This window comes from Castanea sativa, chromosome 7 (assembly GCF_040712315.1).
Source record: "Castanea sativa cultivar Marrone di Chiusa Pesio chromosome 7, ASM4071231v1".
Lineage (NCBI taxonomy): Eukaryota > Viridiplantae > Streptophyta > Magnoliopsida > Fagales > Fagaceae > Castanea > Castanea sativa.
Window position 1 is genome coordinate 47,375,012 of NC_134019.1, and position 71,228 is coordinate 47,446,239.

Here is a 71,228-nt window from a genome sequence, read left to right on the forward strand (position 1 = left end):
ACTCTCTATAATTACACTATTTGTTGTTTTACACTACTTTTTTTTTCTTTTTTTTTTTATGAGTGTTTTACACTACTTGATATACCATGGTTTACACAATGTTTTCTATTAAAAAAAAAGTTTACATAGAATGCGTTTGGATTCAGCGTTTTGGCGTCTGCATTTGTACTTCAACGTTTTGCTCTTTTTTTTCTTTTTTTTTTCCCAGCCGCACTTGTTGACTTTCCTGTGTTTCACTATTTTTTTTTTTTTTTTTTTGCTGTAGTACGCTTTTGAGGGGACAAACGGCTACTGTTCATGAACAGTAGCTGTATATTTCTGACTTCTCAGTCATTTTCTGTCATGAATAGTGCATTCATGCACTGTTCAAGAACCCACAAATTTTATTTTCAGCTATTTTTTTTAAATGGATCCCACAATATTATTTACACATTTAAAAATTATTTTATTACAGTATTTTTAATTTTTAACAATAAGCTCTATCTAAACACACCTATAATGTCCGCATTTTATAAAGTTAAATACCCACAATATTTTATGGATGTTCACACTTTATATAATGTGCAATAATTATTACTACTACAATATGTACAGATGTGATGTGATGGGATGTGTGTATGTGAGTTGTTTAATTATCTAATCAAATACACACATCCCATCACATCTTTAATATCTTAATTAAGAAGAGCCTTCTTCATTCTCTGAGCCCTAACATTATAAGAAGTCAAAGAATGTCCAAGAATAAATTTAAAGCAGTGAAGGAAACTTTGCCTAATTAATTTGGAGTTAAAGAGACAAAAAGGAGGCTAATTAATTGTTTGAAATATATACTTAACCAAACATACCATTCACACTTAAATATAAGAACATAAAGTTAGGTTTCATTATATATCAGCAGATAGTAGGCCTCAACAAAGTCCACAGTTTGTAAATGGTGCAATGCAAGCGTTAGGCAGCATAGGAATATATAAAAGGGTGAGCCATGGAGTTCCAAACTCCTAAGTTATCCCTGCTTGTTGCCTTTTACCCTTAACGAAGCAAAATTCAGAAGCATCCAAACTTTTCTGGGAAGAAGTTTCTACTATATATATAACCATATTACATACTGCAATATGTTAGGGCAGCATAATTCATGTATAGCCTTTTACCTCCACGAGTTAGCATTCTGTCATTGATTCGGTTCTCCCTAGACTCGTGCCTTCCTAGACACGAAAGCATATGCATGCACGTTCCTTTATTTTATTTCTTTCTTTTTCTTAATTTAATGGAAAGAAAATGAGTTTGTCTAACTTAAAAAAGAAAAAGAACACCTTCTCTCTCAGCTTTCCACAAATTCATTTCCTCAAACTCCTCGCTTTGAATTCATTCGATCTGAAGTTAAGTTTTCAGGCATTCAAAAACCATAGGGGGCTACAAAGATGTAAAGAACATCACTTTAAACTTCATTCTAATACATATAATATAATCATACAAGTTTTTCATGAATTGTTTACCCCAAAAAAAAATTTTCGTGAATATTATAATATTACATCTCTCCTTTGTTAACCAAATGGGTTTCGCCATCTTGGTTTTATAGCTAGGTTTCTACCTGTCCTAGTTGATTCATTCCTGAAAAGATCTAAAGCTGGTAGGGGCAAGCAACTTCATGAATCCAGAATGTACCTGCTACTACTAGGGATTTCCAAGAATTAAACAGCTAGCATTTCTTGGTGCATTTCAATTAGCTTCCGAGATCTGAATCTTAACCTTTTATTTTCCCTTCTTTGTTTCACTTGGGTTCGACTCAAACAGTTCAGAAACCTAGATAGGAAATCTCTTCTAATTAAGTGGACAACTCCTCTAATTCTAGTTATAAGCTTTGGGGTCAAAATCTTCAATCTTTGAAAAGGTAGAGAGATAGTGGCTCATATTGTGAATGGGAAAGTGACATTTATTGGTTTCTAGTCTAGAGTTCTCACAGTGCTAAATCACATAATTCTCTATGTTGATTTTTCTCTTTATTTTCATGAACATTTCAAAGATCTAAACAGGTAGAGTAGAAGAAATGCTAGCGCCTTAACAATTTAGAAACAGTTTCTATAGTATATCTTCTTCCTAGCTAATATAGATAAGTAGGTATAGTGAGAGTGTGTGTGAGAGAGAAATAGCTAGATTGAGCAGATGAGTGGCTTAGAACCAGCAGGTTCTCGCTATGTCCACCAGCTCCTGGGACCAGAGCTCCAACTACAAAGACCATCACAGCCCCAACTCACAGATTCCAAACACTCTCCAGAGAAAGACCAAAGACCTAGTGCGGACCCTGATGCCCCCACTACAAGTTCAGGAGCAACCTCTAGTCGCAGGCCTCGTGGCCGTCCTGCTGGTTCCAAAAACAAGCCCAAACCACCGATAATCATCACCAGGGACAGCCCAAATGCACTGAAATCCCATGTACTTGAAGTCTCTGCAGGTTCAGACATTGTTGAGTCAGTCTCAAACTACGCCTTGCACCGTGGCCGTGGAGTTTGCGTCCTTAGTGGCAGTGGTTTTGTCACCAATGTAAATTTGCGACAGCCAGCATCACCAGCTGGGAGTGTTGTAACATTACATGGGAGGTTTGACATTTTGTCTCTGACTGGGACAGCTCTGCCACCACCAGCTCCTCCGGAAGCTGGTGGTTTGACTATTTTTTTGGCAGGTGGGCAAGGACAAGTCATGGGAGGAAGCGTGGTGTCACCTTTGACAGCTTCAAGTTCTGTGCTGTTGATGGTTGCATCATTTGCTAATGCAGTGTATGATAGGTTACCATTGGAGGAGGAAGAGTCAGGAGTGCAGGTACAGCCTACAGCTTCACAAACTTCGGGAATGACCAGTGGCCAATTGGGTGATGGAGGAAGCGGTGGCAGCAGTGGTGGTGTTCCTTTTTATAATTTGGGGGTGAGCATGGGAAATTATACAGCCTTACCTGGTGATGTTTTTGGTAATTGGGGTAGTGGCAATGCAGCTAGGCCACCATTTTAGTATTGTATTTCTCATAAGATGAGGGGGGTGCTATTATCAACCACCTCTCTCAGACTTTGCGGAAGCAGGGGCTTTGTGTCAGATGAGTTGGAAGTGGAAGGGGGTGCTTTTAGATGTTTGCTGTCAGAATGTTGGTATATGTATCTTGGATTTGACTGTTGAGATGAACATATATATGGAGAAGATGAAGATTTCAATGGTCTGCAGGCAAATAAATATTAATCAAGAAGAAAGTAGAATGAAAATCCTGTGATATTTCATCAGGACAAACATGTTTCTGAGGGAAAAACTCGTGATATATATAGAATGTATTTTTTATGGGGATATATAGAACATGACCCTCAGTTGTGAGGATGTAATGTGAGCCTCATTTGGAGCACAGGACATGGAAAATCCTCCATATCTGTAAGTCCAATTTATGTACAAAATATCATGACATTGTTTTTATTTCTTCTTTTTCAATTGTTAAGAGATTTTCCCCTTTTTTCTTTTTCTTGTTTTAACAAATTTTGGATTTGTGGTAGATTTTCCAAATGCACATTTTCTAGAGTTTTATTTTTAATGGCTAATTTCACACACTCTGCATTCTCCCAGAAAGGTTAAAGGGGACTGAAGAAAACCGAAAGCAAAAATAAAGCTAGTACTGAAAAAGAGCAAATTGATTAAATTATTTATTATCTAGTAGGCTAGTTATATTAACCTGTAAACCATTTTAGTACTAGCTTTCTTCAATAGGAAGCCTAGTATCCTGGAAAGCATGGTTGTTCCGATTGGTTTATCGCACCTGAGTCCAACGAACGCGCTATGCGGCCGTGGACGTGGCTACACGCGCGCTCGTGACGGGGTCTTTTTTTTTCATTTTTTGATTCGGTTGATACAGTCCGATTCGGTTAGAAACAAGCCCCGAATCTGTCCGACATGGGCCAAAATAAGTGTTTTAAAAAAAAAAATGCAAATTTTGTCAAAACACACCATTTTGACAATCTAGTTTAATGAAAAAAAAAACTCTAAACTCATCTCAAACTCTCTATGACTCTCTCATTCTCTTCGTCTCCCATCTCTCTCTCTCTCTAACTTATGACTCTCCCTTACACTCCCTCCATATCTCTTTTGCCTCACTAACCCAAGCTCACTCTACTTTTGCTCTTAAATTGGTATGTGTTTACCATTATATAAAAAAATATGCTTAGCAATATGTAGAAAATATAGTTAAAAATATATTTAATAATTTATTGATAAATATGTAAGTGCACAATTGTACCCGAACCCAAAAACAAATGTGGGCTCAGGCCCAATGAGCCTTAGACAATAAGATTTGTAGAGTGTGGATTTGAAATCTAAGTTAGGGATGTTGGAAGCTTGATTGGCAGGTTATAGTGTCGTAACCTATGCAAATGATAAACAAATATAACAAAGAGACCTTCTCGGACGTAAGCCGAAAACGATTTGTATAGATTTTCTCTTTCTATGCCCCAGTTTACAATTCCTAGTTCTCTTTTAATTAAGGAGCCAATCTCCTTCTCTTTCCTCTCTCGTATCCTTATATACTTCTTCATCTTCACTGGCTCATCCACGTGTCATACAAATCTTTTCCTTAGATACTTGTCTCATCGACCACCTTCTTGAAGTCTTTAAACAATAGCAGGAAGGTTGAATTCCACTGCTCAGAGGTCATTTCCCCATTAATGCGGCCAGGGAGGTAGATGCAAGGTTTTTAATGTGGAAGTAGCAGCCTTTTCCTTAGATATTTCTCTCACATCCTTGCGTCTAGAGGGTGCTTGGATCGCCCTCTTACCAATAAGTTTTTCTAGAATTCTGCCTTTAACCTTCTTGACAAGTCCTAGGGTCATCGTCGGGCCTGTCCGAGGAGACATTCCTCCTCCAACAGCTCCTCGGACCTTTACAGTGCAGACTGACTTGTGAGCCTGGAGGCCTTTAATCAAAAACAAACTGGTACCCGTCAAGAAAGCCCAAAGCCCAAATGTTTATTCAGGAATTTTTACCCTCCACAAAATATATCCCGTCGCACCCGTGCCCTATTTTTTCAAAAATTTCCAACTCGCCGCACCACACCCACACCCACACCCACACCCGCGCCTACGTCTGCATCCAAACCCAAATCTGCACTGTGTTTCCTAGCTATAACATCATTTGTTTTATTCTCTTCAGCTATTTGATCAAGGTAGAGCAAGCACTGAAAGAGTTTGGTTGATTTTTAACCAGCTGCCAGCACATTCATTTCACTTGTTGCCACGCAAAATAAGAAAATAAAACAAAAATAGAGGAAAAAAATTCAGAACAACCATCTCGGGCAGAAAAGAAAACCCAACTTCCCAAGAGTGGGAAAACATGCATGCACCAAGGTATTGGAGCTTTGAAGTGTTGAAACTTGAAAAATATGAAAGTGAGCTGGGAGGCTGTCTTCTTTAGAATTTCGGAAATATGCTTATTAATTTACATGCTCATTTGATCATTTTTTTAATGTTAGACTAGCTATGTGGAGCTGGGTTGTGTTTAATCTAATTTTTGGTCTGATCCGACTTGAAAGTACTACGGTTTTAAATAAGAGATTTTTTGAATCTTAGTCCATAGAATGAAGGTTTGGCCGGATTTTAGATCCATTGTTTCACACACACACACACACACACATATATATATATATAATTTCGCTTCATATTAGGGCTTGATGAATTGATGTATTGTAATTGCCACTTCAGTATTTTTTTCCTTGAGATTGTGAAAAAAAAAAAAAAAACGTAGTAACTCCATAGATGTAAGTAAACTGCCAAACCATATAGATCTTATTGAAAAGATTTGAACTAAGGTCTAGAAGATTGAAACAATTATGAAGCAAACAAAGAACTCAGAATTTTAGAAAACCAGAAAATGAAGGAAAGAGTGAGAAACAGAGAGAAACAGAGAGAAAAGAAAGAAAGCTCCATAATTTTTGTAACTGCTTGAATGAATTGATTTGCATTACAACTATCTGTATTTATACATAAAATTGACTGTAACTACTTAATTAACCAACCCTGAAATCACGGAATGGATCCGTGAAAGGTGAAGCTAAAACTAATGAACTTTCCCGCCTAATCTCAACTGACAACAGACTCATATATGTGATTAATAGAACGACAGCGTTTGCACTTAATCATCATAACTGGAAATAAATACAGCGACATCGTTTAGAAGACTAGCCGTTGTTGTTGCTCTGTTCTTGAGTTTTGAAAACTAGCCGTTGGGACTTCTCAATTGTAGGCTTAGCATTAGATATCTCAACATCCCCCCTCAAACTCGAGGCAAAATTAGCTAAGAGTTTGCTGCGAAGAAACACAAAGTGAGGGCCAGGCAAAGGCTTAGTGAAAATGTCAGCAAAGTTGTCGCGGCCAGAAATGAACTTAATGCCCAAACCATGACGAAGAACACATTCACGGACATAACGATAGTCCACTTCAATGTGCTTCGTCCTAGAATGAAACACAGGGTTGAAGGCCAAGGAAATTGCAAAATTGTTGTCACACCAAAGAACAGGAATGTGTGGAAGAGATAAACCAAGCTTTCTGAAATGAGTACGAAGCCAAGCCAATTCAGCAACAGTGGAGGCAAGTCCGCGATACTCAGCTTTAGTTGATGAAAGTGAGACAGGGGATTGCTTCTTGGAAGACCAAGAAATGGGGCTAGAACCAAGAAAGACCAAGATACCAGTTGTAGATTCCCTATCAGATGGGTCACCAGCCTAATCTGTGTCTGAGAAGGCTAAGAGAGTGATAGGACCAAGAGCTATATGAATTCCAAAATGTAATGTGCCTCGAACATAGCTAAGAACCCTTTTAGCAGCATCAAAATGAGAGGTAGTAGGATGATGCATGAACTGACACAGCTGACGAACATTGAAAGCTAAATCAGGGCGAGTGAAGGTTAAGTATTAGAGTGCCGCAACCATACTCTTGTACTCAGAAGGGTCAAGTAAGAGAGAACCCTCATAAGGAGTAAGGCGTGTAGATGGACAGCAGGGGATCTTTGTAGGCTTTGCATTCTCCATGTGAAAACGATGAAGAATATCAAAAGCATACTTGGACTGACATAAAGAGAGCCCAAATTTGGTAGGTGAGATTTGAATACCAAGGAAATAAGAGAGAGCCCCAAGATCTTTAAGCTCAAAGGCATGACTCAAGGCAGTGATGGGGTGAGAGAGCTGTGGAGGATCATTACCAGTGATGATTATATCATCAACATAGAGTAGCAGATAAATGGTAGTCTGATGATGGTGATAAATGAACAATGAAGGGTCTGCCAAGGAGGCCATAAAACCAAGATGCAGAAGCTGAGAAGTGAAGCGATCAAACCAAGCCCAAGGAGCTTGTTTAAGTCCATATAATGAATTGTGAAGCTTGCAGACATGAGAAGAAAATTGAGGGTCAACATAGCCAGCAGGCTATTGCATATAGACCTCTTACTGAAGAAAACCATGTAAGAAAGCATTTAAAACATCAAGCTATCTGAGGGACCATCTGAAACTCACTGCAATGGTAAGAATAAGTCTGGCTGTGGCTGGTTTGACAACTGGGCTAAATGTCTCTATGTAATCAATACCAGCCTGTTGGTGAAAGCTCTGGCAACTAGTCTTGCCTTATATCAAGCTATCGAGCCATCACTGTGCAACTTCAATTTGTAGACCCATTTGCAACCCACAAGATTAATTCCAGGGGCAGCAAGGACTAATGACCAAGTGTTCTGTCTTTATAAGGCAGAGAACTCCTCATCCATGGCCTTTGTCCACTGAGGATATTGAAAGGCAACTTTATATGAAGGTGGCTCTATGAAAGTGTAGTCTAGAACAGCCTTGTAGCGGAGCTTCTTTTTAGTAATGCCATGTTTAGACCTGGTAGTCATAGGGTGTGTATTGGTAATTGGAAGGATAGGATCTGGTGCAGTAGGAGGAATGGGACTGGATAAGGGTGAACAAGGATTAGTGGATATAGGAGCTAGTTGGGAATCTGTAGGAGCTAGTGGATCAAGATTAGGTATAGGACTGGAAGAGGCAGGTGTTGTAGAGTGCAAAGGAGGAAGAGTATGAGTGGTATGAGAGGAAGGACTGACAGAAATAGAACTAGAGGAGGTGGGAGGAATATAGGAACCAAGAATTGAAGGTTGATTGGATGAATGTAAATAGAGAAGATTAATTAGCCAGATGTCAAGCGTTGGTTTGACAGAATGTGGAAGAGAGGTAATATGAGAAGAAGTGGAAGGAAACTTGGACTCATTAAACAGTACATGCCTGCAAGTGTATAAGTGGTTAGATTTAACATCAAAACACAAATACCCCTTAGAAATAATAGAATAACCCAGGAAAATACATTCAGTAGTCCTATGCTTAAGTTTGTGTTTAGTTTAAGGTCTAAAATAAGGGTAGCAAGCACAACCAAACACTTTAAGAGAAGTGATATCTGGATGAGAGCTATAAAGCTTGAACCAAGGTGAAAGAAAACAAAGTGAAGCAGTAGGTAAGAGATTAATATGGGTTATGGCTGTTTGAACAGCAAAAGACCAAAACTATGAAGGTAAGGAAGCTTGGGAAAGTAGAGTAATGGTGGTTTCTATTAAGTGTCTATGTTTCCTCTCCCCTAACCCATTTTGCTAAGGAGTATAGGGACAGGAGAGTTGATGGTGAATACCATGAGAAGACAGATAAGATTCAAAAGTTTGGAGGTGTATTCCCCACCACCATCAGATCTAAGTGTCTTAATGGTTGCTGAAAACTTATTGGTAACCATAGCATGAAAGTGCACAAACTTAGTGTAAACTTCAGATTTTGTGTGAAGTAAGTACAACCAAGTAAAACGTGTATAATGGTCAACAAAAATGACATAACATTGAAATCCATTTATTGAATTAAGAGGTGCAAGACCCCAAAGATCAGTATGTACAAGCTCAAATGGTGCAGTAGCAACAAATCTAGAGCTAGGAAAGGGAAGTTTATGCATTTTGCCATGTAGACAATGAACACAAAAATCTACTAAGTTTGTGTTCTTATTAAAAGACAAGTATTTGTGTTGAAAAAGAAATTTAAGAACTTGGGAATTGGGATGACCAAGTCTGTTGTGCCATAGAAGCCAACTAGGTGATGAAGTGGAGACTGAATTGCAAATTTTATGAGGAATGAGAAGCTTAGGTGCCTTGTGAAGGTAAATAGGATACACCCCACCTTCACTCTTGCCCTTGTAGGGCACTTTCCCCGTGGCCAAGGCCTGAATAGATAAGGTGTTTTCATCAAAATAACACCAACACTAATTGTCATGAAAAATTTTGTGGACTGATGCAAGATTGGAAGCAATAGTAGGGACTCTTAACACATTTCTAAGTTGTATTACAGAATTAGAAGATGGAATAAGAGTGTTACCTATGTGTGTGATAGGGAGAGTTTGTCCATTACCCACTGTGAGATGATCTTGTCCATTGTAAGGTTTAGGAAAGCTTAGGTGATTAAGACTGGAGGTAACATAGTCTGTAGCTGCACTGTCTGCTAGCCAAGGCTGCTCTTGTGCAAGCATAGAGTTGGAGGAAGTAGCCATTGCTGCCAATTTAGTAGGTGGATGTTTGCCTTGATAGGCATAATCCATTCTATGGTAGCAATCTATGGCTATATGACCAGATTTGCCACAAATTTGGCAAATAGGTCTTTCTGCTCTTGGACCAGATCCTTGATTAGGAGAGTATTGTGAAAACTGATTAGGTGAAGAGCCTCGTCCTCTACCTCTATTATTGTTTCCTCTTCCTCTTCCACGATTAGTGGACTGATTGTAATTGGTAAAACCACCACTGTTATTTGACCTAGGTGTTGTGTTGACAGCCATTGCAAAAGTTGAGTCTTTAATTTCCAGTCCTTCATTCAGTGATTCCTCTTCTGCATTTAGCATAGTAGCTAACTCATCAAAGCTCAATTTTGTGCTTCTGGTCCTAATAGCATACCTGAATGCACTAAATTCCCTTGGAAGTCCTTAAATTGCCACGTGAAGCAATTCTTCATCATCTAGGAAAACTCCAACTACCATTAATTTTTCCCTGATGACCTTGATTTTTTGCAGATATGTGTCTACAGAATCTGAACCTTTCTTTACATTGTGCAATTCTCCCTTGAGATTCATTACATGAGATCTCGAAATGGAAGAAAATCTGTTTTCTAGGACTTTCCAAACTTTTAGAGTTGATGAACAACCAACAATCATAGCAAGAACTGAAGGTGTTAGAGTGGAGCTGATAAAGGTAAGCAGTGCCTTTTCCTTTGATTTCCAAGCATGATAATCTGGATTTAGAACTTTTGTAACAGTACCTGAGAGATCTTTCAATAACTTCTCTGGAACAAGAGGAATCTCATCAAGGAGTTCAATCGTGGAATAAGTCTCCAGCACCATGGAGATCTGATGCTTCCAGACTATGTAGTTGGAATTGTCCAACTTGACTGTCATCATATTTGACATGTTTGAAAGCAGCAACAGAGGTTGATTAGTCAAATTGATCGAAGGTGAAGTTGTTGAAGAAGGCATAGATGAAGACGAAGCTGCCATTGAAGAATCAGAGTTGGTAAAGATTGTATTCTGCTCTAATACCATGAAAAGATTTGAACTAAGGTCTAGAAGATTGAAACAATTATGAAGCAAACAAAGAACTCAGAATTACAGAAAACCAGAAAATGAAGGAAAGAGTGAGAAACAGAGAGAAAAGAAAGAAAGCTTCAAAATTTTCTGTAAATGCTTGAATGAATTGATTTGCATTACAACTATCTGTATTTATACATAAAATTGACTATAACTACTTAATTAACCAACCCTGAAATCACAAAATGGATCCGTGAAAGGTGGAGCTAAAACTAACGAACTTTCCCGCCTAATCTCAACTGACAACAGACTTATATATGTGATTAATAAAACGACAGCGTTTGGACTTAATCATCATAACTGGAAATAAATACAACGACATCGTTTAGAAGACTAGCCATTGTTATTGCTCTGTTCTTGAGTCTTGAAAACTAGCCATTGGGACTTCTCAATTGTAGGCTTAGCATTAGATATCTCAACACTTATGTCATGGTATTGTTTTTTCTTTGCGCAATTTTTTTTTCTATCTTTCATGGGTCACAAATCTAAAAAGTTGGTTTAATTACTAACCATTTATACTTAAATTTAGGTTTTTCTATATTTCATTTATTTGGGAATCCACCTGTGATAAAAAAGAAAAGAAACAATTGGGAATCATACTACCTACCAATCAAGTCGATTACCTCTCCCAAATTTCGCATAAGTGAGATTTTGTATAGTGGCCACAACATTTATATTCATTTATATTGCCGCTAAGAATGAGTGATCCATACCGATGAACAATATTAAAAGAATTATTACGAGAGTCAATTTGTTTCTTTTGCGTTCTAAAGCTAAAATGCATGCTTAATCAATTTTAGAAACCTATGGAATCAAACAAACTATCTTAAACAATTATAATCTTTCTAACGTAAACTTTTTTTAAAAAAAATACAATAGAAACTTACGAACAAAAATCTTTAACAATTTAGTTAATTAAAAATCACATTAAAACACTGATCATATAAAATATTAATTACATCTAAAATCAAATTTTCCTAATTCAAAAGGTAACAGGGTAGGATATTTGAACCATAAATATCTCAATTGAAGATGCTAAAAAATCCCAACCAATTAAACTACAGTACTATACTCTTAGTAGTCCATGTTGGATTGGGTGGCCAAATAGTCCCCAATGTGTGCAATTGTTAAAAATTAGCTTATATAAATTGGTGAAACATACCGTTAAGATTCGAGATATAGAGTTGTTAGTAGAAATAATGAGATAAATAAGAGACTATAAAGTATTTTAATAATTTATAAGAACACAACATTGAGAATTTTTGTGCGATTATAAATAACCCACTTGACCTCCTGAAAAAAGATGACCACATTCCTACTGCAACCAAACACTCATAAACATTATTCACATCTTATTTCTTCGATTTATCCAATACTCAATTCAGATATTTATTGTTTTATTTTGAAGAGTTGTATTCGATATTTGCTTCACCCCTTTGGCTGGCTTGGAGTCCCACTTTTTCTTTTTCTTTTTTCTTTTTGAGAATTGAAGAGAAGATACTCTTGATAATTATTCCCTATACCGCAAAAATCATAGGTTAACTAAATTGCCGGTTTTTTAAGGAGAGGAATTTAAATCGAACATATACACTGCAGTTTATGCAGTTAGTAAAGGCAGATTAGTTTCTGATGCACATCATTCAGTTTAATAATACTGATTAGATTCTGTATGTTAAGCTATGTGCATGTATTTTATTTGCTTAATAGGCTTCCACGTTAAAGGGGAATAAAAAAGGTACCCCAGGGTTTTGTATGTGTTTCCCTTGTCCACCTAAAAAAAATGTTATGTGGGCCATTCAACCAATACAAATAAATTTTTTCTTTTTTTCATTTCATTACAAAAAACCATTAGACCATCCAGCTGTTACAAAAAAACATAACATTACAAAATGTAATGTAATGTTTCATTTCATTACCAAAAAAAAAATTAAAAATATATTAATTTATCTTTCAAGTTTTAAGATTTCAGACATTTTCCCTTTTCCAATTATTTAACCAAATATGACTACCATGTTGAGTTAGAAAAAGGTATAGGGCGGCCATTAGATCACAATCTTGGCACTCAGCTAGATGATTAGAGTGCCATATAAATCAGCAATAGTTAATATTAATTACACATACTTGAACCAAACTCTGTTGATATTGAAATGATTTTATAAGAATTAATAATTATTCATATCAGATAGTTCAAAGAAATAATATTCATCTATATAATTCGATAAAATGAATGGGGTCTATAGTATGGTAGGTCCTGATCTGTTGTCCTTCACTTTGACTTGGCATGATGGAGATGAGGATTATCATTGGAGGGAAGGGAATCCAAGTGATATGCAACTAATTAAGGAACTGAATGTTTATTAGTGATGAATGCCAAATAAACAATAAGAACGTGAAGGAGAGTATTCAAACAACTTCGCTCCCTCCAGAAACACAATCCTTAAATCATGTATTAAGAAACCCCAAAAATAGTCATTTACAAAGGAAGTCTCTCACCATACATGAATCAATCATATTCCAACCTTCTTTGTAAGATACGGGATCTCTCTCTCTCTCCAATAAAAGCTCCTACGTGCCTCCCATTTGTTTCTCTCAGTTGTTGTGAAAGAAACTTCATGAATAATTACAGCCATCCTCAAAAGTGTCATTCTATTGCAACAATTTTAGAAACATTGCCTCCATTACCATTCTTCAGACATATGAATGCAGTACTACTTTCATTTCTTAAAAACCCAACTTCTCTCTGCCTTGTAAGTAGTATGGTCCATCTAATCTTTTTTCATAAACTGATGATATAGCATATGGTGCTTTCACCTTTTGAAGCTTTGAGAATCTCTTTCAGAATTTGGATTCCATCAGTAGTGGTACGTCTTATTGCAAATGTTGTAGAACTAAAAAATCAGGCAGGGTAAGCAGCACTGCTAACCCACTTCTACAGGATTTGGGAGAGGTGATTGGTAGGGAGACTTAAATATTACTATTAGCTAATGGCATCACTGTCCAGCCAACAGCCATCAAAGACGGCTATGCGTACTGCTGGGGGTTCCAATACTTCTTGTGGAAACCAAAACTCAGGCGGGCAAACTGTTAAATTTGCAAGACGAACTTCAAGTGGGAGGTATGTCAGTTTGTCAAGAGAAGACATTGATATGTCTGGAGAAATATTAGGGGACTACATGAACTACTCAGTGCACCTTCCTCCCACACCTGACAACCAGCCAATGGACTCAGAGGTACTCAGTCACCCTCAAATGGCAGGAGACAAGGGCACTGCATGTTCTGTGCCTACTTGTGATGGCACGGTTATGAAGGATGAGAGGGGAGCAGATGTAATCCCCTGTGATTGTAGGTATGTGATACATCTGATCATTTTTCTGTTTTTTTGAATTCTTTGTTAATATTCTGTGACTAATCAATCAAACTATGTACTCATTTCAAATATATCAAAAGGAATTTAGGTGAAAAATGAAAATAAACTAAAAAATCATTAAAATATGCTGTCTAGGTTCACCATCTGCAGAGATTGCTACATGGATGCCCAAAGAGAAAATGGTCTATGTCCAGGTTGCAAGGAGCCTTACAGGGTGAGGGATTATGAGGATGATGCACCAGATTTTTCAAGTAGAGAATTGCAATTGTCAGCCCCAAACAGCTTAAAAAGGGATGCTAATAACATGTCTATGATGAAGAGGAACCAAATGGGAGAATTTGAAAACAACCCGTGGTTGTTTGAGACAAAGGGTACTTACGGGGTTGGTAATGCTTTTTGGCCCCAAGATGACACCTACGGGCATGAAGAGGATGAAAGATTCAAGGGAGATATGACGGAATCAATGGATAGGCCTTGGAAGCCCTTGAGTAGGAAATTGCCAATCTCAGCGAGCATCATTAGCCCTTATAGGTTATATATCTTAGATACAATTCCTTATGTGTTGTATCTTACGTAGTTAATTTTTTTCTTTACGTTATTTATTATCAATTCATTATCACTCGGTTGTACGATACTTAACTTAAAGATGAATAATTTATATGACCCAGGCTATTGATTTTGGTTCGGCTGGTGGTGCTATGTTTCTTCTTGCAATGGAGGATAAAACATCCAAACCAGGATGCAGTGTGGTTGTGGCTTATGTCAGTGGTGTGTGAGATATGGTTTGCCTTCTCTTGGATCCTCGACCAAATTCCCAAGCTCTGCCCCATCAACCGTTCAACCGACCTTGAGGTCCTTCATGACAAGTTTGACACACCATCACCATCAAATCCCACTGGCTGCTCAGACCTTCCTGCTGTAGACCTATTTGTCTCCACTGCTGATCCTGAAAAAGAACCACCTCTAGTCACTGCCAACACTATCCTTTCAATTCTAGCTGTTGATTACCCTGTAGAGAAGCTTGCATGTTACATTTCTGATGATGGAGGTGCCCTTCTCACCTTTGAGGCTATGGCTGAGGCTGCAGGTTTTGCTGATTTATGGGTTCCATTCTGTAGAAAACATGATATCGAGCCAAGAAATCCTGAAAGCTACTTCAGCTTGAAAGTTGATCCAACCAGGAATAAGTGTAGGCCTGATTTTGTAAAGGATAGGAGGAAGATCAAGAGGGAATATGATGAGTTCAAAGTAAGAATTAATGGGCTCCCAGACTCGATTAGGAGGAGATCAGATGCATTCAATGCTAGGGAGGAAATGAAGATGTTGAAGCTCATGAGGGAGAGCGGGCCTGACCTTTTGGAGCCATTGAAGGTCCAGAAAGCCACTTGGATGGCAGATGCTACCCATTGGCCTGGCACATGGGCTGTCCCTACTAGTGAACACTCCAAAGGTGACCATGCAGGAATTCTTCAGGTATATACATGAGGGATACTACAATTTTTTTTTTTTAATTCGATATTTGGGGTGGGGGGATTTGAGCTCTAAACTTCTTTGCTATAAACATGAAGATGTCAATCAATTGAGTTACAAGACTCTTACCAGAATATTACAAATTTAATATATAAACTTAATCACAAAAAGGTAGTTCAAACATTTATTTGTTATATAATTTAAATGATACCAATCATATTTATTGTCATGTCAATTTGTAAGTCGTTTGTAATAGTGGTAAAATTGGTAATAGCTAGGCTAACATTCTTCCTAACTAAATCGTAATTGTGCACCAACAAGCCTATGCAATGTGACCAAAGAATATTACATAATCCACAGGTGATGCTGAAGCCCCCAAGAAATGAGCCATTAATGGGAGAGGTTGACGATAATATGATAGACTTTACAGATGTGGACATACGGCTCCCCATGTTTGTATATGTATCACGTGAGAAGCGTCCAGGCTATGATCATAACAAGAAAGCCGGTGCCATGAATGCCTTGGTAAGAACATCGGCCGTCTTGTCCAATGGCCCATTTATTCTCAACCTTGACTGTGACCACTACATCTACAACTGCAAAGCTATTCGTGAAGGAATGTGCTTCATGATGGATCGAGGTGGTGAGGACATTTGCTACATTCAATTCCCACAAAGATTTGAAGGCATTGATCCTTCTGACCGGTACGCCAATCATAATACAGTCTTCTTTGATGGCAACATGCGAGCCCTCGATGGTGTCCAGGTATAAAAACTTCATATCCATTTGAAATAGATCTATTTTGTTCATATTATCTAAAAGTATATCTAATATCATGTCATTTAAAATTTTAAATAATGTAACGTTCAATACACTGTCAGGCCTAAGAAATAAAATCTTAAACTTTAGGCATCAATTACTTTCCCAAGCAACTTAAAGATGGATTTTTTTTTTTTTTTTTGGTACTACACTACAGGGCCCAGTATATGTGGGAACAGGCTGCATGTTTAGACGGTTTGCACTGTATGGTTTTGACCCTCCACAAGTTGACAAGATTGGCAATAAGACAGACTCAGAGACAGAGACTCAAGCTTTGAAGTCCACAGAGTTGGATCCTGAGCTGGAGTTGAATCTACTTCCCAAGCGTTTTGGAAATTCTACAAGACTTGCGGAATCCATTCCAATAGCTGAGTACCAAGGTCGCCCCCTTGCCGATCATTTAGGTATCAAGTATGGCCGACCTCCTGGTGCTCTTAGAGTCCCACGTGAGCCACTTGATGCTGCTATAGTTGCCGAGGCTGTCTCAGTCATATCTTGTTGGTATGTCAAATGTCAATGCCTGTATATTGTAGTTGGCGTATAAGATGGAATGTTCATGCTGGGATAGAGAGGATTTTTGTTCATAGCTATAGTAATGCATATGGTTAATTTAATTATTCAATCATGCAGGTATGAGGACAAGACGGAATGGGGTGACCGGGTGGGTTGGATTTACGGTTCAGTGACTGAAGATGTGGTGACAGGCTATCGAATGCACAACCGTGGGTGGCGCTCCATCTACTGCATCACCAAGCGTGATGCATTCCGTGGTTCAGCACCAATTAACCTCACTGATAGACTTCACCAAGTGCTTCGCTGGGCCACTGGCTCTGTTGAGATTTTCTTCTCTAGAAACAATGCCTTGCTTGGCTCTAAGCGCCTCAAGTTTCTCCAGCGTATGGCTTACCTAAACGTTGGCATTTACCCTTTCACCTCTGTGTTCCTTATTGTCTATTGCTTCCTTCCTGCACTCTCACTTTTCTCTGGACAATTCATTGTCCAAACTCTAAATGTCACCTTCTTAGTCTACCTGCTCATTATAACAATATGCCTCGTCACGCTGGCAATTCTCGAGGTAAAATGGTCCGGTGTGGGATTGGAAGAGTGGTGGAGGAATGAACAGTTTTGGCTTATTTCTGGAACCAGTTCTCACTTGGCTGCTGTGGTTCAAGGCCTTCTCAAAGTCATTGCAGGCATAGAAATCTCTTTCACATTGACTTCAAAGTCAGGGGGAGAGGACATTGATGATATTTATGCAGATTTGTACCTTGTCAAGTGGACCTCATTGATGATTCCTCCTATTGTTATTGCCATGTTGAATATAGTCGGTATTGCTGTTGCATTTTCAAGGACGATTTATAGCAGTAACCCCGAGTGGAGTAAGTTTGTTGGAGGAGCATTTTTTAGCTTCTGGGTGTTGGCTCATTTGTATCCTTTTGCCAAGGGTTTGATGGGAAGGAGAGGGAAGACACCAACTATTGTGTTTGTTTGGTCGGGTCTCATCGCAATAACTCTTTCCTTGCTATGGATTGCCATTAGCCCACCCAAGGGAGGCACAACACAAAACACTGGAGGAGGTTTTCAATTCCCATGAGTGCAAAAATGATGTGTTGGGTTGGATTTCATGTGTCATGAAAAGAAGATTATGGAGATCAAAAATACATATATGAAGAAGGGCTTGAGATGAGGAGTTATCAGTTGATTATATTGATGAAGGGAAGTGAAGCATAGCTGCATAGATTTGTAAAACGAATACGCATTAAAACAAATCCTCCAAAGAAAATTTTCCTAGTCTAAGCAATCGTTATTTAATTTCTCTTGTAGTTGGTATCACTTTCTAACCCTGTTTTTCAGTACCATAGAGAAGTTGTATTAGATAACTAATGAACTCGCTAGAATGATAAACCACAGATAAGAAAGCAAGGGAACACAGACGACTGCAAAACAAGCATTAAAAATTAAGCCAAACAAAGAGTTGACCGCTATATTTTTAATGAATGCAAAACAAAGCATAATCGCCATTTTCTAAGTAACTAAAACCCAACTCCCCCTAAAAGGCTAAAACCATAGAGGAATTTTTTTTTTTCACTTCTATTAGAATTAAAGAGGTGAAAATAAAGGGTGTCCACAAGTTTTTATTCAGTTTCTACAATGGACACATTTGAAAGGCCTTTTTTTTCTTTTTCTTTTTTTATACAAGATAGAATTTCTACTCTAGCCTAATATAGGTGTATATGTGTGTGAAACTCCTTCCTGAAGAATTGAACTCCGGCCCTTGCCCTCTCCACACTCCACAAGCATTTATACTTGTATAGTGACCACCGCACCAAGAGTGCACGGTGGTACATTTGAAAGGCCTTAATGTGAAAGGCCTTAATGGACTGATTCTGCTATCAAAATAACCAATGACCAAAGATAGAATATCAACCGGCTCTAGAGTCTCTTAGAAACCCAATAGTAACACAATCGACAAGTTTGAGCTGATTTTGAGAAGTCACACATAATTGTGGCCCAAAGAAAAACTGCTTTACATCAGTTTTCTCTTGCACCAGATCACTGGAATCAAGCATTTAGAACATGATGGACCCTCTTATGAGATCTCCAACCCCCACCCTAAGAGTTCTCCAAGGAATATAACAAGAGATACATTTCAAGTGTAACATAGTATAAAAATGACCTCACCATGTTTTCCAGAAAACAATAGAATGATTGCGATACCATGGCACGTCCTCAATCAAATTGAGTTATTTGCAGTTGTTTGCAATTAAAGATGTAAAAAAAATTTAAGCCAAATGGTAAAAATCATAGCTTCCTAAATGGGGTCAGTAATCCACAATTTGATATATATCCCAGCCCACCCCTACAAATGGTCCCATCAGATTTAATCATAACAGCTAATAATTACAGGATAATATAGATTGTAATTGTACATACATCCAATGAGTAGGCTGCTTGAGCTTTAACTGTAAGCATGAAACAAGCACATAAAACTTACAGAGAAATTTGGACTTTCCATCATCCACATAAAGTTAATTCATCTTCTAGAAAAAAATCTGGAGCAATCTTCGCATTCAGGGAATGGAAACATCATATCCACATTCTACGAATCTGACTGCTCAAATGGCACACGCACAAACAATTGTCCATGCAGTGTCACAACGGCAGATGTTTGATGCGGATCAATTCTAGAAGGCAAGCTGACAACCTAAAACCAAAACCACTTCTACTGTCAGGTATAGTTTTATAGTCTCAAGCCTACATAACAAGGGATTGAAGACCAATGAATATATGAAGACGACAATAAATTGTCACAGATAAGAGTACAGGAAAATGATATTGCCCAGGCCTGGTACTCTAATTAACTCCTGCTTTTATTTTTCTTTTCAACTAATTAAATCTATCAAGACAATCAGGGTCCTCAAAATCAGCATATGTACATCATTAGCCTAAAAGAAACCAACACTATTCTGAATTGGACTAAAAAAAAAAAAGGTGACATAATGTTGAGGGGTAGAATTAGATGATTTAGGTGGCTTCCAATGTCATCATTTGCAATCCTTTTAAGGCCAAAGTGTCTTCCAATTCAATTGCCAAGTGACCTGGACCTGCTGCAAAACAGCACTCGACAACACCTTCAAATAAAGTAATCTAGGTATTAGTGACACTTCACAAACCTTTTTAAAGGGTGTGACACCCCAAGGATTATCCAGTTGCGCAGGTTGACCAGATATGACCAAGCATCCAGCTGGATCAGACTGAACATGCACCTGTATTACATAGGATAAGGATGTAATCAATAGTAAAGCAAAAACAGAATATAAAAGGCATCAAAAGTGTGAGCTTCACAGTTGGTATTATGTCCTAGCACTGAATTTGTACTTTTCTGTTTTTTGGTTTTAGTTTGTTAATAACAAATTTACCAATAAAATTAACTACCATAGAACGGTATAGTAGTGGGGAGTTTTCTGATGAGTAAAAATGTTTGAGTTGGGTTGATCTCAAATTGTGTTTTGCAGATTTAAATTGTTTCACAACTGTTGACAATTGTAATTTGTAAGGAACTTTATTGTTTACTAATTGGGTTGGATTGATCTCAGGCCCAAACTTCATTCCCAACTTTTAGTCCAATTCTCAAAAAAAAAAAAATTTGAGTCCAGCGCCAGCCAAAGAAAATTTACTTAGTTGTTCATAGACTACCTAGCCCCAGGTATGGGCCACAGTTTCTTTCATTTGGTCTTAAGATTATATACCATCATCTTAGTCACTTATCACAAAAAGACATCTGCATAGTTTCTCTACATTCTGGACCTTGGTGCATCAACCCATCTCTCATTATCTCCACTTGGTTCATAATCAGAAGTCAGAACCAAATAGAACTCCTAAATGGGAATAATTCTCCATCTGAACCAAGCACGTGATGTCTACTTTGTTTCCATTTAACCACCACGTTATTGACAGTCTACATCTTAAAAAACAGGAAGAATTTCAAATGTACATCCAAGCATTGCGTCATAGTAATAGAAGATCAGAAAATGAGATAAATGAAGTTCTTTCCAGGCATATACTAACCTCCTCACGCAGAAGCCCAGGAACTAAGGCATACACCTCAAAGCAGTCATTCTGTGAACAGTCAAAATTTCAAACCTAGTAAGATATTCACTGCAAAAAAACTAGAGGACTAATAGGAGTATATTAGTCTTAGGAGTGACACAAGAGAGAAACTTACAAATCTTTGAACATTGATCTTCACCCAATCAGCTGGGGGTCCAACATCAACAACCATTGTTTCCAATCTGTCAAAAACAGAACAACTTGAGCAATTCCAAGAGCAAATGTACTATATTTTATATCAAATGAGTTACAAAAATCTAGACCTCATGGAAGGGAAAAAAAAAAACAATTTTCTTAACTGTGGCTTTGTCACTTTCAAGTGAGTAACTTGGATGTTACGCTCAACAGTAGATGGCTTTTTCCGCTTTAGTAAACCTGAGTTAGTAAACCAAGTTCAAAAGAGGAGGACCATAATGGCAGTTAAAATTACTGAACACAATACCCAGTAGAGTGGTCATACCAACACTTTTAACCTGTTTGTCACCCTTTGGCATGGAACTCAAATTCTTCTCCTTTAAAAAAAAATAAATCTTATTATATGAAAATAATACAGAATGATCACATGGAAAGAGAAAAAGGCAAAACCAATGAAAACCAAAAATTGGAAAAACACACAAGAGTTCAATTTATAGAGCTTAAGTTCTCCACATACCTTAATAATTGGATCACCAATCTCACCATTCCCAAAAAGACGCCGAGAGTGCCAACCTTGCATTGCACGAGCTGCAGCATCCCTTAGTGCCCTACCTGATCCCAAAGCTTGACTATCACCAACCTGCACAGAAGTTTGTTAAAATCATTTATACTCGCTCTTGCAACACCAAATGAGTTCATAATAATCATCAATTACTACTCACACCCAACATGAATCATTGTAATCACTTTGTGCAGAACCAGACTGTATTTCCACTAATGCCCAATAACTGCAAAACTGCATCAGGCAGTCCAGCTTTTAGCATTCCAGTAATATCATCATGTGTCTTATATATCACCAAAACACAATTAGCCACTTATTTTTCAGTTTAAGATTCTCTCTAAATTAAAAGACACACCACAATGTACTTAGTATGCACTCATGTAAAGATAAACAACACATTATGGCTGGCTCTTTATAATTTATTCTTGGTGTGGATGCATACCATTCGTGCATGGATTATACCAAAATTCAAAATTTTCAAAAGGATGGAGAAAAATAGAAGCAAACAAACAAAAACAAAAAACAAAAGCAAAGAGAGAATGAGGCATCAATTCCCTGTGAAACTTGAGAAACGGAAGGTCCCAAAACAAACCCATTGTAGGTTACCACCAAAAAAAAAAAAAAAAAGTAATCTTGAAACCTCAATTAGCTTGTAGTTTATAACGCTCCCCAATCTCCAAAACAACCAAATCTTGTTGTCTTGATGAAACAATAAAATCCAGTAATCATATCAGATCACCACACTAAAAGAATTATCTCAAATATACTCAGTCTAGTGATTCTTTGCCCAAAACTCAAATTTGTTCCACGAGAAGCAAATGCTTTTAAAGAACAAATTTTGGGTTTTTCTGGAACAAACCTTCCCCCCTCCACTCCCTCTATCCCAAATGTAGCATTTATCTCCTTCCTAATGCCTTTTGAAGAAATCATTCAGTAACTTTGATCATCTACTAAGGGCACCAGCTCCACAAAAACACATCATCCAGACCATTTTCTGACATATGTATCGTTCAATCACAGCAGTCAAAAACCAAACCATATATGACCTGACCATAGGCATACAACTTTGTCATAACTAAAGTTCCTCCACCAAACAATGCAACCCCTCCCACTTTCTTCCCTCCAGTTCTCTACAACCTAAAAGTCAAAAGTGCCTGAAGCAAAGCATCCATATTGACAATGAAATGGACATCATATTTTTCTACAAACACCAAAGACATGACAGCATTATTAGCCAACTTAAATTACCTGACTATTAACTCTATTAGGTTCTGTGAGTTCACCAGCACCCATCTTATGCTTTTCATATTCAAGAAGTGCCTGCAGAAATTGATAATAAGGAACTACAAAATACTTGCAAGTAAGCAAATAAAAAGTTCAGGAACTAATGTACAGGAGGAGAAACATAGCAAGTAGACCATAACCTTCTCATAAAAAATTCGGAAAGTCCAAGAGACAGTAGTGCAGGTCCTGGTCAAGCCAAATCATTACAAAAGATTAGCCATTGTATTGCAATAGATAATGAAACTTGTATAATGTCCTGTTAAAACAGAAAGGAGCCTTTTTTAGGGTGGTTGGGGAAGCGGTCTACACTAAACAAGAATTACAAACTCTCACTTGCAAATTCTCTTTTCTTTACTATCCTTTTTCCCCCTTTTTACACCCTAAGGAGAATTGCAGAATTTTTTTTTTTTAGCCTACCTGGCCCTACCATAGCTAGAATACAGGCGGAAACGAAAAAAAAAAAAAAAGGTTTAATTACTTACTTTGGGGGATGGAATGCTTGTCCCACTTGCCGCCACAACTTGCATGAAGTCACCTATGAATGTCCACAAACAGATATCAAGCCTGTAATACTTTCATGGCAGTGATAAGTATATAGAGAAGTACATAAATTGTTTATTCAAATGAAAAATGCACGAGCATTTGTGTTGGGGGTTGGGGGAGGGGGGGAGAAGGTTTTTTATGTTAGCCAACTATGCGAATTCATTCTTAAATTTTGAATAATGTCTAAATTTAATTTAAATCTATTAGAAAAGATGGGACATGACTCTAATACCATATTAAAAAAGATAAGGCATAACTCTGATACCATGTTAGAAAATATGAGATATGGCTCTCATACCATATTAGAAAAGATAACTTTTACTAAGTGTATGAGAAAATGAACAAGGCAAGGAAAGAAATAAAGAAAGGGAACATAGGCAATTAACATGGTTTGGCATTAAAGGTACACATTCATAGCAAAAAAATACTTAATGGTTACATCTTTAATTTTAAGCTCCATCTATATTACAATGAACCCATCATCTAGGATATAAAAAAAAAAAAAATTTGATAAGTATGTAGCTTACTATAAATATCCATCAATGGGTTCATTTTAATATCCATAGAGCTTAATAGAAAAGGTGTAGCCATTAAGGGCTCTTCACTGTTAATACTCTATACCCTCTCTCTTTCTTTCTTTATCTGCCTTCTTTATTTTCTTCTTCATGTTTTCTCATACACTTTTATCAAGTTATCAAAACTATGTCTTGCTTTTTCTAACATAGCATCAGAACTATGTTTTATCTTTTCTAATAATATCAAGTCAATGAATTTTAATTTAATGGGTTTTTGGGAAAAAAATTGTAACAATAATCTATAATGCTGAGGCATGAACAGATGATGGACCCCCAAAAAGAAGAGCAAAAACAAAAGGACAAAATTGGATTATAAGGAAAAATAAACCCAGGCAAACCTGTTCATAGCCACCAAGTTTGATTACAGCTCTCCATAACCTAAATCAAATCAAGAACCAAGATTTTGACCATAAAATTAGAAAAGGTTCTCTAACGAAATTTATATGCAAATTTTAAAAGAAAAAACTTGCCAAACACTTACTTGAGCAAATTCAATTCCTTTTGGTAGAACTTTGGGGGCTTAAACTCCAGGCTCCTCTCCCTGTGGAAATTTTCTACATCCATCATGAATGCCATTTGCTCCTCCTCCGTTCCGGACTCATCACCCTCAACCCCATCTGGTGCCAGAAGAAATGACTGCTCTGGGATTTTCATACAAACTTCATTACCTACATCCAACTTGGGTTTCAACACTTGCTCCTTAATCTCTCTATCCGGAGAAAGCTCCATTTTGCTCATTCCAACATTCAATTCATGCCCTTTATCATCATGCTTGGCCTCTATCTCCATATAACCCTCAGGGGGCACATTGGTTCCTTGCTGATTGGAAGGATTGAAATCACTAGCAGCATCTGTTTCGGTGTCCTTCACTTCCCTATCAGCTTTGACCTCTATCTCCATAGACCTCTCATGGGGTTTTGGCTGATTTAAAGGGTTTGCATTGCTAACATCAGTTTGGGTGTTGGAAAGCACCGGTTCATTGACAGCAACAGTGGCATCATCAGAGGTCTTAAGGGAGGCAGTAGCAACATCAACTGGAACTTGGTTTTCAATAGGGATTTCAAGAACCTTATCATCATCAATGTTGTTCTCCACTTGGTCAGCTGGTGCATGGGGATGGGTCAGATTGTTGTCCTTATCAAGTGGGTCCACCATCTTTTCAAGCTCTTGTTTGTTATCATCCATAATTCTAGTCCTTAAAGGGCTGTGGTCGTTTCTGGGTATCTTATTGTTTATGCTAGATGAGGAAGATAGAAGACAAAGCACAAAAAGTCCATTACGATAGAAAATCCAAAAAGCCTCTGCAAGACCACCCAAACAGCACACATCAAGTTCAAAATTGAATGTCTTTATCCAAAAATGTAAAAGAGACGCTAACAAAAATCACAAAAAGCCCAGTTCTTTTTAGTTTATCTTGGTATTAAGAAAGATATGACAAGGGTGTTTGAGTGTGAATAGAGCTAAGAGATAAGAAAGACAGAGACTTTAGAAAATAAAAGCACAAGAACATTGCGAAGAGGAGCCTAGCTCTCAGCAAAGACGAAATAAAACGAAAAAACAAACACAAACAGAAACACACTAACATATATAGAGAAAAGGGAACGTTTGAGTAGCAGAAGAAGAAGAAGAAGAAAACAGTGTGGTTGATGTTATGAAGAGACCTGCCCTAATGCAAATCAGCTAATGTAGTAAAGGATAGTTACCTGGAATTCAAAAGCTTGGAGTTTGATGGGTGACACTGATTCTTCACCTGACTCACTCAGTACTCAAAAAGGATGTGTAGTCTGTGTCTGGGCTGTGTGGCTTTGTGGCAGTGTGTGTAGTGTAATAAAAAGGGAAGAGAAGGTAGCCAAATAAGGGAGCAATCAGCAAAACCAAAGTCACGCGTGTATCATATTCACCACTACTCTACTGTTTTGCATATGCAAGAATGCAAATGCAATTGCAATTGCAATTGCAATTGCAATGTCGCTACCAAGTACCAACTAGTACTACTATTTTTTCCTCTTTTCACCTTTTTTTTTTTTTTTTTTCAAACACAAACTTCCTTGTGATTGCACCCCCACCAACCTCTGTTTTTTAATGCATATTTAATCCCCCAAAAAAAAATTTCTCATAGATTCCTTACTTATTTGCTAAATATGACATAAAAGATATTTTTTTGTTATTTTTTTAATAAATATGTGACAGAAAAATAATAAGAGTTACTTTATTTTGTAATTTAAAAAAACTAGATCTATTAATAAAAATTTTAAAAATTCAAAAAGTAAAAAAAAAAAAAAAACAAATACTTTTTCTACCAAATGGACATTAGACTCTTTTTTTTTTTTTTTTTTGAGAGTTCAATTTATGACGTCCGCTCCTAATGATAACTCTTTATCATCAAACCAAGACACCAATCAGTTTTTGATGTAAGCGATGGTCATGTATATTTCACTTTTTTATTAAAATAGAAAATATTTAAGTTATAACATTTTTTGTAACCCAGTGGAGTTGGCCGAATAGTTGGGCACTTGGTTTTAAAGTGGCTGTCTTGGGTTTAACTAGGAGCTCCCTAGTTCAAGTTTAGGCACAGCACTTTGAAAAAACAACTCACTAGCCAAGCCCTGGTTGAAAGCTTTGAGGAAACACTTTGGGAAACCAAAAAATAAAACATTTTTTGTTACAATTCAATAGTTACAACAATGAGGATGAAGAATAAAAATTAAAAACCTAATTCTCCTAATAGATGAGATTAGGTTATGTACAAATATTTGGATAATATGCTTTCCATTAGCTTATTTTTGTGAACTTATTTACTTAGCTTATGTTCATAAATGGAATAGAATATATAAAATATAAAATAATGAAAATGAATGGAAATAAATTAAATATTGATATTTTTCTTGTTTAGCGGTTTGAAAATAAATAAATGGAAAAAAGTAACATTATTTGGGAATTGAATGAAAATAAAAGGAAATTAATCTTTATTATAATAATGTTTTCATTATGTCTCTTTTTTAATAAAAATAGATGCCCCTTTAGGGACACCTATGTGATGGATTCAATAAACTTAAAGGATGTATAGTAAATTTGGAGGTCCTAGATCTCATCAATTGCACTATTAATCCATTGGATTTCTGAAATGTCTCATAAGCAAAAAGTGGAATAATCCCACCAAAGGTTGATATATCACATTCTTATATAAAAATAAATAAAATAGGTCTCATATTCTTGGTAAAAAAAATTTAAAATTGTCTAGAGTCATATAACTTAATAGTATTGTTGACTTTCTTTTATAAGGAGTACCAAGTTCAAATCTTTCCTCTCTGGTCATTGAAATCATAAAAAAATGGAGTTATTATATTGAATAATTTATACTAATAATTTATTATTTAAATTCTTTTATTGTAAATCCTCAAAAAAGGCAACCATGTTGTAGGTGGCCTTAAATTCTTTATATTTTGTATTTCAACTCACTTTGTATTAATCTTTATGATTTAGACATACCGAATTCATGTCACATAAAAAATAAAAACCTAAAGAAGACAACAAAAACCTCATTTCGTAAGTTTCATAGTCTCTTACATGACTTTTTTTCTTTTTGAAAATCAACTAATCAAGTCTCTTACATGGCTTTTTATGGTCTTCTTAACTCTAGTCTTATTAGTCATTTATTTTAATCTTTTTCATTATTTTAACTTGCTTTCATCTAGAATGAATGATAAAATGGTGAATCAGATTTTTTAGACACATTAGTAGCTACTTGTTAACATTTTATTAACAATGAGTGTATGTGTCACACTCAAAAATTGATTAAACTAGAGAAGGGAACTTTAAAAATATATATATATATATATTTAGAACTAGATGGTTTTAAAGTTAAATAACCATGGTGCAAATTACTTATAAGTTTCACTAACCGTGAGAAATTCTGGTCATTTTTTGCTATTTCTTTTTACTTCTACGTACGCGAACAAACAACAACAATGAAAATGACAAATTGAATTTTATCGTCCGTGATTAATGAAATTCTGGGAAAGATGCATAGAGAGGGAAGAGATATTGGTTATATACCTTAACCTTATGCTAAACCACAAATTGAATTTTATTTTTTTCTCCCATGCATCATCAATAACATTATGTCTTTTATGGAGGGTGACAAAGCATTAAGCAACAGCTAGTCCAAGTTTCATATTCGGCCTAATTTTCCAATCCTATGGCTATGATATTCAAAGCAGCTATTCTTCTCACCACAAGACAACCTCTCTCTGTTTATTTGGGGGGGAAAAAAGATAGAAAAAGTATTGGGGGCCAACCAGCTACCTGTTTGTGCGCATTCCCAAGAAGAAAGGGAAACAGAGAAGAAGCTAGGACTAGGTCTAGGAGAGTAACCCCAAAGTAGTCTAGGCAAACTATTTTTTCAAGATTCTAGGTTAAATATATCAAACAAACTAAAAAAATAACATATTTTGGTTGGAATTAATTTAAAATTTCATCAAGTTATTAAAGGTGTGACAAGTGGCACAATAGAAACATTCGATTTGTAAAAGTACAGTAAAAATTGAGGGTTAGATGTGAAAATTCTCATGGCAATTACTAATAATGAAACAAAGGCAAATGGCATTAAATGATTTATGCTTGGTCTCTAACATTTTAACAAGTGTCATCCAAGCCCAAGGAAAGAAAGACATGTGGAAGAAACAATTGCTAATAATCATCGAGCCTTAATATAAATTTATAGCTTGTTACCATGCTTGACTTGACAATCATGTTTTATGTTTTACTCAAGAGATCTTATAATTTATTTTCATAGAATATTCTCTCATAGTTCATAGGATTTGTTTTGTAAGGCATTCATGCCAATAAGTGCTTCCTTGTAATCTTATTATTCATTTTAACCAAGTTTATTTTGGCTTGAATGACATTCATAGTAGTTAGTCAAGTTTAATTCAAAATTTTCTTCAAATTAGTGTGGTGGGTAGTACGATTTCTTTGACTTTGATTTACAAAGTATTGATATGAGGAGTACTATTTAGATTGATTAGGATGTTTACTGTTTAGATTAATTAAGCTTTGATCTATTTTACTTACAATCAAATTGATGTGGCGTTTGGTATGGGGTAATGTTTTAGGATTCCCAGGAATGTTTAAAGATTCTCATGTTTGGTTGCAAATTACGCTAGGGAATCAGATGTCAGGGGAATCCTTAAACCCCTCTCAGTAGGAATGTGGATTCCCTTTAAAACAGGTGGAAATCCAGATTCCCAAACTTAAAAAAAAATTGTTTTTTTTATAAATTGACAATTTTATCCTTTTTTCCTTATCATTTAAGCAATTAAGATAAACTATAAAACAAATTATTAATATATTCTCTCTTGTCTTTATCTTTTCCCGCCAAAACAACATAAATAGGATAAATAACTCTGCTAATAGTTATTTTTGTATTATTCTTGTCATTTGAAATGTTAGATCACAGTTTTAATGAATGTGTTGCTAATTGATAGTTTATATAATGTTTTTTATTTATCTATTTAGAGTAAGATATTTTTTTAAAGGATTAATTAATAGTTTATATATATTTTTTCATTATTTATTTAAAGGAAGATTTTTTTTTTAATGGGCTTGGTACTTCACATTCAAATCTAAGGACAAAATGGGAAAAACAAATAATTCATTTAAGATTCCTGAGAATACACCAAACATTATCATCTCACATTCCTAGGAATCTCCTAATAAAACCAAACATAGGAATAGCTACATTCCTGGGAATCTAGATGCCAGGAGTAATGTGGATTCCCCGTACCAAACGCCACATGAGTGTAATCATGAATAACTTAGCTTATTGGGACTTAAAAATATGGTGTCTCAATCCCTAATTATCCAAATTCTTTTTTATTTTATAAAAAGCTTTGTTGAGGGGAAAATTTGATGTTCTCAAATAGAATTTAGGGTTGCTAAGCCAAAACTCGACAATGGGCCCTTGAAATAGAGCCCAAAGGCTTTTGGTGTTGTGGAAGTTAGCCCAAGCAAGAGATAGAGGTTGCACCCTAACAAGAAGACAACAATAATGCCTAATAAACACATTACTATGTTAGTTTGTTATATTATTAGTCTTTTTTATAGCATCATAGTTCAAATCAGTCCTCCAGTGGTAAAGGTGAAATTACAGTTAAAAGTCCAGAAGTTAAAAATTAAATAAATTTATGAAGGTATTCAGTCCTGGGGGTCCTTGTGTGTTTCGGCTAGGGGAATTTATAATACTTTTAGCCATCATTACATCAATGTTAGGGAAAAATTCAGTTGTTACAAATACATTATATCCTTCATCATAATAATAATAAACAATGATTAAGCTCCATAGTTACAAATAAAATAGGAAAACTAGGATAGATTGAAGGGAGAGAAAGATCCCCAGCTCAATGCAGCAAATATTAAACTAAGATTTTGGTTAGTGTATAATTATAAGGCATGAATGAGGTAAATGTGGACTATTTTGAGTGAGTGAGATGGAATTAACACCAAGATCAAGGCTTTTTGTGAGTGGTCTGTTTATGACTAGTTGAGCGACATTTATGGGTTGTGTTTGTGTGAAAAAAGGGAAGATAACATCTGAGATTAGATAAGTATGGGCTAAGGATGATGAGCGGTGAGCTTGAGAGAGGCTAAACCATGAGCAAGATAGTAAACAAACCCAGAATTTCAGAGAGGGTAGTTGTCCTCTGGTCAGTTATGGGACGTTTATGGAGTAGGAAGGTGTAAGCAAGGTGGTGAATGTTGGTGTTATGGTGACTGTAGGCTGAGAAAGGTTGTGAGTGAGCTCTAGAGAGCTTGGGGAAGCTTAAAGGAAGCTTAATAAAGACTGAATTTCTGCAGAATGTAGTTAATGACAGAAATCTTTAGAGAGACCTCTCCCTCATGGGCTGAGGTGTGTATGTTTTTATAATGGAGCTTGGAGAAGCATTAATTAACGAGAATTCAAAAAACGTAGGTCTGATTCAGGGGAGCCTTAATAGCTGAATTAATAGTCTGGATTTGGACTAAAAATTGGAGATTTGCTTTTGGGGCTATTTTGCTTCTTTGAGCAATGTCACACATGGGTAGTATTTTGGGGTAATCTTGCATTAAATGCTAAGATTGCTAAAATTGTGTTCAACCAATGGGATTAAGACAAGTATTAAGGAAGAATCCTAGTGCTGCAACTGAGATTTGGTCCCTAAGAAGTAGGATTCAACACCCTAAGCCAGGTGTCAAAGTTTAAGTTCACTTCAGAGGGTTCTGCTGGAGATCCCTTTATGCCTTCCAAACCACATGTTTCCAATTTTTCCCCTTTATGATTCATGGGCTTGGTACATGAATCATGTCTTGAATGTTTGACATTTATAGCATCAATTTGTTGAAGTTTGGATAACTTGGCTTCAGCTCCCCTTCTGCTGAGGTACAACTTTGAGGAAGATGATGGAGTTTGATCACCCTTTAGACTTCAGCTGATATGACAGCTTTCTGGCACTGTTCACGTCAAGCACAGGGTGGCAGAAAAATGATGGGACAACCCATAGTTCATTCTTAAAGGCTTGGTTCTTTTGTTGGAGTCTCTAGTTGTTTTTTGGTTAGGGATGAACAAGGGCTGATTGCCCTCTCTCAAGCCTCTTGCTGGGGACCTTTTTGGGCTGGAACTTTGCTCTATTTTAGCACTTTTAGTTGGGCCACATGTCCCTTTCTTTGCTTGGGCTTGTTCCCTACTCCATGAGATTCTTGGCCCTACAAAATGGGCATTAAAGACATACTTTGCCATGGGTTTTTTACTCCTCGTGGGTTTTAGTTGTTAGTAGAAATAAAATGAATCCATGAGCTTTAATAAATATTTACGATAGATTTTGGGTATTAATTTCCATGGACTTTAAATAACAACTTGTATAGTTTCTCATAATTTTTGCTATGGATTACTTTGTAAATGATATTTTCTTTGGGGCTTTTTAAATAATGACCTCCAATATTTTTATTGAGAATAATATGTACCATGAGTTTTAAGTAAGTATGGTAACAACCACTATGATGGAATAATGTGATGTTCTCATGGGTTTCTCTATAGATAATCATAATGAACATATAGGATGAATAATTACCTTTAGTTTTAGTAATAAATATTATGAATGTTGTGATGTAAGATAGATAGCGAACATGGATTTATAACATGAAATAAATAAATATCATGGGTCAAATAATAACTTTCTATGGACTTTTATAAGATGGTTGGCATGGGTTTTGAGAATATGGTTCGATTTAAATAGAACATAGTTGAACAATGCTCTTAATTGCTCGGACTGGGTTGGGCCTTAGTTTTTGTAGAGTTTACAATTTGGAATTGGGCCTACAACTCCAACAAAAGGCTCTTAATCCCATCGTAAGCTGAAGTGAGCCTCGTAACCAAACAGCACCCTAACTCAATCCCTCAAAAACCCTAGCACACCCTCTAAAACGCTTCATTCTCTCTTCGCCTCTCTTCACTCACTCACACAGAAGCAAAGAGAAATCCCTCAAAATCTCTCATTTCCAGTAACCCTAAAAATCATGGCTGAGCGCGGCGGAGCAGGAGGAGAGCGAGGTGGCTTCGGCAGAGGCTTCGGCGGAGGACGCCCCAGAGGCGACCGCGGGCGCGGTGGACGCCGCCGCGGGAGACGCGAGGAGGAGGAGAAGTGGGTGCCAGTCACGAAGCTCGGACGCCTCGTCCATTCCGATAAGATAAGATCCCTGGAGCAGATCTACCTCCACTCCCTCCCAATCAAGGAGCACCAGATCGTGGACAAGCTCTGCCCTGGTCTCAAGGACGAGGTCATGAAGATCATGCCCGTTCAGAAACAGACCCGCGCCGGTCAGAGAACTCGCTTCAAGGCCTTCGTCGTCGTCGGTGACAACAACGGCCACGTCGGACTCGGTGTGAAGTGCAGCAAGGAGGTTGCCACTGCTATTCGTGGCGCTATCATTTTGGCTAAGCTCTCTGTCATTCCTGTCAGGAGAGGGTACTGGGGTAACAAGATCGGTAAGCCTCACACGGTGCCCTGTAAGGTCACCGGAAAGTGTGGTTCCGTTACCGTTCGTATGGTTCCTGCTCCTCGTGGTGCCGGAATTGTGGCCGCTAGGGTTCCAAAGAAGGTGCTTCAGTTTGCTGGTATTGATGATGTCTTCACTTCCTCCAGGGGTTCAACTAAGACTCTCGGAAACTTCGTCAAGGTTAGCTTTTTCTCTCTCTCTCTCTCTTTTTTTGATTCTTTCATGATATGTTGTTTGCTTATATTGTCTGCACTATTGATTCAATATTTGGGTTTATGGAAATTTGAGAAATGTCTCGTTGTTGTTGTTGTTGTTGTTGTTGGTTTAGGTTTAATTGGGTTTTGCCTAAGGGTCCATTTCACTTCTTAGATTTGTGATGTCTAGTCTGAATGATGAAATGGATCCATTTGAATGAAGATGATATATATACTATTGGCTTGGTGAAGGTTTATTACTCGTTCCAGAGGCTTGTTGGTTTTCAAAGATGTTATTATATCAGTTGCAATAGTGAGAATGTCTTACACGTAGTTCCCTTAGGTTAAAATGTATGAATTATATATTGAATAAGAGACATAAAATGTATGCTTATTATAGTGATATGTTATTGTCTGCACTATTTGATTCAATATTTGGGTCTATGTAAATGTGAGAAATGTCTCGTTGTTGTTGTTGTTGTTGGGTCCATTTGTTGTGTTGTTGATTTAGGTTTAATTGGATTTGCCTAAATGATGAAATGGATCCATTTGAATGGAGAGGATATATATACCATTGGCTTGGTGAAGGTTGATTACTCGCTTGTTGATTTTCAAAGATGTTATTATATCAGTTGCAATAGTGAGAATGTCTTATACACAGTTCCCTGTATGAATTATATATTGAATAAGAGACATAAAATGTAATTGCAATGATCTAGTGTACTGAATATCAATCTATGGAGCATAATGTGTCCTCTCTTTTTGGCTCTACTCTTGAAGGGTATTATTAACTTTCAATTTTATTTGTTTGGAGGTAAGATGGCTGTTATGTATATGATTATTAAAAGAAAATGTTGAATGGGAGATGTGGAAGGTATTTTTAAAGATGTAATGTGCTGTTTATAAATCTATGGATCATAATGGTGTTCTCTCTTTGCAGGCAACATTTGAATGTCTGCTGAAAACCTATGGCTTCCTTACACCTGACTTTTGGAGAGAGACTCGCTTCACAAAGTCCCCATTCCAAGAGCATACAGATCTGTTGGCAAAACCAACTGGTAAGCTAGTCCTGGAGGAGCCTGAGAGGATTGATGCTTGAGCTAGTTTGGGTATAACAAGGATGAGACAAATGTGCTGTTAGACAGCTTTTTTTGAGTATATGTTTTTGAAGATGTTTTCTATTTCTTTTTAGCGTATGTTTTTGGTATTTGACTGTTGAATCGGATGGTTTTATGCTTATTTTGATTGTTTTTTTTTTAATGAATAACATTTATTCAATCAAGCAGTAATCACTGCAAACAACCAATCAATCATACACAGGTACGATGAAACACTCCAACGTGCAAGAACTGAATATGAAATCTATTACAGAGCACGATTTGGATGGTGTTCTTTGTATTGAGTTTCATGCTAGTGGCCTTTATCTGCCTATTCACGTACTGCAATATTTATGCTTACGAGAAATCTGGTAGAGCTTGGATGATTTTGATTCCGTGTAAAATGTTTCACACCATATTGAAAATGATGTTCAAAGTTTGCTTAGATCACCATTGCTGCAATGTCCGAGCCTTTAGAGGGATTTACCTATGATTTGTAGTTGATTCATTTACCAACTGTTTTTCTCTATAGGTTTGTCTTGGGTTCTACTACCTGTTTTCTTTGCCTCTAAGAAGAAATCAAAGTAAGCTGGAAATCAAGCTTAGCCAAACACAAGTTAATAAAATTAAGACCCACTCTTTGCCTATTAAATCGAATGTTTAAGTTGTAGCAAGTCTCCAATAATAGCTGGCACTGATAAACTCTGTTCGCATAATGTATTATTCTAACTCGTTTGAGTATTAATTGAAGCTCGTGGAGCAGTGTATCTCCCTCCTCTATAGACAACACCCAAGAAGGGGGGCAGAAGTAGGCTCGAATAATATCACTATGCGCCTACAGCTACAAGAGTTGTAACAACGCAATTGGCCAATCTTAAGATTAAAATTAGGGATGGCAAAGTGAGTTCAAATTCATTTGCCCATCCAAAATCACCCACTCTAATTGAACTCAAATTCACCCAATTATTAATTAGGTTAAACGGGCAATAACTTAATTAGACCAGTGATTATTGAGTTTTAACTAAAAGCCCATTTAATCCAAAAACAATATACTCAAATTCATTCTCATTAAAAAAAAAAAAAAAGCCTCAGACGTTTCAATGTTTTAGGATCTTCATTTTCCTTCATTTTCTTAGCCTCTAAACGCTTCTCTCTCTCTCTCTCTCGAAACAAATAAAAAAATAGAACCAAGCAATCGAAAATTTCATATAAACTAATACCGATTTCTTGAGCTAAATTTCACAAATAAAAAAAAGGTTAACCAAAAAGACAAAAACGCAAAATTTTTTACATTTTCTCATCAAACAAATAGATCAAACTGAGAGAGAGAGAGAGAGAGAAAGAGATCACATTTTCCACCACCGAGGACTTTGTGGATGTGCTTTTCTCTGCCGAAGAGCCTGTAAACCTTAGCTTTGGCAAAGCCGAAGGGATTGAACTTGTCGTCGGCTGGGCCAGTCAACTTCAACGGCTGCCATTTCTAGTCGTTGTGAAATCAATCACAGCCATCGACCTAAGTCGAAATCAACGGCCCTGATCTGCCTAATGCAACTCCTCGAAGATAATGACGACTACAAGATTATCGATGGTGGCGATCTTGACTATATCTCTGAGCTACCTGATGAGTGCTTGGCTTGTATATTTCAGTCTTTGAGCTCCGGTGACCATAAATGCTGCTCTCTAGTTTGTCACCAGTGGAAATTTTTGAGCTTGAAATGACATTTCTTTGTATTTGTTGCATTGTTTGGTTGCCAAGAAAGTGAGAAAGTAGAAAAGAAAATATTTTTTTATTTGGATTTTTAATATAATTGGTGATGTGGATGTGCTTATGTGGAATTTTTTAATCCCAAGAATGGAGACTAGAGAGAGTGGAAAGGGAATCCAAGAAAATGTTGGGGTTTTTACTTTAATGGCATTTTGGTAATTTTGATAATTGGGTAAATGGGTGAGTTGGGGCTTACCCATAATAATTGGGTTGGGTTGGATTTGGGTTAAAAATAATTAGTTAAATGAGTTTTAATGGGTAAGTGAGTTTTATATACCTAATCCAATTATGTCCATCCCAAATCCACCTATTTGACACCCCTAATTAAAATTAACCGTAAAAGATGATAACATCCATGGATGGGAGTAATATTTTATGCTGTAGTCCTAACTAAGGAGGGATCCGGAACCGACAACATCGTTTGTAATTGTAGGCAATGATTAGGAACCTTTTTTTACACATTGATCTTGGTCCAAACTCATTGGACCATTATCAAGCTAATTGCACCATTGGATTGAGGTGTCAATGTCCAGCGGTTTGCACAAACCCCATCTCAATCGTCAATCAGTGTGTTTCTCTGCGAAGATTCTTGCACAACCTCCAATTTTTCTTCCCCCTCATAACCTCGCATCTTTCATCTTTCTTCCTCAAGTGTGATTGTTGATACCATTACACTTACAAGCATCCTCATTTCGTGGTTGATCATTGACATTGCGAATGTGTGTCTAAAGCTTAATTGGTAGTGTCTTTTTATCATATCATATAAGTGGTTTGAAATTGGATTCCATTTGAAGACAAGAGAGATCGAAGGAACGAAATAGAATCAATTAATTATCATTGTGCAATTAATAAGCCCTCATTCGATCAAAAGATGAAAAAAAAAGAAGTTGATCTTGTAAATGAAGTTGTGAAGTACAAGTGAAATTTGTAAATGAAGTTGTGAAGTATAAGTAAAATTTGAAATATATATGACTTCTATGGTAAAATAAAATGGAGGTAAATTCAAAATTGACAAAAAAAGAAGAAGAAATATATAAGATTTTTTATCATCATCAAATTTCAATAACATTTTTACAAATTGTTAAAGTGTTAGTTCTTCATAAGTTAAAATAAAGTTTAAAAATTATACCTGATTCACTATAGATCTATAATTCCAAAAAAGATTGTTGTGAAAATATTAATATTAGATTTTATAGTGCAAAGTGCGGAATTTTTTGAAATTATTCATTTATTTTAATAATGTAAAATGAAAGTGAGAAAGAAAACCAAAGTAATTGGTCATTTTTCAATTAACAAAGAAACTTGTAATTGGTAATTTAGTACAATTGCTTAGGATAAGATTAACATAATAGGTGAATGATAGATTGAATGAAAATAGCAAATTCTCATCAACCAAAGCAAACCCTATCACACTTGATTAAATTTGAAAAGGACCCAAAAAATGAAGAAAAAAAAATCAGAAAGATTAAAAAAGAAAGAAAAGAGATTGGGCTTTGCCTAAAAACACGGATCCGTGTAGACTGGACCGTAGATCATCCCAAGTAGTAAATCGGACGGTAGATGAGAGGTTTGTGAATAGAAAAGGGTAAAGTAGGAGATCAAGGTTAAAGATCCCGGGCCATGATAGTATACGAAGAACTCACCAACCATTCTCAAACTCTCTCATTTCTTCACAATCTATTTTATTTTATTTTTATTTATAGCAAAAAAAGAAAGAACAAACCCTCCAAATTTCATAACCAGATCAAAACCCATATGATTCTAGCTCTAGGGTTTCTCTTCTTCTTTCTCAATACTCAACAGAAACCCTAGAACAAAGAAAGGAAAATATAAAAGAAAGTAACTTAACTTTTCTTCTCCACACTCTTTTCCTCACATTTTCTGTCTCTGTTAAACCCACAACTTGTGCTGAAAACAAATAAAGAACACTTCTTTTTTGGTGGGTTTTTCTTCATATTTGCTATAATATTGGTTTTTTTGCTTTGTGGGCTGAGATTCTTTTGGCTGAAGATGGAGCAGCTGATATTATTATATATGAAAAACAGAGTTGGGTTACGCTTATGAGGGTCAGTGCTTTGTTTTTCAATTTCTTTCCTTTTTTTTTTTTTTTTTTTTTTTTTTTTTTTGGGTATTGGAAATTAGAATACTTTCTATTTGTGATATTTAGTGTTTACTAGTAAAGCATATGAGTGAGAAATTCACAGGGTTAGGTTGCCCATTGGAATTGTAATTCATAATAATTCAAACTCCCACATGGATAATGAGATGATTGAATTTGATATTGGGTTGGGGAGTGGTGGTGGTGATGATGATGGTGTGGATATGGATGATGAAGAAATGGTTGATAGCCCAGCTCACATTACTACCAGTGGTGGAGGTGGTGCTGGCGCAAGCTCTGAACTTTACCTTCCTGAGGGGGACCTATTGGACCTTGAACCTTATGAAGGAATGGAATTTGAGTCTGAAGAGGCTGCCAAGGCTTTCTATAATTCTTATGCTCGTCGTGTTGGCTTCAGTACCCGTGTCAGCTCCTCCCGTCGTTCCAGGCGTGATGGGGCTATCATACAGAGGCAATTTGTCTGTGCCAAGGAGGGGTTTCGTAACTTGAATGAGAAGCGCACCAAGGACAGAGAGATTAAGCGCCCGAGAACCATTACCCGAGTGGGCTGCAAAGCATCCTTGTCTGTCAAGATGCAGGACTCAGGGAAATGGGTTGTGTCTGGGTTTGTAAGGGAACACAATCATGAGCTGGTTCCACCCGATCAGGTGCACTGCCTTCGCTCTCACAGGCAAATCTCTGGCCCTGCCAAGACCTTGATCGATACCTTGCAGGCTGCTGGGATGGGTCCTCGGAGGATCATGTCTGCTCTCATTAAAGAGTATGGTGGAATAAGCAAAGTTGGATTTACAGAGGTTGACTGTAGGAACTACATGAGGAATAACCGACAGAGGAGCTTAGAAGGGGACATTCAACTTGTTCTGGATTATTTGAGACAAATGCATGCTGAGAACCCGAATTTCTTTTATGCAGTGCAGGGTGATGAGGATCAGTCTATGAGCAATGTTTTCTGGGCTGATCCAAAGGCGAGGCTGAACTATACTTACTTTGGTGATACTGTTACATTTGACACTACCTACAGGTCTAATAGGTACCGTCTTCCCTTTGCACCTTTCACTGGGATAAACCATCATGGACATCCTGTTTTGTTTGGTTGTGCTTTCCTAATTAATGAATCTGAAGCATCATTTGTGTGGTTGTTTAATACGTGGCTTCTGGCAATGTCTGGTCGACCTCCAGTGTCAATCACAACTGATCATGATGCGGTGATACGTTCAGCTATCACACAAGTTTTCCCAGAAACCCGCCACCGCTTCTGCAAATGGCACATTTTCAAAAAATGCCAGGAGAAGTTGTCCCATGTGTTTTTCAAGCACCCAAATTTTGAAGCAGACTTTCATAAATGTGTTAACTTGACCGAGTTGATTGAGGAATTTGAGTCTTGCTGGTTGTCGCTTGTTGATAGATATGATCTCAAGGATCATGAGTGGCTTCAAACAATCTACTCCGCTCGCAGGCAATGGGTCCCCGTATATTTACGGGATACCTTCTTTGCAGAAATGTCCATAACCCAGCGAAGTGATAGTATGAATTCTTACTTTGATGGTTATGTGAATGCCTCAACCAATCTGAATCAGTTCTTTAAGCTATATGAGAAAGCTTTAGAGAGTCGCAATGAGAAAGAGGTGAAAGCAGATTATGATACTATGAACACTGCCCCGATTTTGAAGACCCCTTCTCCAATGGAGAAACAGGCATCTGAACTTTACACAAGAAAACTATTTGTGCGGTTTCAAGAGGAGCTAGTTGGGACGCTAACTTTCATGGCATCCAAGGCTGAGGATGATGGGGAGGTAATCACATATCAAGTGTCCAAGTTTGGGGAGGATCATAAAGCTTACTATGTTAAATTCAATGTTTTGGAGATGAAAGCAACTTGTAGTTGCCAGATGTTTGAGTTTTCAGGTCTTCTTTGCAGACACATATTGGCAGTATTTAGAGTGACTAATGTGCTTACTCTCCCATCTCACTATATATTAAAACGATGGACGAAAAATGCCAAGAGCAGTGTTATATTAGAAGAACGTACAAGTGATGTATATACCAATTATCTAGAATCTCATACCGTACGATATAACACCCTACGCCATGAGGTTTTTAAATTTGTCGATGAAGGGGCAAAGGCTCTGGAAACTTATGATGTGGCAATGGGTGCTTTGCAAGTGGCTGCAAAAAAACTTTCTCATGCAACAAAGAATGAGGGAAAACCAGGCATGGCCAATGGGCGTGTTAAGGGTAACTTGGTGACTGATGGAAGTCGTGCAAATTGCACCACTGATGATCTTGAAAGGTGCTCGGGACAGCATCTATCTGAGGTAAGAGTAATTTTCATTTCTAGCTGTGCTTTGCATTATCTGTCTCCATACACTTGCATGTAATTGGTTACAGATTTTTCTAATTTCATTTGTTCTCTTAAATCACTATCAAGTAAATTTTCTTTTACCTGTTTACTTTCCTTCTCTTTTTGATTACCTTTAATTGTCTGGTGAACTGCTCTTGGTTTTGTTATGTTTTTTAAGCCCTACCATCATGAAATAATTGTATTGTGTTGGATCATGCAAAACATGTCTATGAATCTGGTATGAAGACCCCCTGGAAGGCATCTGAATATATATGTTCACTGAAGAACACCTAACCCCTAGTCATTATTAGTATTAGGAAATTAATCTTGAGAAGTATAAGTGCATGTTGTTATATTTTTATTTTTGATAACATGCCTCTATGTACATGTTGGAGGTGGAAGGCATCTGAATATATATGTTCACTGAAGAACACCTAACCCCTAGTCATTATTAGTATTACGAAATTAATCTTGAGAAGTATATGTGCATTGAATCAAGTCAGGCATACATGTTGGGTTAAAGAGTGTGTGGGGTACAGCTCCTTTATGTCTTATGTGCTGCATTTAAGAAGAGAGGAATTGTTGTCCTTTAAAGGGCGAGGAGATATCTTTGCCACATCTTAAGTTCCTCTTTCTGAAGTGGAGCTCCAAATCCCATACTTTCTCCAGTCTTTTCTTTCATGGACTTTTTTAGATGACTTATTTCTCAGCAGCTCAACTAACACTTCCGGATGTTTATGCCATTTGAGCCTCTGATCCTGTAGCAACCGTTTATTATTTGGTCTCAGGAGACTATCTTTTTTTTTTTTTTTTGGGGGGGGGGGGGGTAAGTTACAAATATAACTGTCATCTTGGCAGAATGCTATGGTTGGTTTTTAAAGTTATTCTTCATAATCTTATCAAGCATTCTCATAGTTGACGATTTCCATTTGAATTTTAACCTTAAAGAATTGCATAATCTTGTTTGTTCTTTTGGTCAACATTTGCTGTTAAAATTAATCAGACTCGACACTGGTGTGGTGTGGATGTTAATTATGTGTTAATGTTATGTCAAATGCTCCATAGTCATGTTGGCACTGATTCTTCTGCTTGTTTCTTTAGTAGACAAACAATTTTCTGGGGATTTTACCTGAGTTTTTGTTATTTCTACTGAATTGTGTATTTGAATTTTGAGATTTTTGAAAAATGTGATGCTGTTAACCGGAGTGGATGATTACAGCTTTGCTGTGGATTAGCTTAAGAATGATGTACCACTTCTGTAATTTCTTTGGCTTCTTAAACCTGACTGTACTATTGTAATGTTCTATTTAATGGTGATTTGGACCTAACACTGTCTTTGAAAACCCATAGAATTGCATGCTTAATTATCGGGTAGGGGAAGGGTGATTTTTTTTTCTTTGGTATTTCAGATCTTTATTTTGTTTTTACAGTAGTTTAGTTTTATACTCGGCATCTGGAATGGAGAATATACGTAATTGACTTCATTTTAAATTATGGGTTGCTTGTACTGTCCTCATAGTTTTAAGTGGTACATTTCCAATTTGACACTGCTACATGTAGGTTTCTGTATATATAGGCAGATCTGCGGTGCCTGGTTGTGACATAATATATTGTATGTGTGCAGGATGATATGGACAGGAGAATTCGAGAACTTACTAATGAACTGGAGAGTGCAAATCGAAAATGTGAGGTTTATCGGGCAAACCTGCTTTCAGTTTTAAAAGATATCGAGGATCATAAGCAGCAGTTGTCGATTAAAGTGCAAAACATAAAGATTAGTATGAAAGACGGCCTCTAAAATGCAATACAGTTAGATACATGTAGTTACTTTTAAGTCTATGTAGTTACAATGTTCTTTGGTTTGGACTGGGCTGTTCGCCTGTTCCTTCACTTTCAGTAAGTAGATGGTGTAGAGATTGGGGTAGTCTTCTCTTGGATAGATGATGGATGTTAGGTTGCCTTGCACAGTGTATTTAATTTGGTGCCTCTAGATGTGGATTGTAATAAATTCAAAGTGGTGGTTAATTCATCAGGGGCGGTTTAATTTAACCATTAGGCCATTTAGGCAGTGGCCTAAAGACCCAAAATAGAAGATAGCCTCTTAAAATTATATCTATTTTTCTTGTAGTATTGCAAAAAAAGAAAAAAAGAAAAGAAAAAAAAAGATACTGTAATAAAAAAAGTAAGGCTTCTCACTAAGAATAAAAAAAATAAAAAAGAATTTCTTTTATTGGCCGATAGAATACCTTGTCTATATGTAAAAATTTTTAATTAAGGCTCAAAAATTTAGTAAATAAAAATTATTTTAAAAATATTATGTTCTTTTTGAATGTTCCAACAATTTATAAATACGTTTTATTACGTTTGTGGGTGTAAACGTTTTCAATCTCCTAATAATTTTATTATTCCTTTTTATCAATTTTTTTAAAAAAAAAATATAAATAGAATTAATCCTATACCTGCATCTACTCGCATTGATTCAGAACTCCAGGTGTTTAGGAGGGCCGTCATGAATTATGAGTAGGTTTACAATTTAAACGAACTTATGCTTCCAACTAGAATAGCTCTTATACTAATTGGCATGGCAACTAGCTTGCGATGAGCAGGCACAAGCTTGAACAACAAATCTGGCACCATTTAATGGTTGACCAAAACAGGATGCTGGAAAATGTTTTATTGTCATAATTTTCACAACATAGAGATAGCATGTAATCCATAATTAAACAAGACAACATATTACTCATTTTCTTTTTACTTTAAAAAAAAAAAAAAAAGGCTAAATCACAGTATGTTCATTCGCCCACCTAAAGTGCATCATTAAAAGTTAAAACGCTAATAATTGGGCCCTTTTAGTTTACCCCTCCTCTGCACTTCAAAGTGCCTCAGGAGTCAACATTTGGGTATTCTTATGGCACTTCTTTTCCTCGTCACAAAGATCGCTCCTACTGTCTTTACTCTAACATATGGTTCATCCAGCCAGATACTTGAACAGTTGGATCTAACATCTCTATCATACATTCTAAATCTCTTAGGGAAAATATAATTGTTTCAAATCAAACACCGGCTGCCTGCCGCTACAATCACCCACCCCCTCACTTGCAAAGATGCTCACTAGTATGTGAAAGATGTACAAGAAAAATGAAATTTGTCATGCATGTACTGTTCATTCTTTCAAGCTAAGCCTGGCATTTTGAACCTTCACTGATAGCTTCAACTTCTGTTCTTCCATATCTTTCAGAACAGCTAGCAGGTTTGACCGATACACTTCACATCGTTGATTTGTATTCTCCAACTCAGCAGTCAATTCACTAATTTTCTTTTTCTTCTCATCCTGAGCAAGTATTTAATGATTTATATCAAAGTCAAGATAGAAATGCAAGCACCATCATGACAAGCATATAAAGATGAGACTCTTTTAAGTTATGCCACAGAATTATATCTGGTTTTCTGAAGCACATTACAGAGAATCTTTAATGCTGTGTGCATTTCTGTTTAATTGCATACTACACATCCTCGTTTAATTAAATGGCTAATCAGATGAGAAAACATATGATTTCCTTATTTATTTATTTTTCTAGTAAGGGTCTGTTTGGTTAGGCATTTTGGGAGCTTAAAAGAGCGCTTTTAAATCCCAAAACCCAAAATTCTGTTTTGTAACCATAACTTCTCATAACTTTTTACAAATGCTCTTTTCAAACTCAAAACATCATTTTCCAGAGCTAAGAGCTAATAGACCAAACAATTAAACATGGATGTTTTACAAGACGAGGAAGGAAATTATATATATATATATATATATATATATTCTTTCAATTTAAGGAAAAGCTCTCATTTCAAATAACTAATCAATCAATTAAAAACATTGCTCCAAAAAAAAAAAAAAAAAAAATTTTCAAGATTCCCTGAAATAGATAAGCTTTCAGTGTGGAAGAGACTTACCAGAGATTGATATGTTGCCGTTTGATTTTCTTGAGTAGCGTGCAATTCTTGCCCTCCTCCATTTACTAGAGTAGCACCTTGTGTAGGTCCTGGACCTCGATTCTTCACAACAGCAACCTTCTTAGTAGCCTCTTTTAAAGCATCCATTGCCACATTATAAATATGGATAGATTTTGCTCCTTCTTCTACATATTTGATTGCTTCCTGACGTAGATTGTTATACCGCACGGTTAAAGATTCCCGAGAACTGTTTGGCAACTCAGCAGCATGTTCATCCAACACTGCACCACTCTTGGCATTCCTTGTCCATCGTTTCAATATATACTGAGCTGGAAGAGTGAGAACGTTTTTTGCTCTAAAAACTGCTAATACATGCCTACAAATAATTCCAGAATACTCGAACATTTGGCAGCTGCAACTAGCTTTCATCTCAAAAGAATTGAAAGTCACATTGTGTGCCTTGTGGTCTTCCCCAAATTTGGCCACTCGATACGTGCTGACAGTCCCTGAGTCATCAATTTTGGTTGCAGGATTAGCAAGGGTCTCAACCAGTTCCTCTTGAAATTTCATGAATATTGTCCTTGTATAAAGATTTGCAGCTTGTTTTTCCATGGGAGATGGTGTCTTCAGAACAGGGTTAGCATTAGTAGTGTCGTAATCTGCCTTTAATTCCTTATCATGCCAACTTGCTATAGCTTTCTCGTACTGCTTAATCATTGTCTGTATGGTAGTGGATGCATTCACATATCCATCGAAGAACAAATTTAAACCCACGCTTCCTTCACTTCTAGATATCTCTCCAAAGAAAGTGTTTCGCATGTATACTGGGACCCACTGTTGCCGAGCATTGTACATTGACTGAAGCCATTCATCACCCATGAGATAGTATCTCTCCAGCAGTGAAGCCCAGCATGACTCAAATTCATCAATTGCCTCAGTCTCATTTATGCACTTCTTGAATTCTGTATCAAAAGTAGGATGTGACTGGTATAAATGAGCCAGTTTCTCTTGCATTTCTCGGAATACGGTCCACTTACAGAAACGATGGCGGGTTTCAGGAAGAACTTGTGCGACAGCAACTTGTACGAACCGGTCTGGATCGCTTGTTATAGAGACGGGTGGTCGTCCAGACATTGCATGAAGCCAAGTTTGGAATAGCCATATGAGGGAGGACTCTGACTCATTGAGAATTAGTGCACAACCAAATAACACAGGCTGCCCATGATGATTAAACCCTGTGAATGAGGCAAAGGGTACCCTATACCGGTTTGTCCTGTATGTTGTGTCAAATAGGACAGCATCCCCAAAGAAAGAATAGTTCATTCTGGATGTTGCATCTACCCAGAATATATTTCCACTAGCGTGATCATTATCACCCTGAACTGCATAAAAGAAAGCAGGATTCTCTGCATGCATTCGTTTCAGGTAGTCCAGTACATGCTGACCCCCACCCCCAAGGGTCCTCTGTCTGTTGCCACTCATGTATCTCTAGATATCAACTGTGGCATAGGAAAATTTAAAGAGAGAAAAAAAGAGACAGAAGAAAAGAGATATTGTCAAATCGATACGCCTTTCTCTAAAGCCAAAGTTTCTTTTTTATGAATACAAGCTAGAGCTGAAGCATTCCTATATTATGAATTATGATTAACAACAAACTTTATTGACAAGTAGAAGCTGATATGTATTTTTTGATAAGTAAGGAAATAAGATAATTTGACATCCTTTTACAATATGTATAAGCTCATGAATAATGGCTGTGACTCAGCTCAAACTAGGCAATGATTCCCATTAAAATCATTTTGGTTCATTAAAACTATTTCCATAAACCAAGCAAACTGCATGACAGTGCAAATAATATGAAGCCAGGCAGAGCAATCTGCTATCATTGCCTAGACCTAATGTGCAATGAAATCATAGCATTGATTAGATGGAAAAGATCCAACAGCCCTTCAATTATTAAACATACCTCGACACAGCACCATGGCGATGACAATTACAATATCACAGCTTATTTTTATGACCAACTGATTTATGCCTATATTTTTTAGGAATTGAATTTTGAGAAGAAACTGGTAGCAATATCAAGTTAGAAGAATCCCATTAGTGAGTTGGGGTTTTTATTTTCTAGCAGACAAGAACAGATATTTTTGGTTTGTTTGAAATGAATCTTCAATGCAAAAGTGAAAAACTTTACAATGATATTTGAAAGGTTAAATTTGAAGTTGAAGGGGTTGGTTATAGTTAGGGGTGGAGGCTAATCCTAAATCCTAATCCGTCTAACTTTGCAAATGCTTTTCCTTATCCCATCTCTTTAATAAAAAAGAATATTCAGAGTCATTAGATGGACAAAAAAATGGATAACTTAACTCTATTGCTTCACTTGCAGTTGTTATAGATAATGCAGAGTAGAGTTGTTACAAGTCAAGTATGAGGAATTAGGTTTTGGATTTAGTTTTAAGTTATTTTGAAAGGTCCAATTCCAATTCCAACATACAAAAACGCAACAGGTGATTATTGTTGAACAGGACACAGATAGACTGAAACTTAAATAGAAAAAGAAGGCAACTTTAAAATTACAATCACAATCACAAAGTTGGGTTGTTGATGGTTTTTGAGATAGCTATAACATAACATAAGAAAAAGTTGAATTGTAGTGGAATGAAAAAGCATACCCAAATGAAATCTCGTAGTGTAGATGATAAAATTTGGAGACAATAATAATAATAATAATAATAATGTGAATGAGGTATTAGGGACTAAAGTAAAAAGCTACCTTGGAGCTTGGAGGTTGGAGAGAAGTATTCTTCAATTGGTGTTAAGGTTTTGTTTAAATGGACATTTGGATTTGGATTTGGATTTGGATTTGGATTTGGATTTGAAATCCATTGATTTATAATGCCTTCATTTGAAATCCATTGGTTTTGAAATTCCTTGTTAGGGTCTTTTTAAACAATGAAGGAATGAAGTTTATCATTTGAAATTCCACTGTTTGGCTAACTAAGTTTGGATTTGGATTTGGATTTAAGGTCAATAAAATATATTTTTTAAATATTATTTTTCTTAATCCTTCTACATGAAATCACACCAAAAAGTATATTTTACATGAAAGTTCTTAAGAGAAAGAGAAGTAATACTTTCCAATTATATGTGAAAGTTTTTAGAAGAAAGAGATGTATGAGTATCCAATTATATAGGATATGTAGGAAATTATACATCTGACCAGTATCACGAATCACCTAGCCCTGTTAGAAATATATCATAAGTATAGCATGCTTGTGCTAGTAATGACCAAGTTTTTAGCAGCCAAAAATCAAATATTCACTATGACAAGTTTCTTAATTCTGAAAACTAAAAGTAGAGATACAATTCCTTTAATCAAACATGTAAGATATAAGCAAAGTATACAAACAACGAAACACCAGCAGCTAAAAGCTGCAACACCTAAACGGATCAATCAGCAAACTAAAAAGAAACTGGAACCATACTCAAAAATAATCAAACTTATTTTTAAGATAACAGTAACAAGACTAAATTTGATAGCACCACTATTATCCACTTCTTAAATTGGTCATGGTTGCATATATAGAATAAGATTAAAGAGAATCTTGAGGTGGTCAAATCATAATTTGAGATCATACAATTTTATTGAAAGCATAGCAATGAAAACAATTGATTTAAAATACCTTGAATCCAAATCCCATTCTTCTGTACTAGTTAGCTTAATCCGATGGTTTTTATTTAAGCAAGTTCCATGGACATACATGATTGGCAACACACGTAATAGAAAATCACTACAAAGATAAGTACCAATCCAATTAAAGTCAGTTTCTTTAGATTTAAAGCAGGTTGGGCGTGGGGGTCAGGTGACCATCACACACACAGAATAATACTTAGGTTCAAACTTAAAAGCCCACTACTTGGATTACCATTGAAGACAATCAACAAACTTTACTAACCTATACTACCTTGTCACTGTGACACCAAAACTCAAAATCTGTGTACAATTGCTCAAAATCTCAGTAAAAAAAATTCAGGCATCAAAATACACAGCTCACAGAGGCATTTCATCGAACAGTTAATTGATTGCATTTCAGTTAAACAAACCTTGAACTCTGAAAAACATAAAATCTCCAACCATTCCTTAACAAAACTAAACCAACCCAAGCACCAAACCTCGTTATTGACACTCCCAGCCTCACCAATAGATATAGACCCACATGGCCAAATCAAAACAAAACAAAATACCCATGAAAATTTCGACTATAGAATAGAAAATACAAAACCCATAGACAAAAAATTGCAATGTTGTTTTGAGAAGGCAGAAGGAAGAGAGGGCAGAGAGAGACAAACCTGAACCCCGTTCAGAGCGGTTGATGGTGGTATCGGCTTCAACAACAACAGCAGCACCTGAGTCCAATTTCAATTTCAAACATGAGCGCCCTCCTCCTCCTCCTCCCTGCTGAATTTCCCAAATTCCTAACGAGAGAGCGAGCGAGCGAGCACGATTCAAAGACAAGACTCAACTTATAAACTATTCTCTGTTTCTACAAATAAAAATTGACACTTTAACACACTCTATCTCTATCTACTAATCACTCCAAATTCTGAACACTGTTTTCCTCAACTCAAGTCTCAAGTACCAAGAATCTACTACTCCTCCAAATACCCAATTTTTTGTGTTGGTCTATTTTACTTATATACCCATTGCCAATCTTAACTACTAAAAATGGTTTTATGCATATAATTGGATACATGCTGAATTTGAACTTAAAAGAAGATTTTTATTCAAAACTTCTTCCACTATTAGTGGAGCTATAAGATTTTTGGCAAGTCTTTTTCTTTTTAAAATTTTTTGACAAATTTTTTATTTCTTCTTTTGAAGAAAACCTTTTTTAAATATAGTTTTTTTTTTCTAGTATTTGATGCATTAGATAACGTTATTCAAAGGAAAATTAAAAGTTAGTTAATGAAAAACTTTAATAAAAAATTAGTTTAATTTCAAGAGGATATTTTTCACTTTTATTTTTCAAAAAAAAAAAAAACTCATTCTCATAGTTGCCCTTTCATCTTTTGAATTATATAAGAAATATTATTAATCTTTTGTGCATACCAAACATTAGAAAACATTTTTCAACTTATTTTCAAGGTCATTATTGTAAGTGCACAATTGCACCTGAACCCAAAGACGATTATGGGCTCAGGCCCAATGAGCCTTAAACAATGAAATTTATAGAGTGTGGGCTTGAAATCTAGGTTAGAAGTACTGAGAACTTGACAACAGGCTTTTGTGTGCAAACACTTATAAATAACGAATGGCAATTGACAATGGACCTCCTCGGACGTGAGCCGATGATTACTTCTATATTATTTCTCTTTCTTTCTTAAAGATTACAATTCTTAATCCCCTTCCCTTTTTTTCTTTACTGGCTGATCCCCCTTAAATACTTCTTTTCCTGATGCTTTATCCACGTGTTGCTCAAATCCTCTCTCCTCTAGATATTTCTTTTCTTAGTGCCTTTGAATAGTGACCAGAAGTTTCAGTTTTACTGTTCAGGGGTCACTTCCCCATTAATGCGGCCAGGGAGGTAAGTGCAGAGTCTTTAATGTGGAGGTGGCAGCCTTTGCTCTTGGTATTTTTCTAACACCTGTGTATCTAGAAGGTTCAGGGTTTCCCTCCTTTTAACCAACAGTCTTTCCAGAATTCTGCCTTGACCTTCGTAGTGAATCTCCGACTTCTCTTGGATCTGTCCGAGGAGAAACTCATCCTCGGCTGTATCCTCGGACTCTCGGCGTATGGGCCGATTCGCAGTATTAACAAATCCTTAGCTCAAGAGCAGTTCGGCTCTCCTTGCTAGAGCTCAAAGGCCCAAATGCCTGCCTGAGTTCTTTATTCCCCACAATTATCAAATATAAGAAAATGCAACAATTTTCTTTTTGGAAGATAACTCATTTTCTATAAACCATTTTATTGTTTTATCAAAACATATGGACCATATATTTTAGGGGTAATTATCGGGTATTTCAGGAATACTATAGATGTGTACTCACTCCTCTCATATGAATTGTGAGTCCTATTATAAATTTAATTGGACCCACAATTCATGTGAGAGGAGGGAATATGCATTTATGATACTTCCAGAGTTCTCAATAATTTTCCTTATTTTAGACCCTATAGTGGAAGGGAATGAAACAAATTATATCATATAGTTTAACAAAAGTAATGAAATAAACGTTGACATTTTAATAAATATATAACAAATTAAATCCTAAGATTAAAAAAATATTGTGTTTGAAGTTTCAAAAAATAACAAATTAAACTCTATAGTTATTATTGTAGTCATGATATATTCTATTTTTGTTAGGTAATAAGAAGATATCATAAGAACAAAGAAAGAGGAGGAAGCATTGCCATCTCTTTCAGAAAGGTGCAAGACAAAGTATCAACATCTCCTTTAGAATGGGCAAGAGAGTTTACAGGTCTCAACCATGCACGCGGTTATTTAGTTAGTAAATTCAGAGCACCCCACTTTGAACAAAAAAGAAGAAAACTCTTGTTCTTTAGCCTCACAAGCAATTAGGAGGGCAATGTGATATATTTTTGGATAATTCAATAGTTAAAATAAGAAGGAAAAGTTTAAATCCTAAACATCTTTATTGGAGACACCAACAAATTGAAATTTCTTGACAATATATACTTGTGATTTTTTTTTTTGTTTGTAATTTATCAAGTTGCCCATTGTTCTATATCTCAAAAAAAAAAAAAAAAAAAAAGTTGTGCATTGTCCATGCTTGATGCAACCAATCATCAGAAGTCAAATATACACAAATATCGATATAATTATCCTTGAGTCTCTGGTATAAAACCACATCTATATCTATATATTACTAAAAGTTGAAACGTAGCATTTAATATTGCTACGCTTCTGTTGAGCCACATCAACAGCCATGTCATTTTCCTTTTTTTTCCTAAATTTTTTCCATAATTTTAAAATACTTTTTCTAAATTTTTCCCATAATTTTAAAATACTAAAAATGCTTTCCAACCCTACTTGCACCATAAAGCCCAATCTTACATTAATGCTGTTAATGTTGTCCATCATAAAGCCCAGACCCAAGCCAAATAGTCTTTAATGCTAACCTCTCTGTGTCTCCCCTCCTCCTTTTGCTCTTCTTGTCTTTCATGCTTTCAAAACTTTAGAGTTTAGAATTTCACCTTTCTAACGCCAAACTCTTTCTCTTCCCTTCTTAGTCTCTTCCTCTCCTCATTTAATTGAATCACTTCTTTGTACCTGTTCAATTGCCACTATGCCAAAAAAATCAGAATCCTTATTAGGCGCGCATTATCTCTTCCTTTTGTAATTAACATTTCGCTATTCTTTCAACCAATTGAGCATTAATTCAGCCCTTCTTCAAATTTGTGTCTCTTGATTAGTGGTGATTCTTCCTGTAAGTGCACAATTTGTACCCGAACCCAAAAACAAGTGATGGGCTCAGGCCCAAAGAGCCTTATACAATGGAATTTGTAGAGTATGGGTTTGAAATCTAGATTTGGAATGTTGGAAGGTTAATCAATAGGCTAGAATGCCGCTGTCTATGCAAGTAATAGATGGACGTAACAAAAAAACCTCTTCGGACGTAAGCCGAGGATAATTTGTATAGTATTCATTTTTCTAAGCAAAAGATTACAACTTTGAGGTTTCAACCAGGAAGAAGAGATCTCCCTCTTCTTTCCTCTCTCGTCTTCTTATATCATTTTTTTTCTTCTCTATTTCATCCACGTGTAACACTAATCTTTTTCCCAGATACTTGTCCCATCCACCACATTCTTAAAGTCTTCAAGTAATAGCTGGAAGACTGAATTTTACTGTCTAGAGGTCATTTCTCCATTAATGCGGCCAGGGAGGTAGATGTAGGGTCTTTAATGCAGTGGTAGCAGCTTTTTTCTCAGATATTTCTCACACGTTCCTGCTTCTAAAGGGTGCTTGGATCACACCTTTACCCAATAGATCTTCCAGAATTCAGCCTTTAAACCGTTTAGCAAGTCCCAGGGCCTTTACTGGGCCCGTCCGAGGAGATACTCCTCTTCGGACACTTCCTCAGAGATACTCCTCCTCGGACTCTTCCTCGGATCACTATAGTGCGGACTGACCTGTGGGCCTAGAGACCGTGATTTGAACAGATTTGTACAAACTAATCAGGCCCAAAGCCCAAACGCATATTCGAGCACTTTTACCCCCCACACTTCCTATTCCCAATCAAGAGGTTTATCATAACATTCAATTGTTGCCTATTGGAAATAGAAAATCCACTGCTTTAATATTTTTTTCTATATATATATATATATATATGTAATTTCTCTTCCTCCATAGATAAAGAGCCTATCAGCCTAACCTATGCCAATGCAGAATCTAATCCTTCTCACCAAGAAGCCCCTACGAAATTAGCATGGATATTTGCCGTAGGGTTTTCAGCAAACAAACTGACCAAATAAAGACAAAATAGGGGAAAAAAAAACAAAAGCTTTTAGAATCAAAGACCTTCAACCTCCAAACCAAATCAAAAACTTCCTGGGATTGAAAACCATGGACGGTTCTCACAAGTTCATATGAGAGATTTCTGGTTTTTTTTTTGGTACTTACAGCCATTGTTGAAGTTTCAACCACCATGAGATGCTGTCAAACCATGAGATTGCATTGCAATTTTTTTTTATTCTTCTTCTTCGTCTCTGTCTCTCTCGCTTTCGCTGCATTTTCACCAATTTTGCAGGTCTTCTTTGCTTGACTGTCACAATGAAGGTTTGGCTGTTGCAGACGGACTACCCACTAAATGCTTATGTAAGGTTAGCTGTCAACCACTTTATAGTGTACCAAATGTTTGCAAGCCTTCAACCACTTCTTTCTTTCTTAAATTGTCTTGGGCTTGTGATTGTACTTAATCAATTTTTTAATAGGCGCACAAACCAATGTTCACTCCTCTTCCAGTTTTTGTATTTTTTTTTATTACATAAATGATAAATGGGGTTGGGCATAATCAAAAAAATATTGGGTACTCAAATGGGCTAGACATGATTTAAGATAATTTAGATAAATACTTGAATACAGATTGCTGAATATTAAACTCCAACAAAAACTTTAAGTATATTAATTAATTATATATATATATTCATTGTTTGAAATGTAGAAATTTATATTTATTTAAATTATTTTAGTCAATTTTTATATTTTTACTAATTTAATATATTTATTTATTTATAAAATAGTTATTAAATTAATTATGATATCATCAATGTTCAACTTCAGTTCAACCTTGGTTCACTCTTAAAAACCTTGAACCTTTCTCTTTTATAGTTCTTTGAACAATTCGAGTTTCAAAACCACCACTGATATAACAAATCGGAGAGCAAATTATGGAGAGATCACAACTTTTCTTTTCTTTGTTTCTCATGAAAAAAGTATGTGGGAAAATGGTTTTTTTTTTCCTCCAAATTTGGTAGGTTGTGGTTGGTCATGATTATTGAGAGTTGGAGTTGTTTGGTTGTTGACGATAAACAAGTCATAAATGTTTTTAGGGTTTGAGAAGTTAGTTATCAGTTGGAGCTTGTGTGTGTTTTTTTTTTATAATTATTTCACTCTTTGTTATTAGAACAGTTGTTACATTGTAGGTATTGTATAAATTCACCAATTGTAGGAGATAAGGACCCAAATTTTGCAGATTTAATTTTTAACTTGCCCTAACGAAAAATTATTTATTTCTTTTATTAATTAAAGCACTATATACAAAGAACAAATAGAGGGTTTATGGTATTGTATAATTTATGGGCGGGCAATTTTATCCAAACAAAAAAATATGTCTCATTTATAGAGGGGTGCACAAAAAGTGTATCAAATATGCTCTTGCAATCCTGCTTTGTTTTTGAGTAGTTGTTTGTTTTTTTTTTGGTCATACGAGAGGAATGCACATTGCATTCAAGTATGCATTGCCATTTGTTGTTGGACTAATACACTTTTCATATAAGGTTTTGTAGTTCTATTTTAAAGATCAATGAACACTAGCCTTTTTAGACATTGAATATAGACTTCCAAAGATATTCTTGCTATTTTTCTACTTGAAATTTCCAATGTTATATGAAATTGGTACTTCTCTTTAAGGAGGTGAATGAACAGCCAGCCAAGGAAAGACAAAACGTGGCCTTGAGTAAGAGAAGATTGTTGAACCATTCAAAAGGAATTAATAAGGATAAATATTTAATACTCACAAATAAGGATAAATACTTACTAATAAATGCATTTATTTCATTCCATTTATGAGCTCCTTAACATTTGGCACATACATTGTAATTAATAGCACAAAAACTTAAAAGTCTAATAGCATTTATTTTAAAATGATTACTTTAAAATTTAGGTTTCAATATTATAGGTATTACATTCATATTTGTGGACTTTATGTTGACTTCATGAAGATTTCTATATTAGTTTTGCAAGCCTCACAAATTTATACCTCAGTTATTTATTTATTTGTTATTTTTAAAGTTTATTTTTAGCTTTCGGTTGCCCCAAATTTTCCTTTCAATTCTCTCTCTGTTTCCAACCTACAAAGTCGTTCACTTCCCCTCCCTCAACTAAGCCAAAATCCACATTGGATTCATCATTCTCTTAAGCCCCAACCAAAAGATGTAGAGAAAGATATGGAAAAATCCAATATGGTTCTAACTCCTTTGTTGTAAACACACTTTATACTTCCTCTTCTGCTCATTCTAAATCTCATACTCTTCTTCTTCTTCTTCAAAAACAAAGTTAGGATTTTTTTTAAGGCTAAGATCAATCGGTTGTTGAGTCTGACCATCTTTCTTTGTGAGCTTATCAGCAATGCCTCTGATATTGATCATTATTATAGATGTGCTACGTTGCTCAAACTTTGATTTAGTTTTATGCCTAAAACTATTTGGAAAATTAAAATAAGACATTTTGTTTTGTTTTTTGCTCTTATAATGTTTGATATGTTAGTAATTGTGGCCATTCTGGCTTATTTTGGTGAATTTTGGCTGAAGTTAAATGAAGCCATCTTTTTAGAAAGAAAAAAGGAGTAGAAGAAATTTGTAGCTATGGACTATGGTTGACGAAGCTCCAATAGATTTTGCAAACCTTTTCACAAGATTATATCTAAACCACAAAGAAAGTTAAAATAGTTGACCGTTCAAAAATCTAGGATGAATTTAGAATTTGAAAAAAAAGGGGGATAAATACAAAATTATTTGAACAACAATCTAGAAAAATATTTTAGTTTTTCCTCTTCCTCACTAAAAAAAGAAAAAAAAAAAAACTTACGTTGGCGGCTTGGAGTTGATCTTGGAAGGAGACTCATTTTTTTACTCTCTCTCTCATTTTTTAATATTTGGCATCTAGACTCCTTATTTAGTCTGGCCTCCTTTTCCTTCTTTTTTCCTCTTCTTCTTATATCTTTGTCTCCTTCATTTCTGAATCTCTAAGTTCAAGATAATGCTTTCTTTACAGGTTATAGTTTATTGGTTTGCTTCAAGTCTTGTCCTACCGCATGTATAGTTCACAATTCAAGTGTCCAAAAGTGAAAACAAAGTTTGATTCCGCTATCACTCTTCTTCTTCTCTTTACATATTTCATTTTTTTAAAGATTAGTTCCAAATATTGACCTCATTTTTTCCGTTGGTTTAATAGCCATCACTCATTGCTTTATATGATGTGGTTCAAATTTGTTTGCTAACAAAACAATCCTTTTTTTTTAAGTGTTATATCCATAAGATTTTTGCAACACTTTCGCAACAAATCACATGTAGTAAGTTGTTATTGGTTCTAATCATAACTTAAATTACGTTTTAACCCACTCATAGCAACATACCACTTAGTATTTGTTGTAAAAGTGTTGTGAAAATACTGTGGACATAATATTTTTCTCTTTTTTTCCCCTCCTGTTAACAACTTATTCTTACCCTACTTATTTCCAAAATAACTTTAACGATTTACTAGCCTAAAATATTTTTAAACTTTATTGTGCTAAAAAACATAAGCATAAATATTAAGTGAGTCCAACAACTATAGCTCCTATTTCTCCTTATCTCAAAATTGGACATGGCACTAGTCTTTTTTCAAAGCCACCTATTATGCAGGTTTGGACATTATTTTTTGCGATAGTCATGGTTCCCCTATTATGGTCCATACTAAATTAATTCCTTGCCAAGGAAACCCATTGTGGATGGCTGCCATGCTCTATTGAGTGTTACACTCTTGTCATGAACTATGGATCAAGGATTTAATTGCAGAGTTTGCCAACTCACAGTTTCTGGAATCAATTTGGTTGCAGGAACCATTCTTGAGGGAGATTTCGGATGTGTTAGAACAAATTCATGCTTTTTGTGAAATAGGCAGGACATATATTCTATAGGATAGTTTCTAGACTGTGTAATAATTAAGCGTAAGCGTTGGAGTTCTATTGCTTTTGAATTTTATCATTAAAAAAAAAAAATATTTAGGATGTTTCATAAATATTTCATTTTTGGGATTTTCTCATGTATCGCACGGGTTAGCGACTAGTGTATAATTATCCTTGAGTCTCTTGACCTTATAAACATTTCAAAATTATTGCTCTCATGTTCTAGCTCTTGTTTTTTCTCCATGATGAATTTGTATTCGAATTTCTAATGCATGGTGGTTTCCGTTATATCAGCAAAACTAGTCACGTATGGAATCAGATTCTGTATAATGCATTGAACTGACCTTAACAAAGTAGTGATTTCTTTTCTATTCTCTCATGAACGCCTTAGGGTAGACTAGTCAATATATAATCTTGAGGTGCATGCATACGGTCGAAAATACCGAAATAAGGCTTCCAATTAAGTTCCAACTAAAATTGTAGCATTAGTGACACAGAAGAGTGGCATGGCATATTAATTAGGCTTGAATCAAGAACAATTCGCATACCTCATTCAAGCCACAATCAAAAAGCTGAATGTGTACAATATGAAAACGTGTCAATAACTTTTATGATCAGGTCCATTTTGCACTCTCTGACGGAGATACCAAACCTTCCAAATAATTCAGCCTGCAACTTTTTCAAGCGTTGAATTCCTTGTTTTAACAAAAAATATGCCTGAAAAATTCCTAGTGTTGTACCCTGAAAAACACAGATCGAAAGCCAAAATCAATACAAGTATGGCCACTTTAATTAAGAGAAACACAAAAATTTATCAATCAAGAAGTTAAAAAGATAGAGAAACAGATTAAGAAACACTACAATTTTTAAGTCTTCATTATTAAACACTATTCTAAGTTTCGTATTTCTGTTTATTAATCCACACCCAACAAGTATTAGTAGTTTAGATTCAATTTTAAAAGCCTATAGTTTAACAAGTAAAATTAGAATATATAGGTGCAGATTGGTCGAGGGGCATTGCAAATTTGAGTCATTAAAACAGTAACTTTGGTATTAGAGATGGTTATAATCGCATCAGCTAGAAGGCATGCAATAACAAAATCCCCCAAGCAAGGATTTATTAGATTCCTGCAAATGCTTTCTCGGTTTATCACTCAACCCACCTTTTGCCTTAAATTATAGTAACAACCGTATAAACAAGTTATTCTCTAACTCTACATATGTAAAACTTACGCAAAGTATCTTCCAAGAGGACTGTTGAAAAAATCCTTTTGAGCTACTCAAAAGCAAACCAAATTATACTTCTTAATCTTCATCCATACCATCCATATAAACAAATCCCATCTCCCCAAATTTTCATACGGGCTATATATAAGCTAGCTTATTAGAAGTTGAGTAAAAATAAGAAAAACCCCTCATGATGAAAATCGACAAAGAGATTTCTCACCCAATCCATCCACTGCACAAGCTAAAGCATGAATACACAGAGATCCCATTCAATTGTGATGGGTGCAAAGAAGCTGGTATTGGCCTCAAATACAGATGCCAGCAATGCGAGTTTGAGTTACATAAGGCCTGTGCTGTGGCACCCCCAACTAGTATTATTCATCAACCTTTTTACGAGAAATGTGAGTTCCAATTTAACTATAATCCCCCTGGTGCAGCTAGGAGAATATGTGATGCATGTAGGAAAGATGTTCTGGGGTTTGTGTACCACTGCAAAAGATGCGGTTTTGATCTTCATCCTTGCTGTGCAAACCTCCCACGAGTCCTAAACGATGGCGAATACAACCTTTACTTGTGCCTCAAGCTCTCTAGTTCATGCCATCGTTGTGGGGGCAAAGGACATGGTTGGTCTTATAGGTCCCACTGCAAAACCTATCACCTACATGTGTCATGTGTTAAGGAGTTGCTTGTGGAAAACTGGCAGGCTATTTATCTTAATGTGGACAAGAACAAGGTCAGGGAAATGCAAACTAGGATCCCAAGCCTCGAAGGGACGCTTAAAAACTATCATGGTCATGGAGCAGGGAGAGGAGGAAAGGTGAGCAAGTGCTGTCAGATTGCTGGTGGAGCTGTTCGTGTTATTGTCTCTGCCATCTTGGGGGATCCTACAGCTATAATAGCTGCAGTGGTTGCTGGTTTCATATCCAAGTAGGTAGAACTGAGCAAAACACCAACGAAGAAATTAATGCATATGATATATATATGTAATTATTATAGTCTCTTCTGTTCTGCACGTATAATATTCACGTGCGGTATTACAAAGTTTATAATAAGTTTTACAAACAGATGCCTCACAAATAACAAAAGTTTTAGACTATTATAAGACTAGCCCTTCATTATTCTATGTTTATGCTTTGTTTGTTATTGTGTATTATTTAGCAGTTTTGTAATGTCATTATTAGACTCACATATTCATTTGGGTTGTGTGTGGTACGGGTACCTCTAATCTATGTGAAATTATATAGACATGTAATAAACCCTAGCTAGTTATCCGCTTAATTAGAAGCTGAAGACGACTGATGCTCTCCATTTTAGTCAATAGCTCATCCACTTTACAACCTGAACAGAGAAAGAAGAGAGATCCAATGCATTCAAATTAAGATAGGTCCACTTAGTTCCATTCAAAAAAAGAAAAGAAAAAAGATAGGTCCACTATTTTAATTAAGTATCTAAACTCATCATATATATGACTACATCTTGAATTTAGGGAATCTATTCCATGCGCTTTTGTCTTTATTGGATTCTATCTCATTATGCATATACATATACATATATATATACATATACATATATATATATATATATATATATATATATATATATATATATATATATATATACACACACACATAGACACACACTAGATGATTGATCGATGGAAAACTAATTAATTAAACCCCGTAACGTGGGAAAAGGCAAAATGATTAACTCGTAGAAAACTTTTAAGCGAGTTAACTAACTTTAATGGGTGAAAGTCAAGTACGTACAAATATGAACTACGTACAATGTGCATGCATAATCTCAAAATTATTAATTAAATTTTTTGTGAACATACATCTCCAAACTATATATTCACAGGTTCAAACAATTACCACCGATCTTCAAAAAAAAAAAAAAAAATCCTTAATAAAAATATTTGACAATGTCATCTTGTTTTCAATAAACTTCTAGGACATGGAACAACAAATACCTATTCCTCAAAGTAGGAGTGTTCACCAACCCGTATAAACCGTACAAATCACAAAAACCGCACCAAAATGGTATAACCGCACCAGACCGCAAGTTACAATGCACCGTACCGCACCGCACTACACCGCATGGTACAGTGCAGTTTGCAGTTTTATAATAAGAAAATCGCATAAACTGCACCGCACTGCACCCCTCTTTATATATTAATATATTTATTTATTTTTAATGTTAAATATATTATTAGTAGTTTAATAATCCTAGTTTTCAAAAAAAATTAAAGTTTAATAGTCCTAGCAAGTGTTAACTAGAAAAGTCAACCCAAAATAAAGAAAAACTAGTTCAATAATTTAAAACTTGGCCCAAAAAAAGAGAAAAATTAGTTTTGGGCTAAGTAAGAAAAGACCAAAATTTGAAAAATATACCAATTTCAAACCGCATCGCACTGCACATGTAACCGTAAAAATAAAGTGCGGTACAGTTATGGTTTTAGCTAAATCGCACCGCAAAGTGCGGTGCTAAATATGGCCAAAACCGCACCGCGAACACCCCTACCTCAAAGTACACTTGCTTCATTTGATAACTTCACTAATTTCTTCATCATTGATGTATAAAATCCACCATGCACATAAATAACTAATTAACAATACTATTATATATATATGTATGTATGTATGTATGTATGTGTGTGTAATAAGCTCCACCAGAAATGATAAAGGATTACATGTACGGTTTAAAAGGTCGTGGGTTAACATTCATACCCACCGAATTATAACCACGTAGGCAAATCTCTCTAGAGTTTCATTTAGTAATATTTTGGAGATAATAACTTACCTATTGTGACTTGTATTGCTTGATCACGTGGAGAATCAATTGATAATAATCTTATCATCAATTGTTGTTGTTTTTTTATTTTATTTTATTATTTATTTATATATATATATATATTTATGTTGTCCTACATATGTACTAATTATCTCTTTTTTTTTTTTGAATAGTATGTACTAATTATCTCTGAACAGTAATAAGTTATATAAATACAAAAAAAATGTGGGCTTAAATGGCTAGATCAGAACAGCATAGAGTATTCTGCCCTCCTATATAAAACGAACGTTGTCCTAATTAATCACTCACATATATAGTATTAATTAATACGTGTAAGTTTAATACTATTTGAGTGATTAATTAGGGAATTGCAGATTCCTGCATAGGTGTGTTCAAAAGATATGATTCAACACACGATACTTTTATTATACGTCTTCTAAACTAATATGTCACAAACCATAAAATTGTCAAAACGATAATTAATTCACTTAATCACAGTAAATTGACAAAATATAGCATTCATTAACATTACTACGTTAGTTTATTAGACTTTCCAAGTAACTAGCCGCAAACCCGTGTAATATGTGAAATTAATAATTTGGCAATTTTTTTTTCTTAAATAAAAAATGAAAATTGTAGATGAAACTTATAAGTGTTCATCATCTATACATCTTGAATGGTACCTGTGGTTTGGCCGGTCTAAAGAGGAAGAAACAAGTAAATTCATCACTGATATTAAGAAAAAGAGATAATTACAGTAAACCCACCTGTGGTTTGACTCGTTTTCACTTTGCCTACCCGTGGTTTAAAACTTAACACTTTGCTCACCTGAGATTACTTCCATTAGGGCTTTGTTACCCACCTCCGTTAAAAATAAGGTCAAATATGTATTTTTGCACAATTTTTATGTCTCTCTCCTCCCAAAACATAAAACACATAAAAATTCAAAAGAAAACAAGATCAAAATGTGCTATTGGTAAAAAATATTATGCAATTTCTTAAAACTTCAACTTGTAATTGAACTTATCATCTCAACCACATACAAACTAATTATACATCTGAAAATGATAAAGCCGTATGAGAAAAATTGGATAAAAATTAAAACTCCTAATCTAACTCAACAATGTTCAAATAAATCAAATCAAATCTCCTGCTCCTTATGTCCAAAAACTAGAAACCCAGAAAAGTTCAAACAACAAAAATTGAAACTTCTCATGTCCAAAAACTAGAAACCCAGAAAAGTTTAAACAACAAGAATTGAAACTCCTCATGTCTAGAAAATTTGAAAACCTAGAAGAGTTGAAAACCCAAAAAACTTCAAACAACAAAAATTGAAACTCCTCATGCCAACAAAAATTAAAAACCTAGAAAAGTTCAAAAACTAAAAACCCAAAACTGCCACTAGCACACCCACAGTCCACAACCACTTCCCCAAAAGTTCCCCGATTTGCCCCAAATTTTTTGAAGCAAAACAACACCCAATTGCCTAGACATGAGGTCGTTGATTTCACAGCGGCAATGGTGACCTTGATGGAGCGGCCGTTGAAGGATCGAGAGTCGTTGTTGGAGTGTAAGTAGAGGGATTTCTACGGCGTTTTGGTGGCATCGACGAAGCGAGAAGAGGAGCGGCAGCGAGTCAAGTCGCAGCAGAGGAAAGATGGGCTTGTTGCGAAGAATCAGCTGATGGGTCCGGAGAAAACTCGGTATGACGTCCATTAATGGCAATGGTGACCTCGATTTCACGGCGTTGAGACAATGCTTTTTGAATTTTAGCGTGAGAGATGAGAGAGATATTTTCTTTTAGTATGTTATAGAGACATTTTGTGCTTGGGTTATGGGGTTTAGTGTGTTACAAAGATATTAAAAAAGGTCCCAATGTAGACCTTTCTTAATGGTTCATCATAAAAAATCCTATCTTTCTTTCCTTCTTCCTTTCTTGATTATTTTTCAAAGGAATTTCAGCAAAGGATCGGTAATTTGCATAGAGACACAAAACCCCATAACCCAAGCTCTTTCAAAAAAAATTCAAACCCTAACTTTTTGCTACGTGTTATGTTATGTTTTGGTGGGAAGAGTTGTTTTTTAATGGAAAAGCCAAAGGTGGGTAGCAGAGCCCTAATGAAAGTAACCTTAAGTGAGCAAAGTGTTAAGTTTTAAATCACGGGTAGGCAAAGTGAAAATGGGCCAAACCACAGATGGGTTTGCTGTAATTTCCCTAAGAAAAAAATACAAGACTTTAACAACATATAAAAAAATGTAATTTTATCAAGAATCTATCAACATTACGGAGAGAATGTGACATAATTATCAATGAAGTAGCTTATATTTCCATGGTTTTAAAAACCAGAACGGTCAAAGAATTGAAAACAAGTCTGGTTTCTAGTTTTATTTGGTTTTTATAGTATCGATTCTCGGTTGAACCAGTTTGTCTGGTTTTTAAAACCATGCATCTTTTTGCACAAATCTCTCATCCCAAAGTGGACCAAATGAATTGAAGTGGACCGAATGGACCAAAGTGGACTGAATGGACCAAAATAGACCGAAATAGACTAAAGTGGACTAAATAGACCAAATAGACTAAAGTGGAACGAATGAAATGAATAAACCGAAATGGACCAAAGTGGACCGAATAGACTGAAGTAGATTAAATAGACTGAAGTGGAACAAATGGACTGAATGGAGTGAATGAACCAATTGGACTGAAATGCTACTCTAATATAGCTCAAGAAGAGCATAGTAACAATATATGCTAAGTTTCAGCTTTTAGATATTATATAGATTTGAAATGGTTGAGACATGTGCCATAAGTTCAAGTGAATTTGGATAATCTCAACACTTATACTTGCCTATACCTACGCATCCTTGAAAGGTTTTATGTGATTAAGTTTGTTCCTACTTCTCTTTATTTGGAGAAGTAGAATGGGAAAAGAATTTCATTTTAGCAAAGCTGCTCCTTATAGTTGAAGTATAATTGCCGGTCTATTTTAATATTTTTGTTGAAACACATATCAGCTTCATGGCATCAATTCAAATCATAGGCAAACAATAAACAGAAATCCTATTAAAAATAAGAAAAAAATAATTCCATATGATGGTTGAGACATAGTAAGTGGAAGACAACGTGAAGGAATTAAATCCAAGACCTCCTTCTTCCCTGGATTTAATTAGCTTATTCCAACCAACAAGATGGATCTTTCTTTTTTCATCTGTCGTACCCCAAAGAAAGTTTCGGTTAACCCTATCCAATTTCTCACACAAGTTGAGAGGGAAGGGCTGCTCCCTGCATCACATATGTTGGAATAGCGAACATAACGGATTTTACTAAGACTGTTCTGCCAACAAAGGGTAGAAAGTTAGCTTTCCAGCCAGCTAATTTGGACATAACCCTTTCAACAACAAACTTGAATTTGTTTATGTCCGATCCTCTATGCCAAATTGGGAATCCAAGGTACTTTCCAAAATCTGAGGTGGCATGGATGCCAAGCCTCTCACAAACATTTTCTCTCATCCTTTGGTCTGCATTGGGAGAGAAGTAAATCCTAGACTTTTCCATGCTCACTTTCTGCCCAGATTTCGAGTAGAAGGTTTGTAGGACTTCTGAAATGGCTTCACAATTTTTATCATTGACCTTTGCAAACAATATTAGATCGTTCGCAAACATGAGGTGAGAGATACCAACATTCTCCCGAGATGCCTTTAAGAGGGCCAGCTACCTTCCATGCATTTTCCTTTAATGAGATGAGTTAAATATTCCATACACATGATGAAAATATAAGGAGACAGGGGGCCTCCTTGTCTAATGCCACATGATGGGTGGAAGGTTTCCAACTTGCTTCCATTAACAAGGATAGAAATGCTTGTCGATGTGATACAACTCATAATAAGCTTGGTGAGATTGGGGGGAAAATGGAATGCTTGAAGAACCTTGTAAATGAAACAGCATTCTAATCGGTTATAGGCCTTTTCCAAGTCAACCTTGATGGTCATGAACACTTCCTTCCCTTTTTTCCTGTCTAAAGCATAGATTAATTCTTGGGAAATTAGGACATTATCTAATCCTCTTCTACTGGGGATGAAAGCAGCTTGCATAGGCGATATAAGACTACTTAGAAGCGGTCTAATGCGGCCAACTATGATCTTGGAGACCACTTTGCAGATAGAGTTGCATAGACTAATAGGCCTGTATTGGGAAATGAGCTCCGAGTTCTGACATTTAGAAATAAGGGTGATGAGGGTTTCATTCAAGTAAGCTAGTACTGAGCTGTGTGTGAATATGCTCTTAATTTTTGCACAAATAGAGTACTTGACATCATGCCAGAAGTGTTGGAAAAAACCAGCATGAAGTCCGTCCAGGCCTGGAGCCTTGAAGGCCTTTAAGGCCCATAATCATTCCTTGATATCCTCCTCCGAGACCTCCTTGCCTAAGTTATCCTGATCCTCTTCCGAGAGAACTCGATAAGAGAAATTTAAGACATTAGACCTGAGCATAGACAAATCCATACCCGTGGAGTACAAGTCAGATAAGCCCTTCTGAACGTGGTCCCTGATTTTGTCCTCCTCGAATATCCACTCCCCAACCCTATCTTTGATGCCTTTAATTTTATTTCTGTGCCTACAGAAAACTGTGGAGATGTGAAAAAGGCAGTATTTTGGTCTCCAAAAGTGGCAGCATTCAACCTGGATTTTAGAGCCCAAAACTCCTCCCCCTGAAGTAAGATTGATGCATATTCTTCAATCAATTGCTTTTCTAGACAGAGGAGGGACTCACTGGGATTATTGACAAGGCATTTCTACACTCCATTAATTCTGGCAAGCACCCTTCTCTTTTTAGCAAAAATATTGCCAAAGACATCCGTGTTCCATTTCCTTACCCTCTCTGTAAAATTTTTGGTTGCCTCACGGAGATAAAAATTCTCAGCCCAAGCATCCTGGACCACTCTAGGGAATTCCGGGTGGAGGAGCCACATGGTTTGGAATCGGAATGGCCTATTCGAGGCATTGGGGAAGGCTTGTTCAGCTCTACTAGCATTGGTGATCAAAAAAAGTGTGAGGCAGATGGGTGACAGTTGCTTCAGGGTACATAATGTGCCAACCAGGATTGGCAAAGCACTTGTCAATCCTTTCTAAGATAAGGTCCACTATGTGTCTTTTGTTAGTCTAAGTGTACTTTGGATCAGCAAAGCTTAGGTCAATCATATTACAATTATCGATGCAATCCTTAAATTCTAAGACTCTGTTGATATTATACTTGTCCCCATACTTGTCCTCCCCACACAGGATTTCATTAAAGCCTCCCAATAAAAGCCAGGGGAGGTTGTGTAAATTGGTAACTTCAGATAAATTAGACCACAAAATGCGTCTTTCAACTAATCTAGGACTGGCATAAATAGCTGAAATAAACCAAGATTGATTCGAGGAACATACCTTGACGGTGGCATGTATTCTTGTTTTGTGGATGCAAGCAGATTCACATTAGTGTCTTCCTTTTTCCACAGAAGCCATAGTCCACCCACAAAACCTATGGTATTCATAGTAATGAACCCATCAAAGATAAGTCCCTCAATTATTCTCCTCGCTCTGTCACCTCCAACTCTTGTTTCAGTGATGACTATGATTGAAGGATGATGGTTAATCGCCATCTCAAAAATCCTCCTCTTGAAATTGGGGTTCAAATCCCCTCTGCAATTCCACATAAGTATATTCATCTTGACAAACTGTCCTAAAGGAACCTCAACCAGTCTAGGGTTTAACATGGCCGCCTCCACCATGCTCCAGCCCATCCTTCGCAAGAGGTCCTTGCCCATTGCCCACTCTGGTTTCCAAACCATCATGTACTTGAGAATGTTGAGAGTTTCCTCCTTGCAACATATTAGAAGGTTGCACTACTGGACTGGTTCCAAGATCTAGATTAGCTTTAAAGTTGGATGATTCCCCAAGTGGGCCGATGCTGTCCCTCTGAAGTCCACCAACCTCCTTTACTAAATGAGCCATCCTGATTCGTTGAAGTGCAGAATCACTGATGGCCTTCGCTACCTGCTCAACCTCTCTGCCTCTTCCTATGAAATCAGTGGAACATTCGTTAGGAATTTCCACCATTGGTTGTTTGATAGACCCTAAGCAGGATGATCCAAATTTAAATACCCTATTCGGCGGCTGATTTGGGTCAGGGGGAACATGGACATCCACGCCTTCCTTAGACCCTCCTCTACCTAACCCATGGTATCTGTGGGAGCAACTCTTATCTGGGCTATTACTTCGTCTGGTACTACTACCACTTTGTCCTTGTATTTCATTGCCCAACCTTGTGGTAAATTCTGATTCGAATCTTGGAAACTTGTTCCCATTGTTTCTATGACTGGTGTGCCCGGAAAGGGAGGATGGCTGAACATGAGTAATTTTGCTTCCTGAACTAGAGTTGTGTCATTTGAGAGACTTAGAACTCCTCTTGTCTAGCTCTTTAGTGGCTCCACTTTTGATAGGGTAGGTAGCTTGTACCTCTTTTTCTTCCATAATTACATTTGACTCCCTAGCCAACGGCTCTTTACTTGAGGCCATGTTGCTTCCTAAATCAAATTCCTCTTTCCCAGGCACTTGGTGTGTCAAGTCAATACTCCTAGCAGAAGGTTGTGGACCATTCAGCTTTACACCTTGGGATTTGTGATTCGGGTTCTCCTCCACCACACGTAAATTGGGCAATTGATTTCCCAAAAAGCCCTTAGTTCCTTCCTGGTTAGCTTCTGACTTAATGGAAGTCTTATTTCGCCCATTTCTAACTGGGCCTCATCTCGTCATAACTAACATCCATGGACCGAAGTTTCCATCCATTCGTTCTTCCTGAGCTCCCTCTTCATGGTGTGATGCTTCACCTTCTTCCCCAGAGTTCGTTGTCTGCTTAAAGCCCAAAGTTCAACCGCAATACTTGAGGTTGTGCTGATGGACATTGCAAAGCCCTCAATCCAACAACCATTACTATCTCTAATAACTCCACCACAACCAGCAAGGCCATTTGCTCCCACTAGTGAACCATCAATGTTCAATTTGTGCCACCCAATTGGAGGTTTACTCCATTGGACCCCCTTCTTAAAAGTACCATTTTCCTTGCCTGGATCGACTACACAATATAGAGATTCTCGGGACTGCATCTCAACAGATTTAAGGAGATTTGGATTTGTAGCTTGCTGCTTAAAAGCTTTGTTGTTTTGTTGAAGCCACAGGAGCCAAATTCCAAAAAGGAAGAAAGAGCTCCAAGGGTAGTCTTTACCTACTGTCATGAGGTTAGTTTTGGCGTTCACACGAAGCCAAGTGTCCAAGTCCTCACTGAACAAAGGCTCAAGTGGGGGAGGGCACTCGGACATCCTCCAAAACCTTGTAGCAATTGGGCAGTCCCTAAGTACATGAATTATAGTCTCCTCAGCAGCGGGGCAGAAGACACACCCACCCAAACCCTCAATACCTCTCTATGCAAGGATACTCTTCACCGGCATGGTGGAGGCACTTCCACAAGAAAATATGGATTTTTGGGAGGGTTTTGAGCTTCCAAAGCTAGTTTCCATTAAAATCAGGCACCAAAGGATCATCACCAACCGCAATCAGATAAGCATTTTTTGGATCAAAACCTTCACTTGAGCTAGAAATCCAACTTCTTTGGTCCTTCCATACTGCGAATCTACGTAAGGGGGTCGATAAAATGTGCCTTTGTAAAGAGGCGGGAAGGTTAAAAGAAAGGGTGCCCAGATACCAGCCCCCATCCACAATCATATCCTTGATGGTTAAAAACTCTTCCCCTCGATTCAAAGGCCCTTCCACGAGTTCTCTCACCATTCTAGCACCCATCCACTTGTCAAACCAAAAGCTTAAGGAGCTATTGCTGCCAATAGTCCACTTGGAACCTTTATTACATATAGCTTTGCCCCTTAACACGGCTGTCCACACTCTAGAATGCGCCTTGCTCTTCCGATCAGGTTTGACTTGGTATTTTTTTCGCAATACCTCTGCCCACTTTCCATTAGTGGAGTGTTCCATCCTCCAACAAAGCTTGGCAGCTAGGGACACATTCCTACCTATAGCATCATGGACTCCAAGGCCACCCCTTGCTTTTGGCTTTGTGATTTTATTCAAACTCACTGTATGCATCTTCTTGACCTCATTAGTAGACCCCCACACAAAGTTTTGATTAATTTTATCAATACTGTTAAGAACTCTTTGAGGAAGAATGCACCCTTGCATGACATAGGCAGGGGTGGCAGAAATGACTGCTTGAGATAAGACAACCCGCTCGGCCATGGAAAGAAGTTTGGATTTCCAATGTTAGAGTTTGTTTTGAACCCGTTCAATGACAAAATTGAAATCTTGGGAGGTCGCACCCGAATGTTTGAGGGGAAAACCCAAGTACTTACCTAGGTTAGGGGTGGAGCTGAAACCAAGCACTTCACTGAGCTCACTACGCTGGTCAAGATCAACATTGGGGGAGAAATACACTTTAGATTTGCTTAGGTTGACCTTCAAACCCGAAAGATCACAAAAGGAGTCTAAAGCTTCTCTAATGTTCGTACAGTTTTTCAAATCAGCCTTGGCAAAAAGTACAAAAAATCATCCACAAAGAACAGATGTGAGAAAGTTGGTCCGTTCCTTGAAGCTTTCACAAGGTCCCACAGCTTTTCCTCACACTTCCCATATATAAAGAACCCTAAAACCTCCATATACAAAATGAATAAGTAGGGGGAGAGAGGGTCTCCTTGCCTAATACCTCTTGAAGTTAGGAAGGGGTCCAATTTATAACCATTGAAGAGAACTGAAATAGATGAGCTAGAGACACAACTCATAATGAGTTCTATGAGATGGGTAGGAAACCTATAGAGATTTAGAACATCCCTTAAGAAGTGCCACTCCAACCTATCATACGCTTTCTCCAAATCAATCTTTATGGCCATATAACCAACCCTCCCCTTCTTAAGACTCATGGAATGGATAATCTCCTGAGTTATGATCATGTTATCTAAACCCATTCTTCCTGGGACAAAGGCTGTTTGAAGGGGGGATATGAGCTTAGGAAGCAGAGGCCTTAGTCTTTTTACTATAATCTTCGTAACTACTTTATAGACCGTATTACAAAGGCTAATCGGCCTAAAGGCGTTCAAGCAATTCGCCCCAGGGCATTTTGGGATGAGGGTAATTAAGGTTTCATTGAGGTGCAGGGGAATGGTAGAGTCCCTAAAGGCTTTCCTAACTTCTTCAAACACAGAGGTACCCACTGTACTCCAAAAGGATTGGAAAAACCCTGTATGGAGGCCATCAGGCCCTGGGGCTTTGAGGGGTTTGAGGCACCAAAGTCCTTCCTTAACCTCTGGCATAAACACCCCGGCGGTTAGCCCATCTGCTTCCTCCTCAGTTAGAAAACAAGGCCAGGAAGGGATATTCCATATGCTTCTAGGCACACTTACAACACTTGTAGAAAAGAGATCATAAAACCCTTCCCTGATTAAGTTAGCCACCTCCCCTTCATCATGAACCAGTTGCCTTGATTATCCATTAAGCGATTCTATTCCTCTTTCTTCTGATTCGAGCAGATGAGTGAAAAAACTTGGTGTTTCTATCACCTTGGATGAGCCAATTAAGCCTAGATTTCACTGACCAAAACTCCTCCTCTTGCTAGAGGCTCCCCAGATACTCCTTTCTTAACACTTCCTCAAGGTTCAGAAGATACTCACTAGGTCCATTAGTAAGGCTAGCTTGGATACCCCTAAGTCTTGCCTCCATCCGATTCTTCCTATGAAAAATGTTGCCAAAAACATCTTTATTCCAAGCTATCACATCCTTGGTAAAACTCGCAATGTTGCCCTTCAAAGCCCTAACATCCTCCTAAGAGTCACTGACAACCTGTGGAAACAGGGGATGAGACATCCAAACAGGTTGAAAGCGAAAGGATCGAGAGAGGCTTGAAGGGGGAGGAGTATCAAGGTTGAGAAGGACAGGGCAATGGTCTGAATGAGTGTGGGCCAAATGATGGACAACAGCTTCTGGATACAAGTCCCTCCAATCAATGTTGGCAAACCCTCTGTCAAGCCTTTCCTGAATGAAATGTCCCACCTCTCTCGTATTTACCCAGGTGAACTTCGGTCCATGAAAACCCAGATCCACCATTCCACACGAGTCAATACAGTCCTTAAACATTTGAACACGCCTAGGGTTGAGGGGGTTACCACTAAGTTTATCATTACAGGAAAGCATCCCATTAAAATCCCCCATCATCAACCAAGGAAGATGATGAAGGAGAGCAATGGTAGATAAGTTTTTCCACAGCAAT

General features: G+C 36.6%; 7 protein-coding genes across 8 annotated transcripts; 5 read left to right on the plus strand and 2 right to left on the minus strand.

Annotated features, from left to right (window-relative positions):
* The first annotated feature begins 950 nt into the window (after positions 1–950).
* LOC142643626 (AT-hook motif nuclear-localized protein 25-like) lies at positions 951–3,474 on the plus strand. The gene has a single exon (XM_075818321.1). It carries the CDS (start codon positions 2,161–2,163, stop codon positions 2,998–3,000), a length of 840 nt encoding a protein of 279 aa, XP_075674436.1. The 5' UTR covers positions 951–2,160; the 3' UTR covers positions 3,001–3,474.
* A 10,165-nt stretch (positions 3,475–13,639) lies between these two features.
* LOC142643617 (cellulose synthase-like protein D4) lies at positions 13,640–18,081 on the plus strand. The gene is made up of 6 exons (XM_075818309.1): positions 13,640–14,001; positions 14,158–14,553; positions 14,691–15,495; positions 15,853–16,257; positions 16,469–16,812; positions 16,942–18,081. Exons 1-6 carry the CDS (start codon positions 13,640–13,642, stop codon positions 17,903–17,905), a joined length of 3,276 nt encoding a protein of 1,091 aa, XP_075674424.1. The 3' UTR covers positions 17,906–18,081.
* Positions 18,082–19,104: 1,023 nt separating this feature from the next.
* On the minus strand, positions 19,105–25,953 carry LOC142643844 (AT-rich interactive domain-containing protein 6-like). Of its 2 annotated transcripts, none has more exons than XM_075818564.1 (13): positions 25,725–25,953; positions 24,503–25,322; positions 24,360–24,399; positions 23,386–23,438; positions 23,044–23,089; positions 22,868–22,939; positions 21,575–21,697; positions 21,383–21,434; positions 21,222–21,297; positions 21,038–21,104; positions 20,881–20,931; positions 19,986–20,078; positions 19,105–19,516 (listed from the first exon to the last, which is right to left on the minus strand). In XM_075818564.1, the coding sequence occupies exons 2-13, from the start codon at positions 25,204–25,206 to the stop codon at positions 19,412–19,414; spliced, it is 1,482 nt and encodes a 493-aa protein (XP_075674679.1). In that variant the 5' UTR covers positions 25,207–25,322; positions 25,725–25,953; the 3' UTR covers positions 19,105–19,411. The 2 variants fall into 2 exon arrangements, with proteins under 2 accessions (XP_075674679.1, XP_075674680.1); XM_075818565.1 differs by having other exon boundaries at positions 21,383–21,428; positions 25,725–25,882.
* Positions 25,954–32,416: 6,463 nt separating this feature from the next.
* Positions 32,417–34,527, plus strand: LOC142643415 (uncharacterized). Its single transcript, XM_075818030.1, has 2 exons — positions 32,417–33,231; positions 34,186–34,527. The coding sequence occupies exons 1-2, from the start codon at positions 32,572–32,574 to the stop codon at positions 34,342–34,344; spliced, it is 819 nt and encodes a 272-aa protein (XP_075674145.1). The 5' UTR covers positions 32,417–32,571; the 3' UTR covers positions 34,345–34,527.
* A 3,208-nt stretch (positions 34,528–37,735) lies between these two features.
* On the plus strand, positions 37,736–42,596 carry LOC142643515 (protein FAR1-RELATED SEQUENCE 5). Its single transcript, XM_075818170.1, has 2 exons — positions 37,736–40,541; positions 42,192–42,596. Exons 1-2 carry the CDS (start codon positions 38,361–38,363, stop codon positions 42,363–42,365), a joined length of 2,355 nt encoding a protein of 784 aa, XP_075674285.1. The 5' UTR covers positions 37,736–38,360; the 3' UTR covers positions 42,366–42,596.
* Positions 42,597–43,285: 689 nt separating this feature from the next.
* On the minus strand, positions 43,286–49,175 carry LOC142643634 (protein FAR1-RELATED SEQUENCE 9). The gene is made up of 3 exons (XM_075818332.1): positions 48,857–49,175; positions 44,507–46,005; positions 43,286–43,898 (listed from the first exon to the last, which is right to left on the minus strand). The coding sequence occupies exons 2-3, from the start codon at positions 45,986–45,988 to the stop codon at positions 43,731–43,733; spliced, it is 1,650 nt and encodes a 549-aa protein (XP_075674447.1). The 5' UTR covers positions 45,989–46,005; positions 48,857–49,175; the 3' UTR covers positions 43,286–43,730.
* An 8,977-nt stretch (positions 49,176–58,152) lies between these two features.
* LOC142641983 (uncharacterized) lies at positions 58,153–59,240 on the plus strand. The gene has a single exon (XM_075816317.1). The coding sequence runs from the start codon at positions 58,326–58,328 to the stop codon at positions 59,064–59,066; it is 741 nt and encodes a 246-aa protein (XP_075672432.1). The 5' UTR covers positions 58,153–58,325; the 3' UTR covers positions 59,067–59,240.
* Positions 59,241–71,228: the final 11,988 nt, after the last annotated feature.

Bases quoted from the DNA above. Each gene is read 5' to 3' on its own strand.
- LOC142641983 (XM_075816317.1), top strand. From the start codon at position 58,326: ATGATGAAAATCGACAAAGAGATTTCTCACCCAATCCATCCACTGCAC.
- LOC142643515 (XM_075818170.1), top strand. From the start codon at position 38,361: ATGGATAATGAGATGATTGAATTTGATATTGGGTTGGGGAGTGGTGGT. The intron at 40,542-42,191 runs GTAAGAGTAATT...GTATGTGTGCAG, and splicing joins CGGGACAGCATCTATCTGAG to GATGATATGGACAGGAGAAT.
- LOC142643415 (XM_075818030.1), top strand. From the start codon at position 32,572: ATGGCTGAGCGCGGCGGAGCAGGAGGAGAGCGAGGTGGCTTCGGCAGA. The intron at 33,232-34,185 runs GTTAGCTTTTTC...CTCTCTTTGCAG, and splicing joins CTCTCGGAAACTTCGTCAAG to GCAACATTTGAATGTCTGCT.
- LOC142643617 (XM_075818309.1), top strand. From the start codon at position 13,640: ATGGCATCACTGTCCAGCCAACAGCCATCAAAGACGGCTATGCGTACT. The intron at 14,002-14,157 runs GTATGTGATACA...TATGCTGTCTAG, and splicing joins GTAATCCCCTGTGATTGTAG to GTTCACCATCTGCAGAGATT. The intron at 16,813-16,941 runs GTATGTCAAATG...TCAATCATGCAG, and splicing joins GTCTCAGTCATATCTTGTTG to GTATGAGGACAAGACGGAAT.
- LOC142643844 (XM_075818564.1), bottom strand. From the start codon at position 25,206: ATGGATGATAACAAACAAGAGCTTGAAAAGATGGTGGACCCACTTGAT. The intron at 22,940-23,043 runs GTTATGGTCTAC...CAATTTCTGCAG, and splicing joins TCCGAATTTTTTATGAGAAG to GCACTTCTTGAATATGAAAA. The intron at 20,932-21,037 runs GTAAGTTTCTCT...GACTGTTCACAG, and splicing joins AGATCAATGTTCAAAGATTT to AATGACTGCTTTGAGGTGTA.
- LOC142643634 (XM_075818332.1), bottom strand. From the start codon at position 45,988: ATGAGTGGCAACAGACAGAGGACCCTTGGGGGTGGGGGTCAGCATGTA. The intron at 43,899-44,506 runs GTAAGTCTCTTC...ATACTTGCTCAG, and splicing joins CGGCAACATATCAATCTCTG to GATGAGAAGAAAAAGAAAAT.
- LOC142643626 (XM_075818321.1), top strand. From the start codon at position 2,161: ATGAGTGGCTTAGAACCAGCAGGTTCTCGCTATGTCCACCAGCTCCTG.